Consider the following 53,674-nt stretch of genomic DNA (forward strand, 5'->3'; position numbering starts at 1 on the left):
TAGGAACTGTAAAACTGGCTTATCTGTGCGATTATCTAATCCGCCAATCATGTAGCATCAGTGCAATGTATAAAATCATGTAGATCCAGGTCAGGAGTTTCAGTTAATGTTTAAATCAACCATCAAAAATTTGATCTCAGTGATTTTTACTGAGGCATGATTGTTGGTGCAAGACAGGCTGGTTTGAGTATTTCTGTAACTGCTGATCTCCTGGGATTTTCATGCACAAGAATCACTAGAGTTTATTCAGAATGGTGCCAAAAACAAAAAACATCCAAGGAGCGGCAATTCTGTGGATGGAAACACCTCGTCGATGAGAGAGATCAACGGAGAATGACAAGACTGGTTCTAGTTGACAGAAAGGCTCCGTTAACTCAGATAACCCCTCTGCACAATTATAGTGAGCAGAATAGCATCTCAGAATGCACAACAGGTCGAAGGTCTACAACAGCAGAAGACCAAAATGGGCACATTATTAGGACCATAGTGTTCCTAATAAAGTGCACAGTGAGTGCTAGGACTTGCTCTGATCAAAAGTCAGAGGTTTCAATATAAACTCAAACCTTTCTCATACTACAATATTTAAATGAATCGTAGCTCTATACTCTTATATATCTCATTTGTCACTTCTTTTGAGGGACTTTTGGACAATATCAGACAAAATGTATAGTAAAATGAAAAAGATCCCAGTAATCTTAAATGTGTTTCCACTAGAGCTTCAGAAGAGATCTCAACAATGTATACAACTGATCAAATGTGCCAAGATATCAAAGTCTGCAATCAAAAGTCAGAGTAGTGTAGCAGTGCATGATGAGTAATTAGGTAAAAACTGTTTTTGCATCATATCTGTGAAGGCCATAGTTTACTTTGGTTGTCCGTATTGCTGATTGCTCCCCGCACAGTATGCGAGACACAAATTTCATCATCAGCACAGTCAGGACTGTGCACATGCAACCCAGATTTTCTTGACATGCAGACAGTCCTCGTCTGTGCATAGCATTGGTGCATGCACCTGCCGTAGCCTATTCTAAAAGAGTATCATATAGCAGTCCTAGTGTGCATGCATCAAAAGCGTTTGTATTCGCTAGCGGTCAAAAAAGTATATGGTCGACAAGGGCGTAATCTGATCCGGAATGCCAGAAAAGGAAGTATACCTGGGCCTTTCATATTTTGTCTATTACAACTGCTGGGTGGCAGAGGACGAATCTCAGTCACCTCCGCTTCTGAGACAGTCAATCCGCGCATCTTATAACTTGGCTTGTTAACCGCGTTACCGTGGAGACTTAGCATGTGTGGAGGCTTCATGCTATTCTCTGCGGCATCCACATGCCCTACCGAGAGCGAGAACCACATTATAGTGACCATGAGGAGGTTAGCCCAACATGACTATACCCACCCTAGTAACCGGCCATTTGTTTGCTTAGGAAGCCTGACTGGAGTCACTCAGCATGCCCTGGATTCGAACTTAAGACTCCAGGTGAGGTAGTCAGCGTCTTTACTTGCTGAGCTACACAGACCCCCTTTGGCATTAATTATGAAATATATACGTAACAGCCATTTTGCTTCAAGTAGCATATATTTTTATTGAACTATTTATTATGAATATGCATTTTGTTGTTGTAGTGTAATGATTTTTTTAGGTGATGTGTTAAAATGCAGAACTGAAACTATAATAAATTGGTACTGCATTTCGGCTATCGGACAATAAATTGGTAAAAAAACAAAAAAAAAACAATATCGGTCGATCCCTAGCGAAAATGAACAAGCAATGGACTTGATGAATGGACTTGATGAAGTTCTCACAATGTTAGGAGAAATTGTTCTTAGTCTAACTAGTCATTTAAACTAGATTTCTTCACATTTATTCTGAGATAAAGATGTTGGCAGATTAAGTTGAGAAGACTAAGCATATATTTAGGAATTTTGTGTTCTATAGAGGACAGAAAGCCATACGGGTTTGTCAGTGATGACAAAATTTTCATTTTTGTCTGAACTGTACCTTTAAGTACATTTTAAACATGAAATATCAACTCACTCCCATTCACACAGAGTATTTTTAAACTTTGGAAGATCTGAACCTCATCCAAAGAGGAGGGATATTTACGGTGTGTGGTGAGTTGTTTGTTCCCCAAAAACTCAAAGGTCTTGTTGATTTTCACCTTGCATCACCTCAGAGACCTTATAAGAGCTTGTTCATCCGCTCTAACAGGTTGAGCACTTCACATCCATTCATGTCTTCCTGCAACTTACTGGCCTCACTTCCCAGCTCACTTCTGCAAGTGTCACAGAGGTATCTGGTGACCATTGCTCTCCTCAATCTCACACTCCCTCTCAACTATTGGACTGCTTGGCCCCTCCCCTTCTGTTCTCCATCTCGGACTGGGAGGCAGTGAGAAGAGGAGAGGAGGTAACAGCCCACGTTCCCCTGGGCCCTGCTACACAGCTCAATAGCTCAGCTCCTGGATGGGATCATAACCCTGAGTGCTGGCCAAGATAAGAGCTGCCTCTCCATTCCTCCAGAGGTCCTGTTTGAATCACAGCTGTCTTTGCTGGAGAGTGGAGCTGCCCCAGGATACAAACTCCTTTGGACACACAATGGCAGTGGCTGGCCGAAGTGTACCCCTGGTTGTGGTACTACTTCTCTTCTTGGTCGCCCCATCTCAAAGTGGATGCCCAGGTGCTTGTCGCTGTTCCTTTGCAATGTTGCAATGCCTGGAGGCGGACGGAATCACAAACATCCCGGCGCTGGCACCACAGGAGAGTGAAAATGTCACCGAAATGTGAGTTGAGTTTGACTGTTGAGGATAGTTTGGTGAGCTTTATGTGCTTCATGATGGTCCATTTGAGTTACAGAAAGTTGAGTCTTGTTGAGACTGGTTAATGTTTTGTAGCTGTAGTTATCTGGTGCTCAAAGAGTTTCTCTTGCAATGAGATGGAACAGGTTGTGAGTTCAATCAAAGCGAGTGACCTACATGAATTCTAATGGAAAAACAGGATCATATGGATATGTAGTTTATAGATGCATTCGTACAGTCCTGCACTGATGTTTTTTCCTGGTAGAATACTCCAATTATCAGACCCGTGTTTAATGGTTGTATAATTTTAATTTATTTTGTGGAATTGGAACCTAATACAATTAACGCAGGAGTTTACCAAAACAACGAAACCATTGGGAACTAATTATGGAATGGAGGAAAGCGGACTTGTTTCACGCAGTCGCTGGTGTTTTGAGACTCTCATGGCTGTTGAGCTGTTTGCTGCTTCTCTTTAAGTGCTTTTAAGAGTGTTAGGTGCGTAATCTATTCTCAGAAATGGTGAGAAATCAGCAAAGCTTTATAGATGTGTACACTCAGCCGGTATTCCAGAGGGTTCCCAGAGGTGCAGTAGTTTTAACAGTGGCTGCATTTACATGTACTCTCATAATGCGATTATAATGTGATTGAGGCAATACTGCGACTAAACTGTTGCTCATGTAAACAGAATATTGTGATTATTATATTGCAATTATGCTTATAATCAGAGTAATGATAATCATAGTAAGATATGTGCAGTACTCCTATTTAATTGCTTTATACTGGCATGTAAACACATTAATCCCATTTTTTCCACTCTGTCCAAAGTGTGCCTGCACCAATGCTGCAGACGGATCATGTTCCACTCAAGCACAGGTTCGAAAACATAACGAAAAAGTAAAAGCTGCACTTACTTTTCGTCTTCATGTAAAACGGCAGTTCCATGCACCATTTTACAGCAGTGGCAGAAGAAAACAGATTTTACCGAGTTGTGAATGTCCATTTGTAGTCTGAATTGAATGCTGGGGAGATAAAAAAAAATACCATATGCCGCAAAATAATAGGAAGAAACACTTCTTTGAAATTAGTTGGTGCTTACGAGCGAAACACAACAACATCCATCGCGTGTATTCCGATTCACACACAAATTACTCTTACGATCCGATTCTTTTTAGTGAATCAAAACAGACAGAGCAACTAGTGTAGGCTGACAAACAAATGACTCTAATGAATTGATTATTTTTAGTGAATCAAAACATACAGCGCATCCAGTGTAGTCGAAAATGACTCTTTTGAAGTGGTTCTTTTTTTTCCCCTTTTTCTCCTCAATTTGGAATGCCCAATTCCCAATGCTCTCTAAGTCCTCGTTGTGGCGTAGTGACTCGACTAAATCTGGGTGGCGGGGGACAAATCTCAGTTGCCTCCATGTCTAAGACCGTCAATCCCTGCATCTTATCACGTGGCTTGTTGAGCGTGTTACCGTGGAGACGTAGCACGTGTGGAGGCCCATGCTATTCTCCGTGGCATCCACGCACAACTCAGCTCGCGCCCCACCGAGATCGAAAATTACACATTATAGCAACCATGAGGAGGTTAACCAATGTGCAGGGCTGGACTGGGAAGAGAAATCGGGCTGGAATTTTACATGACAACTGGCCCAAAAGTTGTCCTTTTCTGGATAACGCGGTGCCGTTTTGTGTTCCGTTCTGCATAATGCGGTGGCTCATTTTTGCTTATCGCGGCCCATTCGGCACGTTTCGCGGCCGACCCACCGGCCCGCTCCATTCTCCCGCTGACCAGTCCGTCCCTGATCGGCCCCAAAGTGCGTCAGCCCACCGGGAAAATGCCTGGTATGCCAGTCCAGCCCTGCCCATGTGAATCTACCCTCCCTAGCAACTGGGCCAATTTGGATGCTTAGGAGACCTGGCTGGATTCACTAAGCACATCCTGGATTGGAATTCGCGACTCCAGGGTTGGTAGTCAGCATCAATACTTGCTGAGCTACCCCGGCCCCGAAGTTGTTCTTTTAATAAATCATTCAAAAAGACTCACAAACTGACTGACTAATTTTCTTGTGCCAAGCTGTATTTAAAGAGACATATTTGCAACAAGTAATTTTTTTGTAATAATATAAATTTATAAAAAAAATCATTAAAATATCAAATTTCTCAGCAAATAATCAGAGTAATGGCAAGTAACATGTAAACAGGATTTAATTGGTTGGCCCAAATCATGTAAGCATTTTAATCTAATTATTGCATAAACTATATATAGGTATATATGTAAATGTAGCCACAATGTTGCTAAACTGATCTGCTGAGATCTGTTTTTCATTCTTCTTTCAGAATAAAGTGTTAATATCATTATGGCACTAATATAGTGGCACCATATAACCTCATACAAGCTGTCTCTCTTTCTCTCTCATTCATTCTTTCTTTCTAATACTTAACTGTAGAAAATGTAATTTTAATTGTAAATATTCTACTGTAAAAAGCTGTTAATTGGTTAACTGTTAAGTTCTGGATCATTACCGTTATTGAAAAATGCTATTATATTTAAAAAGACAATTCATTTACTTTCAGGCTCTAAATATGTAAATAGTTTGACTCGGTTAATAATTGATCAAATTCAATACATTATTGGGTAACAGTTTACAATAAGTTTCGATTCGTTAACATTAATGTATTAGGGATCATAAACTAACAATAAATAAAACTTTTTACAGCATTTAAAAAAAATCTTGCTTAATGTTAATTTATAAATGTAAAATTTTTCATTGTTAGTTCATTACGCATTAACTAATGTTAATATATACATCTTTTAATATAAAAAATTTATTAGAATATGTTGAAATTAACATTAACCAAGATTAAAAAATGCTGTAAAAGTATTACGTATATTACGTATAAGTATTATTAAAAAATAAGATTTAATAATTAATTTATAATTTTAAAGTTATTCTTCATTGCATTTGGCTGTTTAATGTTATATTTTATGTTATTTATTTAAAGGGACAGTTCACCCAAAAATAAAATCTGGTATTCATTGACAGCCATAGTCACCATTCACTTTCAATGGATGAAAAAAATTGCAATGAAAGTGAAGGGTGACTGGTACTAACATTTATAGAAAAGACATTTATAGGAAGAAAGTCATACGGGTTTGTAACAACATAGGCGTGAGTGAATGATGACAGAATTTCATCTTTTAATCCCTTTAACATTCATCCCTTTAACAATATATAATTTCATTATACAGTTAATAACTGTAAAACATGCAGGCACCAAAAATGCCTAAAATGTTATAAATACAATTTTATGGTGAAGTTTTAGCAACCACAGCTGCCGTTTAAAAAAAAAAAAAATTATGTTAAATTTAACAAGAGTTTGTCCTTGGCACCTGTCTGTTGTGTGTCTACCAACAGTACACCTGCCCAATTATCATGCACTGAACTGCAGTAGAGTCTGTACATTTACTACAAGCATTCAATCAATAAGTGCGACTCTTACACCGAACACTTTGAGCCAGCACAAATTGCATCATTTCACTGTATTAGTGAGCTGGGCACAGTACAGAGGAACACTGCTTCTACCAGGGAGGAAAACAAGCAACCATTACCTACATACCAGCGGCAGAAATTCATCATTAATCATGTTGTAGATTCCATTTTGTGAATTGCTAGCAAATGCCCTGCTGAAAACAATAGATGATATATTACCCACTCGACTCCATTCAATAAGGCAAAGCAGTTTGAGATGCCAATCCACCTGCTCTGTAATTGCATTAAAGCTCTCTGGGTGTCACAGTGTGAACCCCTTTTTGTTGTCTTTCTGTATCCAAGGACTCTTATGTTGAAATGTATTTTGGTCTTCCTCGTAAAGCCTGTTTTTCTGATTTCATCCCTCATTATTTCCAGCTGTCTCTCTCTTTTAGTCATTAGACTTCATGTGTATATAATGCCCTCATGTTTCAATAAGTCTTCGTCGGTTCTTGTTTGTTTGTTAGCTGATGTATGGTACATTCAAAGTTAGCCACAACTACTGTTGTGTTTTGTTTCCTTTTGTTTTGTTTTTGTTTGATTTTCATCGTTGTTCCTTCTTCATCATCTTCTAAGTTTAATAAACATAAATAGTACTGCGTTTGGATCGACACCTCTCGCCTTGTCCTTCCTATTAGTATAACAGAAGAAACGACCCCTAAAACATGGATCCAGCAGTAAAACTCACTGGAGGATTATGTGAGTGAATTCTGTGAGGTGGCCAATGAGGTTGATTTCAGTGATGTGGCATTGAAGGATGTTTTCCGGATTGATTTGAATGAGCCAGTGAAGTCCCTCATGCCTTATGGACCCTGGCCCAATTTATTGATCTGGCAAAAAAAAACTGTGGATAAGCCTTCATTGTAGGAGCGATGGAGGAGGACTACACTCATGCAGTAGAGTATCTCATTATGCCTACGAGCCAACGTCCTCCCACAGATCTGCCTTCCGAGCCTCCCATGGCTCTGCCTTCCGAGCCTCCCACAGCAGTGCTCATGGCCATCCGGAAGAAGTGGAAGAAAAGGGCTCCTACTCCCCAGTCGCTGCCAGTGCCCACGGCAACGAAGGCCGTTCCCCTGTCACTGCCTGTGTTCAAGACCATGGAGGCCATTCCCCAGTCACTGCCAGTGTTCCTGGCCATGGAGGCCATTCCCCTGTCACAGCCCGTGTTCATGACCATGGAGGCCGTTCCCCTGTAACTGCCACTGCCCACGGCCATGGAGGTCATTCCCCTGTCAATGCAAGTGCCCACGGCCATGGAGGACTTTCCCCATCACTGCCAGTGCCCAAGGCCACGGAGGCCGTTCCCCTGTCTCTGCCCGTGTTTACGACTACAGAGGCCATTTCCTTGTCACTGACAGTGTCCACGGTGGCCGTTTCCCAGTTACTGCCAGCACTCCTGACCACAGCGACTCCACTCTCTGAGTCTTCCACGACTCCGCCGCCCCTCCAGTTATGTCCGCTCCTCCTGTGATTCTTCCTCCAAGAGCTCCGCCCATTTCTCCTGAGACTCTGCAGCTCTGCATGCTCCACCTCCGGCTCCTCCTGAGACTCAGACCTCTGCTCCTCCTGCGGCTCTGCCCACTCCACCCTGGCTGTTCCAACTCTGACACCTCTTGAGTCTTAAGTCCCTGCTCCTCCATCGGCTCCACCTTCGGCTCTGCTTCCTGAGACTCAACTCCCTGAAGCAACTGCGGCTCCGCCCCCTGGGTCTTCACCACCAGTGGTATTCCCCCTGACAGTTCCATCCTGGTGTTCTGATCATCCACCAGTTGCCTTTCAGGAGCCACCTCCCAAACCTCTGGATCCTGCTCCCTTCCCACAGGCTCCTCCCTGGCCTTCCTGATCATCCGCAGGCTCCTCCTTGGCTTCTTGGTCGTCTGCCAACTCCTCCTTGATCTCATAATCACAAATCAAATCATCTATCACAGTGTGAACCCCTTTTTGACGTCTTTCTGTGTCCAAGGACTAATATGTTGAAATGTATTTTGGTCTTCCTCGACAAGCCTGTGTTCCTCATTTCATCCCTCATTGTTTCCAGTTGTCTTTCGTTTAGTCATTAGACTTCATGTGTATATATAGCCCTCATGTTTGTTTGTTAGCATGTTAGTTGATGTGTTACATTCAAAGTTAGCAAGCAAACTGCTGTTGCGTTTTGTTTTCTTTTGTACCAATGTTTGATTTTCATCGTTGTTCCTTCATCATTGTCTGAGTTTAATAAACATAAATAGTACTGCGTTTGGATCCACGCCTCTCGCCTCGTCCTTGCCATTAGCATAACACAAACATTTGTTTGCTATTAATACATTACAAAAGACATTGTTCATATCTTAGCCCAATTCTTAGAAGAAGAAGCCTTTATTTTGACACACATTGTACATTTGCATATATACAGTGAAATTCTTTTTTTTTTTCACATATCCCAACTAAGCTGGGGTCAGAGTGCAGGCTCAGCCATGATATGGCAGCCCTGGAGCAGATAGTGTCAAGGGCCTTGCTCAAGGGCCAAACATCTTGGCAGTGCTGAGGCTTGAACCCCTGACCTTCTGGTCAGTAGCCCAGAGCCTTAACCGCTGAGCCTCAGTCACCATTCACTTGCATTGTATGATGGTCTTGTTGTGTTCCACTGAAGAAAGTGCCATATACACAGATCAGCCACAAAAATAAAACTACCTGCCTAGTATTGTGTAGGTCCCCCTTTTGCAGCCAAAACAGCACCAACCCGCATCTCAGAATAGCATTCTGAGATGATATTCTTCTCACCAAAATTGTACAGAGTGGTTATCTGAGTTGCCGTAGACTTTGTCAGTTCGTACCAATCTAGCCATTCTCTGTTGACCTCATATATCAACAAGGCATTTCCATCTGCAGAACTGCTGCTCACTGGATGTTTTTTGCTTTTGGCACCATTTGGAGTAAATTGCAGAAACTGTTGTGTGTGAAAATGCCAGGAGATCAGCAGTTACAGAAATACTCAAACCAGCCCATCTGGCACCAACAATCATCCATGCAAATATCTAATCAGCCAATCATGTGGCAGCAGTGCAAACAATCAAGCAGATATGGGTCAGGAGCTTGAGTTAATGTTCACATTGACCATCAGAATGGAGAAAAAAATGAATCTCAGTGATTTGGACTATGGAATGATTGTTGTTTCCAGATGGGCTGGTTTGACAGTCCAAAGGCAAATTTAGGCAGCATAAAAGTAATCCACATGACTTCAGTCGATCAATGAATGTCTTCAGAAGCAAATCGATACAAAATCGATAAATCATGAGAGAATTTTCATTTTTGGGTGCAATCTCAATCGACAGCATTTGTGGCATAATATTAATTACCACAAAAATTATTTTAGACTTACCCCTCCTTTTCTTTAAAAAACAGCAAAAATCTTGTTTACAGTAAGGCACTTACAATGGAAGTGAATGGGGCCAATCAGTAAAGCGTAACAATTTTAACTTTTTCAAACGTAAAGCCACAAGACGTAAACAATATGCATGTTAACATGATTTTAGTGCCAGGATGATGTAATGCCAACTAACCCTAAAAAATTAAAATGGCAATTTAAACAATTTTACAGCTCAAATAATACATGAGCTTTAACAGATAATAAATGTAGGTGCTTTTATAAAATTATAAGCTTTGTATTTCTGGCCTTAAACCCTCCAAAAATTGTCCCCATTTACTTCCATTGTGCCTACCTTTAACCTTTTTTTTAAAGAAAAGGAGGGACGAATCGAAATAATTTTTTGTGATAATCCACATTATGCCACTAATTCTGACTGATCTTAATTTGTATTGAATCTGGAATATTCCTTTAACTTATTCCAACAAAAAGGTCTTATATGACTCGTGCTTAAACTCATACATACTTTTTGTCTTACACTGTTTCATTCACTTAGACATGATGAAGGGATCATTTCAACTTTTTTCTTAAAGAAAACTTTAGTTCTTCCAGGAAATATAAATACTGTACAAAGAAACGGCTTGAGTGGACTGAACTTTTTTTTTTTTAAATACTTCAGTTAAGGTGCTAATGCCTCATATTAACGGCTATCCGGGCAAAGTAGCATTTAATTAAATTCACAGAGCCCTGGATTCAGATGCTGCAACACTGCAATAAAAAAACATTTCAAGGTTTTTTTGGGGTGAAATAGTCAAGTGATCGTGAAAGCATTGTCATTTAAACATTCCTACCATGCAATTTCAGGAAGAAGTGTCTTTAGAGTGAAACTTGGGTGGTTGCCTTTCCATTTTATATATATATATAAAATCATTTTTTATAAGCAATCTGTTTTTTTGCCTGGCAGATGATAGAATCGGCAGAAAAATCATATCTACAATATCACAGAGACTCTTGGTGGGGCTTATTGTACTTGGCCCAGTTAACAACCATTCAGAACACCCTAGCAACCAAATAGCAACAACTCAGCAACACTCTGACAACCACCCACAAAACCTTAACATTGTGGCAGTGAGTTTTGCACAGGCAATCACATTTTCGTTAGGAAATGCAAAAGTCTAGATATTATTATGCTGTTGAATTACTGATAACAAGGCCTTCGATAATCTGATAACTTGTTATTTGATTTCACCCCTCAAGCTACATAGAGAGTCAAGCCAACCTGGAGAATATCACTGACGTAGACCTCGCCAACTACAGAGAATTAAAGAACTTGTAAGTAAAACACTGACTATAGTAATGGAATTGCATAAAGATTTACAAATAACATAAGATTTAAATAAAATCTTGATGTTGTTCATTGTACATAACTGTGCTTTGTAGTCTTATAGCATCTTTTTAGTTTCAATTGTATGATTAGGAACAATATATACTCATCCAATAAAATCAGTTATCTAGTTGACCTGTGTGTATATGTGTGTGTTTGTGTTTCAGGACAGTAACAGATTGTGGGTTGGTGTACATCTCTGAAAATGCCTTCCAACACAATTTCAAGCTGCAGTATGTGTGAGTGTTCTTTAAGGCGTTCTGGCATTTCCACAATACACTTGGGTCTCAAGGCTTGTACCTGTCAATCACTTTAAACCCTCTTCTCTTGTGATGAGTGAAGCTGCTTTATTGGTCTCAGGCGGAAAAACTCACAGTTAAAAAAAGTTCAAAAAGTTCAAAACATGTTAAGCTCATTTGACAGCATTTTTGGCATAATGTTGATTACCACAAAAATTACGTTTGACTTCATCCCTTAAAAATCTGGGTTACAGGGAGACACTTACAAGGGAAGTGAATGGGGCCAATCCGTGAACTTTAAAATGCTCATTGTTTTAAAGGTATAGCCACGGTACGTAAACATTATGTGTGTAAACATGATTTTAGTGTGATAAAATCGCTCAATAACCTTTTCTGTGTAAAGTTATAGCAAATCTTTGAACTTCACTGCTATGACTATGTAAAGCCCTAAACCCTAAAACAACTTTACAGCTCAAATAATACATTTACATTTACATTTATGCATTTGGCAGACGCTTTTATCCAAAGCGACTTACAGTGCACTTATTACAGGGACAATCCCCCCGGAGCAACCTGGAGTTAAGTGTCTTGCTCAAGGACACAATGGTGGTGGCTGTGGGGATCGAACCAGCGACCTTCTGATTGCCAGTTATGTGCTTTAGTCCACTACGCCACCACCACTCCATACACAAGTTTTAACACAATTAATGTAAGTGCTTTAATAAAAGTCTAATTTTCACATTTCTGCCATTAAAACGTCCAAAATTTTACCTCATTCACTCATTCGCTTCACTATAACCTTGATTTTTGCTTTTTTTAAACGAAAAGTTGAGAGTCCATTTTTTGTTTCTTTTTTTTTTTGTGGTAATCAACATTATGCCACAGATGCTGTCGATTAAGCTTAACTTGCATTGAAACGAGAATATATAGAATATAAAGTAGTCTTTAAAGAAGAATACTCGATTCAGGTTGGTCAATCGCGTCTTTCAGCAGTCTGATGTTTCTGAATAATGACCGCACATCTAGAGATAAAGTGATATTTCACTGGTCATCCAGGTAATGTGAGTCATCTTTCCTTCTTTCCGTATCACTGTGTGAGCTCCACAAGTAATCTAATAAAGTAATTTAAACTTAAATCAATATTTCATGTCCATTTATTTGGCAAGCAGTCGTGTAATAAGCCAGATAATGAGCATGGACATTTTTGCAATGTAAACACCAACAGATCTCTGACGCAACCCAGCGAAGGAATTTTGTTGTAATAATAATGTTGAAATTTCGACTCACCATTTTTTTCATATCCATTTAATTACTTATTTGGTATGTAACCATGTAATAAGCATCAATAAGCTACAGTCGGCCAGTCATTATCGCAAAATAAACCCCTTCAGAGTCCGCTTCATGTAGATTACACCTTACGTAACATAAAAAAAATACAGATGTATTGTTATTCCATAATTCAATACAGAAGCATCACTATCTTTATATCATGGATTTTTTTGAGTAAACGAGCCAAATTTCCTGCTTAAATGGAAGATTTCCAAGTGCCACATGTCAACAAAACTCTAATGACATTTACGCTCCGCTACCAAAGGTTGTTGACCCTTATCTCCACTATCTTGTAATCGTTATCTCACAGTGTGTGCGACATGCCCACTGTTGTTGATGTGGGGGAAAGCGGTCACACTGGGGGGGGGTTGGAGGGGGGTTCTGGGGAAACATGAGAACATATCCAGCAGTCACCTTTTACTCTCCCACTTTGGCGTATTATTGACAACTGATGCATAATAAATACACTCCACTAAGGTCCATTATCACACAATCAATATTTCACAGAGGGCTGTGCATGAACAGATGTGTCTCTCAGATCCAAGCAATACATGTTGGGGGGATATACAGTATGAAAAATTACAATTATAAATGAGTCTATAGTTTATTAGCCTGGCGACCCATCCATCGCTTTCTTGCCCCGTTTGGTTCGTTAATCCATGGCCTGTCCCTTTCCCTCGAGGCCAGTATGATATGGCAGCTGCTCTTCTCAGACATACTCTCCCTATGGTGGAATCGAGCTGTAATAGATAGGCCCCAATGGCCGACCCATCTGACATGAACTTTTGGAAGTAGCAAAAACAAGTATTTGAACCCTTGTTGGCCCCATTAGCCCTGCCACAGAGAATCCAAATCAGTGAAGCTATTATTGTCCCTATCGGCTGTCATCTCTATGTTCGTTTAGCTTTTGTGTCCAGCTTCCAAGTCTTACAAAGACAATTATATAAGAAGAAAACACTTTGTAAATGTCTCTGAATCAGAAACCGTGGAGATATACCCAAAATAATTGTTCCAAAAATGTTCCAAGCATAATGTTGGGAACTGACAGCCTCAGTCACAATTCATTTCATTGTATGGAAAGAGATGCAATGAAATTGAATGGTGACTGAGGCTAACATTCTGTGCAACATCTACTTTTGTGTTAGGGTGAACTATAGCTTTAAGATGTTTTCTGTATTCAAAACATGGCTTTTAAACTGTGATTTGGTCAACACACAGGCCTTTCGTTCATTCGTTCCCTTTGCACTTGCACTTAGTAAAACCTGTTTTGGCTCCTTGTTTATATAAAACAGAACAATTTAATTCTGCTGATTAAACTTGAGCCCATTTGTCAGCCAATACAGAGAAATGCGGGCCAGTATCTGTCGGCAGTATCTGTCAGTAATGAATCATACCAGTGGTGCTTGCTAAGGCAATCATCACTATTATTATTGCTAAAATTTGGGGTTAGGGACGTGGACAAACCCCTAACCCTAAGTATTAAAGGAATAGTTCAGCCTAAATTCTAATTCTGCAACCAATTAATTCTTTTAATGCTGTTCCAATCCTGTATGTCTACTAGCATAGTAGCACTGCGATTTGCACTCAAATACAATGGTGGAAACACAGAAATGAAAGACAAACTGCACCTATATGCTATACTGCAATGGCATAGTGTGGGTTAAGATGATGTGAATGTTTTTTTTTTTTTTTGTCAAATGGACGATATTCCATAAACAACAAAAAATCCATAGTTTTAATGCAATTAACCATGCACTGTTAACAAATCCTGTAAAAAAAACAGGCAGCTGTGGTTGCCAGAATAATTATGTAAAAAATACAGTAAAAATGTATATAACTTTACAGAACAACCTGTATATTTTACAGTTTAAAACTTTTGGAAATTGCATGACCACGCTGGCAAAAGTCAGTTAATGTACAGTAAAAAAAATAATAAACATCATAAACTTGATATTAACCTTATGAAACTGTACAAATCTGCTTTTTACTTTTTTAAGGTATTGTTATTCACCATAAAATTGATGACATGAAGTTCACCAATAGTGGCTCTTCCAGGAGCAATGACCAATAAACATGTAGAGACGCACAAACACTAAACACCATCAGGGTAACAGGTAACACAATTTAAATAACGCAGTAAACATGAACTTAAGCACTTTACATATAAAACAGAACAGCTCGATGTACGTAATTGATATTAAAATTAAGAAGAAACATAACTATTCCCATAAAATATAATGAAATATGTTGGGTCATGCAGGGAATTGTGTTTTTTTTTTTACAGTAATTTTAACAATAATGTACTGTAAAAAGCACATATACTCGCTTGTTAAACATAATGTAAATGGATCTTAATTACCATTAATTATACAAGAAAATCATACTTTATACATCTGGAAAATTGAAATAATTTTATTGTAAAAACTTTTAAATATAAATATCATATTACACATTTTTACGGTATATTTTAGATAACACTCGATAATCAATTAACGTTTTTTTCTGTAGCATTTTTACAGTCTTTTACAGAAATGTTATACAGTGAGGTGTTACTACAGTAATATGGTGGTAATATAGTAACCATGTTTAATTTTGTGGTTTACTATAATTTTTACTACAAAATACTATTGTGATACTATGATTAATGTAGTAAAACCATGGTTAACTTTTGTAAGGTTAGTTGGTGTAGGGTGTCTGTGGGACTCTAAATAAACAAAATACTGCAAAATAAAGTTCTGGGAATGTTAGTTTATGGTTATATAAATAAAATGTTAAAATAACCATTAGAAGGCGGCCTGGGTAGCTCAGCAAGTAAAGACACTGACTACCACACCTGGAGTCGCAAGTTTGAATCCAGGGTGTGCTGAGTGTCTCCAGTCAGGCTTCCTAAGCAACCAATTGGCCGATTGCTAGGGTGGGTAGAGTCACGTTGGTAACCTCCTCGTGGTTGCCATAATGTGGTTCTAGCTCTCGGTGGGGAGTGTGGTGTGTTGTGTGTGCATGCCATGGAGAATAGCGTGGAGCCTCCACACGCACTAGGTCTCCGCGGTATCACGCTCAACAAGCCACATGATAAGATGTGCGGATTGACGTTCTCAGACGTGGAGGCAACTGAGATTCGTCCTCCGCCACCCGGATCGAGGCGAGTCACTACGCCACCACGAGGACCTAGAGCACATTGGAAATTGGGCATTCCAAAAAAATAAAATAAATCCATTACAGAATTTTCTGTAAAGGTTCTTAAAATGTTGATGTACAAAAACCTCCCTGCAACATTCTGGGAAGATTTGCTCATAATATAAAGAAATATAACCTAAACAATAACCATTTTAGAACATTCTGTATATGTTTCTTTATTAGGTTGCTGCATAAAACCCACCCTGCAATATTTTCAGAAGATTAGTTTATGGTTTTTAAAAAATAACCTAAAAATAACATTAGAGAACGTTCTGGAAAGGTTCTTTTTAGGTTATTGCACAAAAACCTCAATGCAACATTCTGGGAACATTTGTTTAACTATCATTTAAAAAAAAAAAAAAGTCCTAGAAAGTTAGTAATTGGTTCCCAAAAAATAACCAAATGGGAACCATATGCTAAAATTAAGGGGAAATTCTGCTTTTGCTGGGTTAATACAGAATGTGTGGTCATAGGTGCGCATAACCTGAACTTTGAAATCTGCGCTTCAAACTCACCCAGCCAAATTTAAGAACTGTAACTATCCATTTTGTAAATATTTTCATAGTAAATGGACTGTCGGTCAGTAACTACTTAAAAGGCTTGTATAAATATTGTATAAGAGAGCCAGTGGAATTGAATGAATGCAAAAAGTGTCTCAAATTTCTCATCTCTATTGGATGACTTATTTTACAGAAATCTGGCTTCTAATTTTCTGATGCACATCGGTTGGAGGGTGTTCCACTCTGTTCCTCTATTGAGTCTGTGAGTAGCAAACTATACTTTTGTACTGCTGTGCTGAAATGTTCACATATCTTCCACTCTGTGAAAATGTAAACAATTTACCTCTGTGAGAATTTCAATAGATTTGAGCTCTCTGTGCACATAATTCAACTGCTTGCTTTGTTGAAAGCAAGAAAGAAGCATAAGAATTGTTATCTCTCTCTTTTGTTGGGTAGAATTTTGAGGGATAATCCGCTCACCTGCTCATGTGATATTTATTGGCTTCAGCAATGGCATAGAAAAAGACAAGGAGATATCGAATCCCAACAGAACTGCATTTACAATGGCACCAGCATTCAGCTGGATTCATTTGAAATGGACAACTGCAGTAAGTGGGACTGTTTGGAATGAAACTTATTTCAAAGTAAAGGGCCTCATTCAGAGAATGCATGCAGAATGAATCTGTGTAAATACTTTGTGCAACCATTATGTGCACTACTTGTTCCAATTGTCACATATCTACTTGCTTTGTGTGAGAATATTATGCATGCATGTGTTTGTTTACCTGTGTTTGTGTTTATGTATAGATGGACACAAAATAAACTGAATGCATTAATGAAAATCAGGTTTTCAAACTAGAGAGCAATCTGCTTTTACAGTAAAACCATTGTGTATTTGAACGAATGCTCTGGGTTCAATACAAGTTAAGCTCAATCAACAGCATAATGTTGATTACCAAAGAAAATAATTTTGAGCTATCCCTTGTTTATTTAAATAAAAAGTGAGCAAACATCGCAGTCACAGTAATGCACTTACAATGGAAGTGAATGGGGCCAGTCCATAAAAAATTAAATGCACACTGTTTCAAAAGTATAGCCTCAAAACGTAAACATTATACATGTTAACATGATATTAGCATGGTAAAACCTCTGTTCTACATGATTTTAGAATGATAAAATGGCTTACCAGGATTACATTGTTAACCGCCCTTCTGTCGTCATGGCAACAAAGTTGTAAAACAGGATATAACTTTACACAGATCAGGTTAGTACGACATTTTATCACACTAAAATCATGTTAAGCACGCATTATGTTTAAATCTTGTGGCTATACTTTTTAACAGTGTGTATTTTAATGTTTATGCACTGGCTCCATTCACTTCCGTTGTAAGTGCCTTACAGTAACAACAATTTTTGCTTCTTTTTTTATTTTTATTAACAAAGGAAGAGTTCAAATAAATTATTTGTGGTAATCAACATTATGCCACAAATGCTGTCAAATGAGCTTAACTTGTTTTGAACCATCAACACTCCTTTAATCATATTGACATTACATTTTTATATGCACTCTAGTATTTATATACAGTGTACTCTAGAGGTCTTTACGGGTCCACCCAAACTCGAGGACCCGGGACCTGACCTGGGACCCGTACTGGTTCGGGTCCATATTTTAAACGGTCAGCCGGGCCTGGGACGGGTTCCATTCTTGTACGTCCCGGGTCTGTTTAACATCTGCAGTGACGTGATGATTTTACCAATTGACGATTGTCTCTTTTATTTAGAAGGCGGGACTTATTCCGCCATATCGGTGTTTGACAGATGACGTAAACCGAAGGGCATTATTGGCATCGGCGCGACTTTTGAGATATTGTGGTTGGAGTTTGTTCGCTTTGTATTTCTAAAATCTATGGTCAGACACATCTCAGAGAGCACAGATGACAGCAAATTAGGGATGCTAACATCAGCGGCCGTGGCACTGAACGAGCAATCGTTGTTATAGTTCAAAAGGGCAAACAGTGGAAGTTATCATATTATGCGAGATACAAAAAACTGCAAAGCTGCAAAGTTACGTTTGCCATCCGCCACCGTGACCGCAATTGGACTTTTGATGCTGAAATAATGAGAGGATTACACATGCTCTTTCAATCAGCAAGAGAGGAACAACATGGATGTTATTATGCCATCTTTCTTGGCAAGGAGGATGGATTGTATGCGTCGCGGTCAGGTACAGGAGAGAAGGCTACTAACGTTACAGTAGGTAAGACACAAAGGTTTATTTTCACAACTTGTACGTTACTTGTTAATAGCAATTAGCTGTGGGATCTGTGCCGATCGGGTTCAATCAGATCTGTGTGTCCCGGCCGGGTCCGGGTCCAGATTTTAAATAATAGACTTGTCCGAGTCGGTTTCAGGTAGTACATTTATGGTATTTCTCGGTTCTGCACGGGTCCGGGTCCAAACTCAAATAATAGATGCATCTGGGTCGGTTCTGGATAGCACATTTCCGGGTCTCTTCGGGTTTGGGCACACATTTTTGGACCCGTGAAGACCTCTAGTGTACTCACATATTATGGCCTAGTGTTTAGCCCACATGCTCTAATACACTGAGCTATGGTTCTGATGCAGGCAGCACAGGTTTGAATCCTGCTCATGATATTTCCTGACTTGCTTCCCATCATTTCCCATCCTGTCTCACTGTTCTTATAAATGAAAGTGGAAAAATGACAAAAATGTCCCTCTTTTTGCTACTTTTCTGGTTTGCAGCTATTCCTGAGGTCACAGTCCACTCATCCACACTGACCACTCAGGAAGGTGGAAATATGACATTTATATGCCAGGTGACTGGAGTTCCCACACCTAGTGTCAGCTGGAGATCAGAACAGCTACAGTCCAATTGGACCATAGAGGTACATACCACTATTTCCATATGAACATAGTATTTTTTTAAATGTTATGTTATCCATGGCAGGACATGATATACAGTACCTAGGAAGGACATTGCGGGTATTGGAACAGCTTTCCTAACCCTAACCAACAATAAAGGTTTTAAAGATAGGGTCTGTCATTAAGCTGGGGCTTGAACAAAATTTTTTCAACCAGTTATTGCCCTTTGAGCTTAGTGATGGGTTTAGAGTTAGGGTTACTCTAAACCCACCACTAAGCTCAAAGGGCAATAACTTTTTCAAACAAAGGAAATCTTATGTCAGTCAGCTAAATCTTGACTTCGTCCATCCTTGTCCACAGCGAGGAACCTGGGGTTCAACCCTGGAGTTGGTGCTCCATTTGTGGAACGTGTCTTCTGCAGATAATCTGCACAACCTCACCTGTGAGGCAGAGAATCGAGCTGGTCTGGGAGAGGCTATGATGCAACTGGACATCGAATGTAAGCCAAAATACTCCAGGGTCTGGTGTTTTGAGTGTAGCTTACTTGTTAGCCAGAGAAAATTGTACTTGTACATCATGTCCAGGTACAACACAGCTGACACATCTGACTAACCAACTAATGTACCTGTTCTCACAGGACGCATTGAGTATGTTTACATGGATGGTCTTACATCGATTATGCTTAGTAAGTTAACAATGTGTGTGTGGTCATGTGAACCCATTAAATGGATTACCTTTATCAAAACGATCGGCACGTCTTTTTTTTCATACCCCGATTTCGCGTTGCATGTAAACACTTTTACCGGGGTTCTTACAGGGTTATTCGACGTGCACAAGTATTGTGCGCATGCCTGTTTAAGCTTCCGTGCCAAAAGAAGAGAATAATTAGTTGACTTAAAATCTCACGTAATCACGGTTTTCTTGCATGAAGCTGATTTTTGGTAGTTATCAGTGTATTGGTGTGCATGTAAATGCCAGGGAAGTGAAACCCATCATGAAAACAACATCAAACAAAGCAAATCAAAACAACGTATCTGACTACTCAAACCCAGTTATGCCCGAAACGTACAAACTAAGGCTAACCAACTATGGGTCCATTAACACAGGATGCATTTTTGCGATTAAAAAGCTAGATGGAGCACAACGGAATGAAAAAAAAAAAACGTACTCGGGACATTCTTTTAAAAGTTTACCTGTGTTTAACTTGACATAAAATCTTTGTGAGATGCTTAAAAAAACAGCAAGAAATGTTGTAATGGTAAAAGATGTCCATTTAGTGCATGTTTACATAGAAAAACAATTAGAAAACAGGGCAGACGGACACAAGATTTGCAAGATTTGCAGTTTGAAACCCTGGTTTGAGGTTCCTCAAACCAAATCCACCATCCAATGTGGGCACACAGGACACTTGACAACGGTTATAATATCGCAACGGTCAAGTTTTTCCATCTAAAATCCTCCCATATGACCACAGTCCATACCGCAATTATCAGAGTTTATCACCTCCTCATCAGAAAAAGGAAAAACAGTGTTTGACTTCAGACAAATGTATAGTCATCAGGGGAGCGATAATGACTGTCAGGAAAATGGGATGATAACCGTCTTCACATCTTGTTTGTTCTCTGCTAATGGATTTCTCTCCCCCATAGTCCGGAAATATAATTGTGAGGATTGATTGGCAGACAGCAAGTGTGTTAGCTGCCAGTCAATCAGAGTAATTTTACTGGTGGACAACGGTTCGTTGGCGAACACTGCTTAATTAGCTCGTAAATTAGCAGGATACTTATAGCAATGCACTCATGAAATCCTGCAGCACATCTCTGTGCGCAGGTGCTGCCGTAGCATAATTCAGATCTGTTGTAAGCCTCTTTTATTAGATCCAGACAGTAATCGATAATATAATTCCCTAGCGTTAGTTATGATCTTAGCGTACTTATTGCTAACTGTAGCTCCGTCCAGCTGATGAAATTCACCTTCGGCCACCTATCTTAACCGCAACCCGATTACTGAATTCAATTATTTAATTCGTTCTGACTACGACAATTAAAGGAGTTCAAAGACGGTTCAAAATGTTGCTCGACAGTTAACATCAGGGCCGTGTAATGAGGACAGTTTTTCAAATGTAAAATGCGGTTATGACACAAATGACTGTGATTCTCCATGCTAAGCACTTTCTAGAGGAAGGGTCACAGGTTAAGAGCAGTGAAATGGTTATGGAGCAGTGACCAGGCTGCGCGCATCAGCATGTTCTCCTGGCTAAAAGAACCATTTCCTGTATCTCACCTTCAACAAGCTCTCAAGTGCCTCTTGTGGTTAGGTCCCCTAAACAGACAGGGATTTATTATTTATAACAGGTCAACAGGTTTACTGTAAAGATGGAGCACTTTGATTCATGGAAAAATTAGGATGAATACGGCTATGGTAAAGAACAGGTACTGGATTTAAAAAATCATTATCCATCTAGGAAGACTACCTTTTTCACAGAGAGTACATGAATGTTCAAAAGAGCGCAACAATCCCATTTATTTTCTCCATAGAGGAAAAGATGTTTAACAATAACTTATAACTTTATCTGAATATTCTGCAATAAAATGTATTGTTTATATATTTATAATTAACAACTTTAAATCAAGTTTTATAGTTTTCTATAGTTTTAAATTTGATTACGTCATTCACAATGCTTCATGGTATTGTAGTTAATTCTCTAATTTAAGATGTTTAGTACATAGTCTTGTGCCTTTGTGTTTTTGTCTGATTATCAAATACTTACAGCTGAAGTCAGTGAATACATTTTTTAACCACTTTTGGCAAGACATGTTGGACATCTACTTTGTGCATGACATGAGTAATTTTCCCAACAATTGTTTACAGAAAGATTGTTTCACCTTTAATTGACTATATCACAATTCCAGTGGGTCAGAAGTTTACATACACTAAATTAACTGTCCTTAAAGCAGCTTGGAAAATTCCAGAAAATGATGTCAAGCCTTTAGACAATTAGTCACTTAGCTTTTGATGGGAGGTGTACTGAATTGGAGGTGTACCTGTGAATGTATTTTAAGGCCTACTTTCAAATTCATCAATCATGGGAGAGTAAAAAGAAATCAGCCAAGACCTCATGAAAAAAATTGTGGAACTCCACAAGTCTGGTTCATCCTTGGGGGCGTGATCATCTGAACAAACAGTATTACGCAAGTATAAACACTATGGGACAAAACAGCCATCTTACCGCTCAGGAAGGGCTCCTAGAGATGAACGTAGTTTGGTGTGAAAAGTGCAAATCAATCCCAGAACAACAGCAAAGGACCTTGTGAAGATGCTGGAGGAAACAGGTAGACAAGTATCTATATCCACAGTAAAACACGTCTTATATCGATATAACCTGAAAGGCTGCTCAGCGATGAAGAAGCCAATGCTCCAAAACCGCCATAAAAAGCCAGACTACAGTTTGCGAGTGCACATGGGGACAAAGATTGTACTTTTTGGAGAAATGTCCTCTGGTCTAATGAAATTTTTTTTTTACTGTTGAACTGATGGCCATCATTATTTTTGTAAGCTGAAGATCACCATCCTAACCATGAATCATGGCAGTGGCAGCATCATGTTGGGGGGGTGCTATGCTGCTGGAGGGACTGGTGCACTTCACAATAGATGGGATCACGAGGAAGGAAAATAATGCTAAGTTTACACTACACGATTTTAAGCCCGATTTCACCGACAAAAGCCTGAAATCGTAGGCAAATCGGAGCTCGCTCCCGTGAGCGACGAACACAATGTATGAACAATCAAAGACGCAATTTGAGAGAAGCGCCGATGCGTCACCGATGTCAGCAAGATATCTAGAATGTTATCTGGACCTGTCTGCGATTCCAAATCGTGCAATGTGAAATGTGCTTTGACAAAATACAACTGCAGCGTTGGCCTACAGCCAATGAGAGAGCAAGAAACAGGGTACGGGAAGTTTAAGTGGGAGGAGTCCCGATGTACCTGCAACAGAACATCAACTAGCATGGCTGTGTTATCAAGAAAGTCTCATTGAACTGAAGAAATGGAGGACAAATTAGTGGAACATTGGCAGGAGCACCAGCACCTATTTGATGTTTCATCTGAACTGTACCACAACCGGTTGGAGAAAGATACTTGGTTGGAGAGAATTCCAATTCTCTTGGACAGTCAGGTGAGCACATAGGTAGATTATTGAGTAGGAAGTACTTTTTCATATTGTAACCAATAAAATACATGAAGCCTTTAGGCGATTAAAAACATACACATCATATACAGAAATGCATAACATATGATCATGCATTTGTTTTCATATCTCGTATCACTTCTCGCGTGTACTCTGTTGTGAAACGTAATTTGGAGTCCAGTCAGAGTCGTCGGGGATTCATCAATAGTATCGTGTCTTGTAACGTGTTCACCCCTGTCGCAGATTCGTCGTGTAATTTGAAAATGCCTTCTGTGACAAGACAGACAGTTGTGTAATATGAACGGTATCAAGATCCGACGTCTTTGAAATTTGTGCAGTGTGTACGAGGCATTTTGTGGATCCATTGAAGCAACATCAAGACATCAGCCAGGAAGTTAAAGCTCTGTTGCAAATGGGTCTTCCAAATGGACAATGTACCCAAGCATACCTCCAAAGTTGTGCAAAATGGCTTAAGGACAACAAAGTCAAGGTATTGGAGTGGCCATCTCAAAGCCCTGACCTCAATCCGATAGACAATTTGTGGGCAGAACTCAAAAAGCATATGCGAGCAAGGAGGCCTACAAACCTAACTCAGTTACACCAGCTCTGTCTGGAGGAATGGGCCAAAATTCCAGCAACTTATTGTGAGAAGCTTGTGGAAGGCTACCCAAAATGTTTCACCCAAATACTAACAAAGTGTATGTAAACTTCTGATCCACTGTGAAACATTATGAAAGAAATAAAAGCTGAAATAAAATCATTCTCTCTAATATTATTCTGACATTTCACATTCTTAAAATAAAATAGTTATCCTAACTGAGCTAAGACAGGGAATGTTTTCTACAATTAAATGTCAGTGAAAACTGAGTTAAAGAAAAACAGTTTAAACGTATTTGTCTAAGGTTTATGTAAACTTCTGACTTCAACTGTGTTAGCTTTACATCATAGTTTGTAATGATGTGATTTAACTCGCAGCTGGTTATTTGGTTCATGGCTTAGAATTATTTTGTAAAAACCTTGTCGCGGTTCTATGATTGGTGGATCTTTCTCTTCATGATCATGGGTAGTGTAGTAAGTTGAATTAACGCAGACTAATGGCTTCAACAGAAGCATATACCATCGATTAATAACCTTTCAAATCCCTATGGAAAAAATATTTATGGGAAAAATACTTCCGAAACAATACGGCTGAAAAAGTGGGCAGGCACTGATGTTCTCTATTGAGCAATACTGTTAGCGATCTGCAACGATAAAACCAGCAAATCTGTAGTTAAATTTTTTTCCGAACATTACATTGTGGTTGTGGGAACAGTGAAAACTAAAATTACACTATAACTAACACAAAAACTGTGCATAATCAGTACTTAAATAACAACAATAATAATTTAGCTTAATATGCTATGTGTCAATCAAAACTTTAGCAAAAATGGCTGTTGTAATGAAAGATGTAATGAAAGTCTCCTTATGTGTTCCACAGAAGACAGAAATTCATAAGGCTTTGGAAAAACATGAGGTAGAGTAAATGATGACAGAAATTTCAAGCAAAAATTACTTACTTAAAAACTGATTAAATTATGCAAACTACAGATAAAAAATATTTTGTTACCGCTATTCTTTAAAGACCCACCAGATTATAATTTTTTTTTATTGGTACACACAGTATTGAAGAATAGCCGATTAGGTAGAAAATTGTGGATATCGGTTAAAAAAATACTTTTATCGGTCTGTCTCTAATTTTTGCAAACCCACTGTCATTGTCTCTCTGCGTTCAGTTCCAGTGCGGATCTTGTTTCTAAGAGATCCAGAACCACAACATCACTGGTGTTTCCCATTTGCTGTGGACAGCAATCCTCCCGCCACCATCAAATGGCTGTTCAACAACATCCAACTCATTGAGACCCGCTACATCTACACTGAACTGATCCGAGATGCGTCCGATGGCTCCGTTCAACACGGCTGCCTCTTTCTCAACAAACCCACCCATCTGAATAACGGCTACTATACCCTCATCGTGGAAAATAAACTGGGGAGGGATGAGGCCACGGTAAATTCAAAATTCATGGATAGTCCATTTGGCCCCTTTGATCCAGAAGGCATCATTCCGGGTGAGCACACATCTTATATAGTATGTACAGCATGTAATGCATTGCGTTAGCAATACCAAGTCTGGTACTTGGAAATCAAAAACTAATTTATTGTTATATTCTCTCTCCATATGCCAGTCCTCATTGATGAACCAAGTAAGTTATTCTGAATTTCTTTTGATCAACTTTTTTATTATTTATATTTACAGTGTATTACTAAACTTGGTATAATATTATTCTGGGATTAATACCAAAAACCATCAGCAAACTAGTCAACACTGCTACAGTGGATTTTCAAATACGTGACAGTAAATTTGGCATTTTTCTGTATTCTGACTGCCGCAATCTTGAATTTGTTTTCCTTTTCTGGAAAGTCATGCAAATGTAATAGTGGATTTTTTCTTTTGCTTTAGTAGCAAATGGGAACACTGCGTTAACATTCGCAGTGTAGTAGTGTCTGAAGGGGTGGGCATACTGTGAATTTATGAAAGACCCAAACTTCCCTTATAGTCCTACATACACGTATAAAATGTATATCAGGGTAAGTTTCTTGCTGACATGGTGTAGAGTACACAGCTAAGAACAATGGTATGGTTACTTGATGTTAAATATGTATTTAAATATATAAGTGTCATAAATGTTTCTTTTATTAGGCTACTATGAAAATTGTTAATACATTATTATTACTCTATCTAATAAACTAATTCATAATGCGTAATAAACTGGTAAGCATTGTAGCTAATATGAGTGTAGTAATGTTCCCATCAACACGTTATCTTGTATTATCTTGTATTAGACGGGCTGGTTTGAGTATTTTCTGTAACTGTTGATCTACTGGGATTTTCACACTAAACAGTCTCTCGAGTTTACTCAGAATGGTCCCTAAAAACAAAAAACATCCAGTGAGCGGCAGTTCTGTGGATGTAAATGCCTTGTTGATGAGAAAAAAATAGGATCAGAAATTAATGGTGGTGCTCAATAACGTGCAATAACAAGCAGTATTTTCACAAAGTTTAATTGCATAAGTTACATTTAAATGTATATATACATATAAACATACATATATAAAAATATTTACGTTTAGCAGGGAAATACATTTATAATGCAAATGATGGTTACTTCAGAGTTACTTGTGCATCAGATGCTGGAAATGTCCCACCCCTTACTGAAATGGAAAATATTATTGGTTACCAAATATTCGATCACGTCTGAAATGAATGTTCTTAGTGGTGGATCGGCTTAGTCGGACTGTCTGTCTTGCCAGTGCCATCAGTTGTGCTCCCGCAGCTCGGTGCGCATTTTGAGTGAATATCTGTACACTTATATATAAACAATTCGCATTAGTAAATTGAAAAAGTTCCGGGTCAAAAGAATATTAATTGTTCTGGCGGCCATACATTTACATTTAATTTGCTATAGTTTACTTATATATTCCAATCACGGAATTGGAAAAAGGGTCCATAGTGCAATCAATGATCAAATGTACTGATTGCTTACTATTGAAAATACAATTTTATCTCAGTGATAAACCAATGTTTTATTATCAGCGCCTCCAACGAACCAATCAACAGACGATGTTACTGAAAAACTGGAGAGCAGAGTTTTTGGGGTAAGAGATGAGTCACATATGTATACTGAATAAACTGTTATTTTTCATCTTACACTCATGATGGATGTTTATTTTGACAGGTATCAGTAGCTGTGGGTCTTGCTGTGTTTGCATGCACATTTCTGCTCATCATGGTTGTTGTCATCAATAAATGGGGGCAGCACTCCAAGTTTGGTATCCATCGTAAGTTATACTTCTGCATACAGTATCAAAGTTATCATGAAATCAAAATCAACCCTACAGATTTGAGTTTCTTAATGCATGATCATGCCCTTATTGTGTACAAAAATGTAATAAGTTGCTTTGCCACTGAAACGGTTTTCCGTTTTGGCTGTTGCAACAAATCCTTCTTTCTTTTCACCCCCTTCCCCTCAACTACCTGGATTAATTTTAACCCAATGGTTCATTTATTCGAGTAATAATAATAATAATAATAATAATAATAATAAAAATGTGACCAATGACAATGTGATTACCAAGACATGAGTGATAGAGCACAACAGTGGCCACCCACTTTTTCAGCCATCTTGGTTCCGGAAGTATTTTTCCCATTCATTTCCTTCAAACGGATTTCATAAAATCTTTCATTAAAAACCATGAAACTAACCAACCAGCTGAAAGGTCAATCCAATTAAGCATTGTGAATGACATAATAGAATTAAAAAGGATATTGTAAATATACAGTATAAAACTATAGATTTCTTTTTTGAAAATTGTATTATAAGTATATAAACAATATATTTGTTTTTATTTAATATTTACAGATATATAAGATAAATATATATTAAGTCAAGTTATTTTTATTTATTTAGCACTTTTCACAACACATAATTTCAAAGCAGCTTTACTGGAATTATGCTTTAACAGAAAAAGAAGCTGTAATATAGTAATGTCTTTGAGTCATAATAGTATGATTTAATAAAAAACATGACTGTCAATTTTGCCTTAAAATAAATAAAATAATAAATAAGTAAATTATATTTAGATTTAGACCCCCAGTGAACAAACTGAAGCCGACTGTGGCAAGGAACACAAAACTCCATAAGATGTTGGTTAATGGAGAAAAATAACCTTGGGAGAAACCAGACTCACTGTGAGGGCCAGTTCCCCTCTGGCTAAACAACATGAATATAATGCCAATATTAGTTATTTATGTGCAGTGCAAGTCATAGTTAAAATGAGTAAACTAAGTAAGTGTGAGGGGCCAGTGTTTAAACAAAAAATGTTGTATAAACATTAACATGGACACTTCTCTATAAAGAAGATATTTCTCCCAAATTCCAACTAAAAACTCAGGTTACTGATTTTGTTTCACTTGTTCAAAAGACAGTACTAAATTAATTTCACTCATTGTCAAATGGAGACATTTCAAAGTCTCACCAATTTAAGAGGAAAGGGAACTACTGCACGAAAACACATTGCAGAAACAAATTGTGTGCGATACGCAATAGCAGAAGAATGTTAGCATAAAACAGAAGACAAAAATCAGTAGACAGCACAATAACAGGCCATGCCAAAATGACTTTATCCATTATTATTTTCGATTCTGAATAAGTTCTGAATAAGAGGCATTGTGTTGCTTTTAAGTATGCTCAAAAAGGCATCAAAAAATGGCCTCTTTCTGTATGCTGTAACTTTGTACATTGTCAGCCTAACAGCTCGGCAAAGTGCTGCTAGGTCTTAATTACAGCATGCAAAGTAAATAGCATCGGGAGCCCCAGCCGCGAGCCAGCCATTAAAGAAGAGTGATGGAGCCAGTCTTTTCAGGTCCACTCGCTCCTCTCACAAAGTGCCTAAGTGGACCTGATTGCCTCACTCCCATCTCTGCCTCTATTCCCCGCGTTCCTTTTTGTTGCCCAGTCTGGGGTCTCTTCGCGGTTAAAGCTTGATTGGGTTTTGTGATTTGAAGGAGAAGCTTTTGCTAATACAGATTTCTAAAACCGAGATGATTTAGTTTAAATAAGGTAAACATTCTGCTAGATATCTTTTTTGTTGCATTTGCAGTCCATTTTAATAAACATATGATTAGTAGTGCTTGCTAAGGCAGGCATGGTTAGTACTATTGTTAATATACATAGGGTTAGAAACTTGAACAAACCCTTAATCCTAAATACTGAACTCTGACCCTGAAAGTGTACGTGTCGAAATTTAATACAAATTATTCTGAAGCAATTATGAAAATTCCTTTTCACCTTTCAACATTCAGCATAGGTTATATTATCTTCTTATATTTTCATTTGAATCATACTGGGGCAATTCTAGTTCAAATCTTTCTTGATTAACTTAAAGATGAAGTGTGTTATTTCGTCATCACTTGCGGCACCAAATGGAATTGTAAATAAAAGACAACATGTTTCCTGAACACTCCCCCTGGTCTGCCATTGGCTGAAAAAACAGGTAGTCTGGATGACATTGGCTGAGCCAATGATGCTGTGTAGGGTTGCTCAAACAAATATGGTGTGTTCAAGTCATATCGGAATGATTTTGTTTATGGGATGAGCGCACATGACACTACAAAGTCTCAATTACCTGTGGGAAACTCAGACTTTCCAATTTTCCATGTCGTGTAAAAAAGATTTTAACTGTGCAGTTTAGTTTGTATCCATTTTTTGTACTGTTATTGAAGAAAATAAGACTCATTTAGCTGGTTTATGAGCAAAATTACATTTCCCATAATTAAAGGGGTAGCACATCAATTACATACCTAATGCACGGCTTGCTCTTAATTTTGTTACAATGGTGCTTCTTAAGCTTCTTATCTTTGCCAGTAAAGAGAGAAAGACATATAAAATCGCAAAATAGGAATATTCCTTCAGACTGAAATCACATTGTATTTAAGACTTCCAACCTCGTAAATACAAACTTTGCAGGAGACCTTGAACGCAACAATAAAGCAATGCTTTGAAAACAGCCAGAGCCACAGTCAACTTTGCAAATAATGTTAAAACAGAAGCAAAATTGTCTAAGATATTAGAGATATTAGATATTATCTTTAAAATAAGTGCATTTGGTCTTAATGCACTGGCAGACTTTCCAGACTTACCATTTGTTGTCTATCTGTCTACAGGTTCTTCTGTTTTAGGGACTGAGGACGATCTGGCCGTGTCTCTCCGCTTTATGAACTTCGGGGCAAGTCCTCCTTCTTCAGATGATGGCACGCTTGATTCCGGCTTGTCCAGTTTTGTAGAGAATCCCCAATACTTCTGTGGCATCATCAAAGATAAAGATATGTGTGAGTAGTGGCTAATATTACGCAAGCTTTTGAGCATGCTAATTTCAATGCATTATATTGAACATGTATATATTTCCTAATTGTATTAAACAACAGATCAAAGTGATTATTTCTATGTTTATTGCAGGTGTCCAGCACATTAAAAGAAAAGACATTGTTTTGAAGTGGGAACTGGGTGAGGGAGCATTTGGCAAAGTGTACCTGGCTGAATGCGCCAACCTTTGCCCTGATACTGACAAAATGCTGGTCGCCATCAAGGTATGGTCAATGATTTGTGTTAAGCAGGGATGGATTATGAGTTGCAAAGGCCCCGGTACCAATTCTCCAATTATATTAAAGTTGGGGTTGCCAAACTGGATTGTGCGACCCCCCCCCCGGGCAGTCAAGGGCCCCTGGTAGTCAAGGGCCCTTGGGCATTGGCCCATTGGCAATCCATCCCTGGTGTTAATTCGGGTTAATATGTGTCTATATTATCTGCTTTCTTTGTTACATCATTGCTTTTTTCCTTCTGTACACTGTACTTGTATCTGGATAGACCTTGAAAGTCGCCAACGAGTCCACCCGCCAGGACTTCCAGCGTGAGGCCGAGCTGCTCACAGTGCTACAACATGAGCACATTGTACGTTTCTATGGTGTGTGTACAGACGGAGAGCCTCTGGCTATGGTGTTTGAATACATGCGACACGGAGACCTCAACCGCTTTCTAAGGTCAGTCTAATAACCACTAGCTGCTCCCAGAGAATTACCTACAGCAGTGTGGTGTAGCGGTCAGAAAGTGACCAGACAAAACAGCCCTTGGAGAAAGAGCATTAATCCATACATGATGTTTTAGTACAACTCACGAAATACCAACACATACTGTATGTCATTTCAAGAATAGTTTTTATTTTGTTTTTGTGCTTTTAATGGTTAATATTTTAAAGGTTTGTGCCTTAATGGTTTCTTACTTATAAGTCTTACTTCTGAGAATAAAAATATATATGTAAACTGTATTGCATTTACTACCCTCAGCAGTCAAATGATGAGATCACTTCAGATTTTAACAGGGGAAATAAAACAAACTAGATGTACATTTAATGCAATTCTTGCAAAAGCTTATAAGAGCCATATGTTCGGGAATAAGTCTACATTGTTTGTGCTGGGTATTTTGTAGATTCAAGAGAACCAGCTCATAAAAGTAATTCATTTGGAAATCAGATTACACTGGTCACACTGGGTGTTATGCACTGTACAATCAGACGACACTGGTTGCACCGGGTGATTTGTGCTGAAGATTCAAAAGAACCGACTCATAAGAGTCATTCGTTTGGGAATCGGACTACACTGGTCGCATTTTAGATTCAAAAGAACCAGCTCATAAAAGGCATTCATTTGGGAATCATACTACACTGGTCGCACTGTACAATCAGACTACACTGGTCGCACTGTGTTTTGTGCTGAAGATTCAAAAGATACAGCTCATAAGAGTCATTCGTTTGGGAATTGGACTACACTGGTCACATTTTAGATTCAAAAGAACCGGCTCATAAGAGTCGTTCATTTAGGAACCCCACTACCGTGGTCATGCTAGTATATTTTGCACTGTAGATTCAAAAGAACTGGCTTATAAGGGTAATTTGTTCAGGAATCAGACTACACTGGTCACACTGGGTGATATGTGCTGAAGATTCAAAAGAACTGACTCATAAGAGTCATTCGTTTGTTAATCGGATCTACACTGGTCACATTTTAGATTCAAAAGTTCGAGCTCATAAGAGTCGTTCATTTGGGAACCCCACTACCGTGGTCATGGTAGTATATTTTGCACTGTAGATTCAAAAGAACTGACTCATAAGAGTCATTCGTTTGGGAATCGGACTACACTGGTCCCATTTTAGATTCAAAGGATCCAGCTCATAAGAGTCGTTCATTTGGGAATCCCACTACCATGGTCATGCTAGTATATTTTGCGCTGTAGATTCAAAAGAACTGTCTCAACAGAGCCATTCGTTCATGAATCAGACAGCACTGGTTAGGATGTGTATTTTGCACTGTAGATTCAAAAGACCCAGCTTATAAGGGTAATTTGTTTGGGAATCAGACTACACTGGTCACAATGGGTGTTTTGCATAATAGATTTAAAATAACTGTATCTTAAGAGTTCTTCGTTTTGGGAATGTTACTACACTGGTTGTGCTGAAGATTCATAAGAACTGGCTGATTTGAGTCATTCGAAAATTTAGACTACACTGATCACACTGTTCGTCTCCCACAATAGATTCAGTAGAGGGGCAGAACTGCAAATGTTGTAATGTGGTGCAGGATATACAGTTCCGGTATTTTTATTTTTAAATGAAACCATTTCTTGGTTCTAAACCCTAGTGCCTATGCATTCTATTAATGAACAGATATTGCATAGCAAATAATGTACTGGAAGTTATTGGGGCGAATGGAATTGGGACACAACCAGAACTCGAATCTGAGTCACCCACGTGAGCACCACAGCTCCAAGATGTTGAAAATACCACCTTAGGGCTGTTCACACAGAACATTGTGTGTCCAACAGTCCTTCTGATGTGGTGCTCCTGCACGAGACACTGACAAACAGTGAGATTCAGTCCAACAAAAAGTGCAGAAGGATGCAAAAATGTGTTCAGAGTGAACAACACTTTAGGCTGGTTAATGTTGTTATTTATTAAGCTGGGATAAAACTCATTATTTTAATATTGTAAGAATTTACACATCACCTTTTAAGCATTTAATTTTCCATATTTTTCTATGTACTTTCACATTCATATCTACTGAAACTCAAAGGACAAACTGTGGAGAAGCACAACAGAGCTTGAATGTGGATCCAGCTTTGTGATGCTCAAGTTTTAATTAAGATGTAAAGTTCACTGAAGTATGAGTTAACTGATGGAGGACTGACTGACCATATGTGCAACACAGCTGAGTCTCGGTGCGTAAAGATCCAGTCTGTCTGCCAGGTGGTTGCTGGGGCCAGACTGGAATGTTTGAGGGGGAGATGGAAATCACATTTTCATGAGACGAGTGTATGGATGTGTCTCCAGTCTCTGCAGCAGCTGCCCCTATCCTGCCACCTGCCTGCTAAACTAATAGGGTTCACATACGAAATCTCATAGCAGAATGGAGTGGCAGAGAGTTTGGAGAACTCTAATAGGATGAATGGAGTCAGTGGTTCGCTCATTGAGGCCTGATTGACAATGCAAGGCAAGTCGAGGGTGACCCTGACTCAGAGACAAGTCTTCACTTGTAAAACAAAATAGATCATTGCAGATGAATGGTTTAACAGAAGGCACATGAAAAAATGTCTTTACTTTTAGGAGTCCAATCAAATAATGAGTTGAGAAAGAGATGTTGTAAATCATGACTGATGTGTTCATTCATCACTCTCGAAATGGAAGGTCAAGTTAAGCGTATTGTATTGTAGGGTACGGTATTCCATGAAGGTTGCTGTGGTTGTATACTGCATGTTTTTTTTTAAATCGGTCATCCGGGTAATCCATGTATGCAGAAAATTCACAATTCACAAACCCAGTGAATGCTAGTAGCCATATCACCCTGCAGCTATTGCCTGGTTGCCCACTAAAGCTAAGCAGGGTTGAGCCTGGCCAGTACCTGGATGGGAGACCTCCTGCGGAAAACCAAGGTTGCTGCTGGAAGTGGTATTAGGGAGGCCAGCAGGGGGTGCTCACCCCTACGGTCTGTGTGGGCCCCAGTATAGTGACGGGGACACTATACTGTGTAAAAAAAAAAAAAAAAAGCACTGTCTTTCGGATGGGACGTTAAACCAAAGTCCTGAATCTCTGTGGTCATTAAAAATCCCTAGGGCACTTCTCGTAAAGAGTAGGGGTTTAACCCCGGTGTCCTAGCCAAATTCCCCCCATTGGCCCCTATCTATCATGGCCTCCTAATAATCTCCATCCCTGAATTGGCTACATCACTCTACCATCTCCTCTCCACCAATAGCTGGTGTGTGGTGGGCGTTCTGGCGCACTATGGCTGCCGTCGCATCATCCAGGTGGATGCTGCACACTGGTGGTGGTTTGAGGAGATTCCCCCTATACTATTTAAAGCGCTTTGAGTGCCTAGAAAAGCACTATATAAATGTAAATTGTTGTTGTTGAACCCAGTTTATGTAGGGAACATACCTTTTGGTCCAAAAGTAGGCAGCATAATAATACCTTATTTTGGCCAAATGCAGCATGGCATGTATCCTTTAATGAGAGAATGCACTTAAAGATCAAAAACTAACCCTATAACCTAACCCTAACTGTGATGTGCTCGATGAAAAAAAAATTCATTCTTGTATTTTGAGATGAGTTCCTGCCATTTGGGCTAGGATGTTGCCTATTTAGGCAGCTCACTTGGTTTTAGAGCACATACATCAAATTTCAAAAATAATCTGCCTGATCTCAAAATTATGTGACTGTGGCACCATTTTTGCTTAATGACGTTACCTTGTTTATTACACTAAAAGCTAGTTAATGTTTCATGAGGTACCATGTGACATGAAAAACAATTAGGTTTTTAAGGTTAATGCTCTATCGATTTTTCAGTTACCAAAACATACCTCCCTACCCTAAACCTTAAACCTAATCGAGATTACAATTACAGCTGTCACAATTACATAATCGTGAAAAGTGTCAATTACAGTAATCCATTTAGTTGTACTCCCATTTCACCAAAATTACCATATTTTTTGGGCCATTATGTGCATGAATTCAGAGGAAAATCTGACACGTTTAAATTAGTCTAAAGGCATATCAGTAATGCTCACTATCTAAATTATAATGTGTACAATTTGTCAAAATGTGAATAACACTTTTTGTTTTACATGCAATTAAAATATTATAGCAATTCAGGAACATAGTTCCCAAGCTGCTTTAAAGCAGAGCCTACATTGAGAATATGGCATGCAACTGTCCCCACAGATTAAGTATTTGAATGTAAATTCTGTTAATTGAAATGAATAATCTCACTTATAATATCAAAGGAAATAATCGGCAATTATGATTTTCGTCATAATCGTGCAGCTCTAATTTAACCTAAACAATATTGCTATATTGACATGAAAAATGCAATTGCTGGAGAAACCAAATAATTTTGTGATACTTCTATGACACTTTCATGCTCTTCAGGATTGGTCCTTTGCATTGCAAGTGCAAGTGAACATGCCTGATAAAGGATGTAAATGTAGTTGATATAATGCAAACACTAAAATATATCACCTTACAAATCATGCACTACATTAAAAGTGTTTAGATGTCATAAGATAGCATTGTCTGAGGAACAGGGCGAGAAGTCAGTATTTATGAACTGATAATCTGCCATTTTACTTGTGATTTGTGTGAAATTCAATAAAAGTTATTGTTGTAGCATCACTAGTGTTCATTTGACCAGAATGACGTAAAACTATTTAAAAATAATTTAGCAAAAAATGTACGTACTGTAACGAGATTCTATGACACCAGGTTGAAAATAGTGCAAGTATAGTTGGTAGAATGCTATTCGGAGCATACCCAAAGTCTCTTTCTTCTGTGCAATGGCTTTAAACAGCTATTTTATATATGTCTCTTGTTTTCAGGGCTCATGGTCCAGATGCTTGCATCTTGGATGAAGTGAAGGTTCCTCCAGCGGGTCAGCTGACTCTTCCTCAGATGCTCCAAATCGCAGCTCAGATCGCTTCTGGCATGGTGTATCTCGCTTCTCTGCACTTTGTGCACAGAGACCTGGCCACCAGGAACTGTTTAGTTGGAGAAGGACTGATGGTGAAGATTGGAGACTTCGGAATGTCGAGAGACATTTACAGCACAGACTACTACAGGGTAACAGCACATTTGAGTCACATTCCATTTAAAGGAATAGTTCACCCAAAATGGAGAATTCTGTTATTTACTAACCCTCATGTTGTTCCAAACCCATATGACTTTATTTCTTAAGTGAAACACGAAAGGAGATGTTATAAAGAATGTTAGATTAGGAGAAACAACTGAGATACGAAATTGATTTTTTTTTCTCCAGATAGTCTTAAATGTAAAAATATATTTTTTTATAAAAAAGAAATGTATATCATTTTTATGAGTTACAAAAACAACAATGTAAATGTAAAATTTACCAAAACTAAAGTTAGAGACTATTTTGATATTGAAAACATTATTTTTCATGTCATTCATATGTTTTTAAAGCCTTACAAGGAAATCATATATCCTTATTTTATTATTGATTTATATATTTGAAGTTAAATATGTAAAAATGACTTAAGATGTATGAAGCACACATGCACCTTAAAAGAAATATGACAATTTAAATGACAATTAATTGTCATAGCCCTAAAACCAACAATTAATCAGCAAAATCGCAATTATTTTTTGACAACTAATGGTCAGCCAAATTTCGTAATTGTGACAGCCCTACTTTTATCCAATGCAACATACATAATAGATGTAATTTGTTGTCTTTGACACCATTAGGTTGGTGGAAGGACGATGCTGCCAATTCGCTGGATGCCACCAGAAAGTATCATGTACAGGAAGTTTACCACAGAGAGTGACATCTGGAGCTTTGGAGTGGTCCTCTGGGAGATCTTCACATACGGAAAACAACCATGGTATCAGCTATCCAACAGTGAGGTACAGAACTAAATTTGGTTGCGCAATCAAATGTCCAGTGTTTCTTCAAATTTCAAACTCATTCATTGTTCCAAAAGAACAGCCTGATAATATGCACATACTGATAACGTGGCGTACACGTTTCATTCCTCGTAAGTAGCTTTGAAAATAAAAAAGAGAATTGCATAAATAAAATAACAAATTTTAATGTTGTCTTGCTGATGACATCGAAAAGATTAGAATAGTTGTGTATCAGTGCTGGCCAGTGAGCTAAAGCATACAGACAAAGCTATAGCAACCCTCATTGTGATATGAATATCCATTTTGGGCTGAATGAGACTGTGCTCTTAAGCACTTATGAACGTGGAGATCAATAGATTTTTAGGTACCAGAGTGATCCAGACCTCTCAGATCAGACACCAAAAAGTGGACGCTGGTGTGACCACAACTGCACTTTTACGCAGGAGAGGCCTCTCTTCTTTCAAGAGAGAGGTGGATCACTTTCCCGCCAACTCAATTTTAATCTGATTAAACCTCATCTTCGCCTCGAGCCAACGTTGTTTAACCTTGTTAACCTAATCCTTCCTGAGGCAATGATGGAGACAGCTAATTATCGAAAGCCTAATTGTAGGGGGCAGAGACAGATCATTCTTGACTTTTCCAATCTGCAAGGAGAGACTTTCGGAGGGGTCAATGTGAATTTATGTTAATTTATTGCAATGATTGAAAGCCCTTTTCAGTATGATGTTGTGTGGTGTTGACAGTCTCTTTACCTCATTTGATTATGAGGTAATGCTATAAGGGCATAATGTCAGTGCCAGTTTAAATAGTGACCAGGAAGAGCCATGTTGAGAAGTAGCTCATTCTATAGAGTCACCCGATGTACTCAATACAAGTTGAAGGGGATCACAAAAAAATCAAATTTTCCTTGATCTTTTGAGGTAAAAGAGTTTGACGTAGGCAAGGTAAGCTCTTTTGTATAGCCAATTACATACGGTAATTCCGAGTGCTTTACATAGTCATGATAAAGGAGAAAAAAATAAAAACGTAAGGAGAGGTAAAGATTATAATACAAATATATTTTATTATTTCTTAACACCAGAAAAACTTAGTACTTAAGTGTGAAAGTATTTAAAGTCTGTTGAACGTTGTGCTGTTCCTGGTTGTGTGTTTTTTTTTAACAAGATCTCTGATCATTTCAGTCTGATCTTAACATTTTGAGTGGAATATTTCAGCACAGATTGTTTTAAAAACAAATTGTTGCATCAGTTTCATACACTAACCTGCAAACTCATCAACGTCACTTTGTTCATTCTTGAAGTAGTACAAAAACCTTTTGTTAGTATATGGTGACAAGATTCACATCTTTGGACTGCCACCTGCACCCCATCAATGCATCCTGTGTGCAAAACCTAGATATGTAGAAACATTTAAATATAAAATTACACTTTTAAATATGACACTAATTTATGAAATATACAGTATGCCCAATCACTACAACAACATTTAAGAGCCTTAGAGACTTTCTTTGGGTTCTTATGACTTGGGTCAGTAAGCAACAAACTCCCAGAACACACTAGCAACCACCCAGTATACACTAGCAACATCTACAACACCCTAGCAACCACCCAGAACACAATAGTAACACCCAGAACATACTAAACAACCTAGCAACCACCCAGAACATATTAGCAACAAACAAACACACAAGCAACACCTTAGCAGCCATCCGGAAAACACAAGAAACACCCTGAACATACGAGTAACACCTCAGAACCCAACCACAACAAAAAATCAACACACCAGTCACAAACCAAAACGCTAGCAACACACAAAAGTCACTATAAAAACCCTAGCAACCACTCAGAACATATTAGCAACACACAGAACACACTAGCAACACCTTAGCAACCACAAAAAACACAAGAAATACCCTAGCAACAACACAGAACACACTAGCAGCACATTAGCACCCAACCAGAACACGTTTTAATTGTCAAACTCACAGCTCGCAAGTAAATGCAGCAAAGCTCTGTTTCTGATTTCACATGCAAAAAGTCTTAATAAATAAATTATGACAGTTTTCTGAAGGTTCAAATTTAAATGAAATTCCCTATTCAAAGTTTTATACACTCAAGTACTTAGAGATTGTATTTTCAAATAATATGTATTTGAGAGTACATTTGCTCAACATGTTTCTTAAGAATAAAATTCAAAACAGTAGTTTTCTTTAAATGTACGCACATTGCCGCTGCAGTTCGGCATCTTTCGGCAGCCCAGCTACGACTCTGGAGGCTGCTCAAAACTCTGCAGCACCATTGAGCACTGCACAAATAGTTTTCCATTAAATTTGATCCAAATAATTTTCAAAGGACATAGATTATTTAATTTAGCCATGACTGGATAATACATCATATATATGTATCTTTCATATTGCTTTCACAATGTTTTTTCAGTTACAAGTATGTCTTTTAGTGGTTTGACACCTTGAACGAACCCTAAACAAGGCTACATACAGTATAGAGAAATTGCATAATAAACATCCCATTTCTAATCATTCAGTTTGCGCAGTTGCACAGGGTTCATACACTAACCTGCAAACTCATCAAAGTCACTTTGTTCATTCTTGTAAGTAAAAAGAATAGACTGACCCGCATCGATACGTCCTGTTTGGAAACCTAGACCTAGAAAATTGTAAATATAAAATTATACTTTTAATTATGACTCTAAATTATGAAATATATGCCCTATCACTACAACAACGTTTAAGGCTGCTCTGATGCTGCATTTAATTTCCACAGAACCAAAGCAGCAGTAGAACTGCCTTTGATACTAGGGGCTTAGTTGATGCAGAGCAGGCATCATTTATTCGTGTTTTTATGCAGCATTGCATCTCAACATTTTGAGCAGGCACAGAGCATACTTTTTTATAAAGTTTATATTTTAGGTTTAGGGATTGAAAAAAAAAACAAAGAACACTGTTACTTGTCCTGCACTATTTGCACTACAGATATGACTGATATCTCAAATAGAGTGGCTTGTTGAGGTGTAGTGTGGTGTCACATTTCTATGTTATCAGATGTATAATTGATAAAATAGTTGAAGATTCAATAGAGTTACAATGAAAGAGGGACCCAAGCAATCTCTAGAGACCAGAATATCATAGAGACTTGGGCTAAGCTCTTATGATGTTAGCAACCACACAGAAGACACTAGCAACACCCTAGCAACCAACCAGAACACGCTAAACAACACCCAAAGCACACTAGAAACACCCTAGCAACCACCCAAAAAACACTTGCAACAGTAAAAACATACTAGCAACACCTGAAACACACTAGCAACACCATAACAAACACCCAGAACACTATAGCAACACCTTAGCACCCAACCAGAACAAACTAGCAACATTCTAGAAACCACCCAGAACACTAGCAATTTGAACATGCAAGCACCACTGACAATGTCTTCAGAAAAAAGTATATGTACATTAGATGTAGCAAATTACAAACACAGTATTGAAAGTTCTTTTTAAAAATGACATTAATTAAAATCTAGGTCCAAAGAAATGGCACATCCTGCAATATAATCGTAATATGCAATATAAAAAGGGCCAGTAGTGGCTCAGGGTTGAGGCTCAGGGTTACTGACCAGAAGGTCGGGGGTTCAAGCCCCAGCACCACCAAGATGCCACTGTTGGGCCCTTGAGCAAGGCACTTAACTCCAGGTTGCTTCGGGGGGATTGTCCCTGTAATAAGTGCACTGTAAGTCGCTTTGGATAAAAGCGTCTGCCAAATGCATAAATGTAAATGTAAAAAAACTTTTTCATGAAGTTATGGAGATATGGACTTTTTGAGCTTGATTTTAATCTAAGAATTTGCTCCATAAATGTTTACCAAGTTGCAGACACATTGTCAATTGTCATTCAAAGCAATTCACAGACACAAACTTGTATTTTTATTCGTGTCTTCCAATTTATTTCACTGTAAATTCAAAATGTTTACCCACTTTCCAGGCAATCGAGTGCATCACACAGGGGCGAGAGCTCGAACGGCCGCGTACCTGCCCGAAAGAAGTGCACCTGCTCATGCAGGGCTGCTGGCAGAGAGAACCGCAGCAGAGGCTCGTCATCAAGGACATCTACAACCGCCTCGTAGCCCTTGTGAAGAACCCGCCCGTCTATCTGGACATTCTGGAGTAAAGGCGTGCAGAAACGAGTAAGGAGAGACTCGCTTCCAGCGGCAGGATTGGGCTGAGGATGAAAACAATGGTGGGTTTAGATGGACGGAAATCAAAGAACTGTCTCATATTCAGATGTGCTGTATGAACGTTTACCTAGTTTGTTGATGTGTATGTGAAATCCACTGCTGCTGCTTGTTGTTCAGCCCTTTATGGAGCACCAAATGAAAGAATGTAAGATTGTATCCAAGAGTTCAAATGTAAAAAATAGGAAATAAGAAAAACAAACTTGAGTGGATACTTGCGTTAGTGGAAATTGCTCATGACTCACCCCAAAAGAGACTTTCTATATGACGATATTGTTGTCAGGGCCTTCTTGTATTATAATTATAGATCATTAAAGATGATGAGTGTAATTTTTCCTGATGTTAAAATAGAGTACTCAAATTTCAGTTGAATTTGCTGAGATAACTATAGGTAAGCCACTGTAGGTTGATTTTCTGCTCTGTGGCACTTTTGAAAACATTGCTCTGTTTGTATGTGCATCACTACATAGCAACATTGGCTCAACCAATAGCATGAAAACAATTATTATTTTTGCATTAGGTGATGCAGAAATTACACACTTCACCTTTAACTATTATGTAAAGTTCCTAAATAATTTTACCTTCGAAATGAGGATTTGAAGTTGCTTTAATTTAAACGTTATCCCAAGTTGACTGCATTTCTTTTCACAGTATCTTGCAATTATGAATATACTACATCAACCTCTTATGCGTGATCAAAACATGCATGTATTGTACATCTTTCAATGTTTAACAGCAACTTCTAATTATTCCTATTACTTCCTGCTTTTTTTACCGTATCAAAAGCATCAGCAAGGTCAGCAACAGATCAACTATAGTGGAGACACGGGCTGTGTTCGGAATGGAAGACTTGCGTACCTCATACTGTGCAGTATACACTGTATACTGGCTACAATTCTTTTTAAATAGTATGTGAAACAGTGTGTAGTAAATGTTTCACACGGTTAAATGCTACATTGTTACACTCTGTAGGTCTCCATCTATAACGGTATGCATACAGGAAAAACTACTAGCAGTTTGCTAATCTGCTATTCCAAACAAAGACAGAATTTTAGCATGATACCGGTGTAAGGACAGAGGTGGTGTCAATCGAATATTAATTTATCACACAGCATGTTAAGCTGCAAATGTCGCTGTTTATTACTTTTATTCTTTCGATAATGGGTGCGTCATATTTACGTACTGGTTGTGCCTCCTGTACATAAGCTAGCAACTGAATTGCATCATGTTTTCTTGTTCATTTTGTGTTTTTATGTACAGTGAGGAAAATAAGTATTTGAACACCCTGCTATTTTGCAAGTTCTCCCACTTAGAAATCATGGAGGGGTCTGAAATTGTCATCGTAGGTGCATGTCCACTGTGAGAGACATAATCTAAAAAAAAAAAATCCAGAAATCACAATGTATGATTTTTTTAACTATTTATTTGTATGATACAGCTGCAAATAAGTATTTGAACACCTGAGAAAATCAATGTTAATATTTGGTACAGTAGCCTTTGTTTGCAATTACAGAGGTCAAATGTTTCCTGTAGTTTTTCACCAGGTTTGCACACACTGCAGGAGGGATTTTGGCCCACTCCTCCACACAGATCTTCTCTAGATCAGTCAGGTTTCTGGGCTGTCGCTGAGAAACACGGAGTTTGAGCTCCCTCCAAAGATTCTCTATTGGGTTTAGGTCTAGAGACTGACTAGGCCACGCCAGAACCTTGATATGCTTCTTACAGAGCCACTCCTTGGTTATCCTGGCTGTGTGCTTGGGTCATTGTCATGTTGGAAGACCCAGCCTCGACCCATCTTCAATGCTCTAACTGAGGGAAGGAGGTTGTTCCCCAAAATCTCGCAATACATGGCCCCGGTCATCCTCTCCTTAATACAGTGCAGTCGCCCTCTCCCATGTGCAGAAAAACACCCCCAAAGCATGATGCTACAACCCCCATGCTTCACAGTAGGGATGGTGTTCTTGGGATGGTACTCATCATTCTTCTTCCTCCAAACACGGTTAGTGGAATTATGACCAAAAACTTCTATTTTGGTCTCATCTGACCACATGACTTTCTCCCATGACTCCTCTGGATCATCCAAATGGTCATTGGCAAACTTAAGACGGGCCTTGACATGTGCTGGTTTAAGCAGGGGAACCTTCCATGCCATGCATGATTTCAAACCATGACGTCTTAGTGTATTACCAACAGTAACCTTGGAAACGGTGGTCCCAGCTCTTTTCAGGTCATTGACCAGCTCCTCCCGTGTAGTTCTGGGCTGATTTCTCACCTTTCTTAGGATCATTGAGACCCCACGAGGTGAGATCTTGCATGGAGCCCCAGTCCGAGGGAGATTGACAGTCATGTTTAGCTTCTTCCATTTTCTAATGATTGCTCCAACAGTGGACCTTTTTTCACCAAGCTGCTTGGCAATTTCCCCGTAGCCCTTTCCAGCCTTGTGGAGGTGTTCAATTTTGTCTCTAGTGTCTTTGGACAGCTCTTTGGTCTTGGCCATGTTAGTAGTTGGATTCTTACTGATTGTATGGGGTGGACAGGTGTCTTTATGCAGCTAACGACCTCAAACAGGTGCATCTAATTTAGGATAATAAATGGAGTGGAGGTGGACATTTTAAAGGCAGACTAACAGGTCTTTGAGGGTCAGAATTCTAGCTGATAGACAGGTGTTCAAATACTTATTTGCAGCTGTATCATACAAATAAATAGTTAAAAAATCATACATTGTGATTTCTGGATTTTTTTTTTTAGATTATGTCTCTCACAGTGGACATGCACCTATGATGACAATTTCAGACCCCTCCATGATTTCCAAGTGGGAGAACTTGCAAAATAGCAGGGTGTTCAAATACTTATTTTCCTCACTGTATTTATTTTTTTAACTCTAACTTTATCTAGTGTTTTAAAGACTAGATATGATTTCAGCTTTATGCCTTCTGATGTTTTGTGACAAATGAAACATCAAAGGTGCACTCAGTATCTTTTGCGATTGTGTCATCTTGGACCAAGAGTGACACCTAGTGGCGTGGATGCAGCATCATTCAAAATCAATAGTTTTTAGTTACAGATGCCATTGCAGAAATTTACTATTCACAGTGAGCCATGAATAATTTAAACCATGAGTGAAAGTGTCTAATATCAAGGCGATTACTGAGATTAAGCGAGTAGTATCTGGCTGGTCATGTGCGGACCCGCTCCGTGTAGAATAAAACAGCTTTTATAAGGTTATTGATATGAGTTCTTCATCTCATGTGATTGTTCGTGCTTTCTACCTATGTTTCAAAATTACTATTAATTTCTTTAGGAGTAAAACTTTTTTTAATGAGGAAAGAATTACTGAGTGCATCTTTAAACAAATGGTTTACATTTGGGAAACATAAATTAAATAATATGATTTCAAATTATGTAATTTAGAGAGAAACATTCATTTGACATGTATACATCAATAACAGCCTTGAAGCAAAAGCATCTGAAATCTACAGTATAATTTGTATCATTGTACAAATAAATGTAACAGAGTTTTTGTTGTTGTTGATAAACGAATGTACAAAATCTGTATTAAACCTGATTTTATTCAAACTTTTGATTTGCAGCTTTTATAATACTGTTCATCTCAGATTATTCCTGCACTACTACAAAATATTATAGACTTCTATTGTTTTTAATAGAGCTAATTATAATACAGACAGACCCTATCCCATGAAAAGAGAAGTTTAGGGGAATGTCTGAGCTCTTTCATGTACAATGAAATCTTTTTCATTTTTGTGTGAACTATTCCTTTAAAGAAACGTTTTTCATTTTAAAAATACAACAACAACATTATTTTCTTGATTTATGAATAATTATTTACCTTTGAAAGCATCCCCAAAGGAAGCGTTCTTGTATCTAACATCTCAGGACAATTATGTCCCCAAAGTATAGCTACAGGATATAGTACAGGCAAAATAACACTCCACACAAATAAAATACAAACACAAATAAAGTAAATTAAAATAACAAAAAAGTTGGAAAGGGACTGCATAGCCTTAATCAAATAACAATGAAGTATTGTAAATATAAAGTAAGAATAGAAACTACTAGAAGTGCAAATAACATGTCAGGGTCTATAAGAGATGAAAAGGATCTTTACAGAGACCAACAGATGGACACAAGAGATGCTGCTGAAACGTGACAGATGGACAAGAAGATGAAACCATAACACTTTTCTTCACATTAAAAAAACCAGGGCTCATAGCGAGAAAAAACATCCATTGTATTATAAAGTCTAAGTCTGTAAATTTAAATGTGGCATCTGTCATATATATGACAACAAATCCGCTGTTTTTTGGTCCCCACTCATAAGTTAAAGCAACAGAAGGCTTACGGCCAAAAATGATAATTCTGTGATCACCCTCATGTCACTCCAAACACTTCTGTTCGGCAAAATGTCCAGAGTGCTCCATATACTGAAAATAAATGGGGACTGGGGCTTTAAAAAAAAAAAAAAAAAAAGCCAAGATAAAAGCACTGTAAAAGCAGACAATATGACTTATACGCTAAATTCCAAGTATTCTGAAGCTGTATGATAGCTTTGTATGGGGAAAATTCTAAAATGTAATTTGTTATTCACCGAAAATCTTCCCCTGTGCTGCAGCTCTAAAATCTAATTCGCACTCATGTTTGGTTAAAGAGATAGTTTGCCCAAATATTTAAATTCTCTCATCATTTACTCACCCACATGCCATCCCAGATGCGTATGACTTTCATTCTTCTGCTGAACACAAAGTTTTTTGGAAGAATATCTCAGTTCTGTAGGTTTATTCAATGCAAGTGAATGGTGACCTGAAATATTAAGCTCCAAAAAGGACATAAAGGCAGCATAAAAGATCTTAATATGACTCCAATGGTTTAATCCATGTCTTCTGAAGTGATTTGATAGGTGTGGCTGAGAAACATATCAATATTGAAGTACTTTTTTACCATAAATTATACTCCCTGCCAAGTAGGTGGTGATATGCATGAAGAATGTGAATTGCCAAAAATAAAAGAGTGAATGAAAGTGAAAGTGGAGATTTATAGAAATAAATAAAAAAAGGACTAAAATATTGATGTGTTCTGTCACCAACACTTATCATATCGCTTCTGAAGATATAGATTTCACCACTGGAGTTGTATGGATTACTTTTATGCTGCCTTTATATGCTTTTTGGACCTTGACAGTTCCGGCCAACATTCAATTGCATTAAATGCATCTACAGGGCTGAAATATTCTAAAAATCTTCATTTGTGTTCTGCAGAAGAAAGAAAGTCATACACATCTGGGAAGGCATGAGGGTGAATAAATGATGAGAGAATTATATTTTTGTGTGAACTATCCCTTTAATTTGTTCAAATGGCACTTTGAATTTCAGTGGAAGTGCATGAGTAATACAGACAACATCTGTGATATTTATATGGTGCTTTTTTGTTATTATTTTTTTGGAGCTATACAAAAAAGTTAATATTTTTGGGTGAACTAACCCGTTACAACTTTAATAGGAAAATAACTTAAGAAACATCAAGTGCTTTGATGTAATGTTCTGATAAGGAAACCAACGTATATCACATATACAACATCTCTGAGTTAAGGGGGGTATATGATTGTAAAAAGAAACAAAATATTTACGATTTTCTCAGGACCAACAGACTACACATTTATTTTGCCTGAAATGTCAGCTCAGAATCTAGATAACTAATGCATTCTTGCTAATGCTATCACTGCCTCTGTGGTGTCTAAACACAATTATCTCAGGTCATTTGTGTCTGGACCACTATTCAATTTCACTTGTTTTCCAGGTAGTCGCCATATTCAGACACTAAAGTCACAAATGATGCACAATTAATATTTTCTTAGTGCAAATATATATTTTTACTAAATCCAAATTATCCAAATGTTTTTATTATTATTATTTTTTAAAGAAATAATACGCAAAATGTCCCTTTTATCTTTCAGATATCTCACCTGTGCTCGTGACAGCACTAGCCTAGGTACTGTACACAGCGGGGCAAAAATGGACGCAAACCTATTCTTTGGTTAGCCAATCAGATGACTTTGAAGCGCTTTCTGCCTGTCAATAGGCTTTTTCGCGATGCCAAACTCCTCGCCTTGAAAGTAGACGAGAGTAGTTTGCTGCAGTAAGGGGAGGAGTGAAATAAGAAAGAGCTGTCAAGTCGGCCAGTGCAGTGGTTCAGACACCTTCGAGATTAATGGCAGATATCGCGGGATTCACGTTCGGACGCTGTTGCTTCTTCGTCTTCTGTTTTATTGGTGGATCGCAACTTAATAGTGCATTACCGCCACCTGCTGTTATGCGTTGTTGCTGGTAACGTGGATATAATTTAAAATCAGTTTCTTTAAAATAAAAATAAATATAATGAAAAAGACACTCAATGTACATGTTATTTAATTTCCCCCATAAAACGCGTCTTTTCATCCATTTTTTATTTAACCCTTGTGCAACCTTTTGTCTTTTTCATTTTGAAACATGGGGGGTTGATATTTCAACCTCAGTTCCTATAATACATCTACAATACACTGTGTACAGAAAATAGTTACACTCTGGAAATTCGGGACAAAACTATCCCCATTGATACACATTAAAATTGCAGTATTTGATCCCAGTGCATTAAAGCATAAAATCACGATTTCTGTGATATTATGCTTTTATTCCGGAGCCCTGGCTTCAAAATGTACATTTAAAAATATTTTCCACCAGATGGCGCCATTTTTATCATGTTTAGCCTATGGAGCAAATACATGTTTTTTCTCTATTTTCTGTTTGCTGTATTATAGAGAGCACTGCAGGCAAATTGAATAAATGATGCAGCTAAAATTGTGTGGGTGTGTTTGTATGGATATCAGAGTGTGTTTTGTGTGGGTATGTATGTAAAAAACAACAATGGCATTATATAAACAAACTGGCATTTAAAGGGTTAAAATCCTGAAAATGAATGAATAATTTGGTAGTTATGATCAGGACTGATTGGTTAAAATAAAAAATAAAAAAATCTAAGTCAGTGAAAGTGGAAAATAATATTAATATATAATATTTTTTATGGCAGTTTTTTGATGCAGCCATTTTTGTCCTTTAAGGACCTCCGAGTAAAAAATGTTTTATTGACGCACAAGGATTAATAACGAAACGTATTTTAGATATTTCAGAAATATGATATCACTCATATATCCCATACAGAGATTGCACTGTCAGAGTGTTGGAATGTTCTCACATTATATATACAAACATGATATTAGAGATAAATAAAGAAAATCTATCATTTTAAAAGAGAACGAAAAATCATGGTTGTTTGCGGCAATGAGCATTGAATCGTCTGTGTCGTCTGCAAGTCGTTTCCCATCATGCCTTTATTCAGCTCAGTTGGGGGAGGACAGCTTCCCACCTGTATGATAAATTGAGTCCGCCCAGTAAATTGAGTCCCTATATGACATCACAGCGTTTCCATTGGCTCAAAGAGCTAGTTATGGGTACTCTATTCAGTGCCTGATTAAAAATCTTACAAATTCACTTTGTTGTATGCAGATGTAACTAAATATGACATTTAATGTCTTTTAAATCATATATTAATATATAACTGAAGTTACAGATTGTGAAATTTAAAGAGGTGTCGTTGTTTGTTTTTCAGTTAGCCTATGACATGCTTTCACAATAACATGATAGGTTTTTGGCCAGGCATAACAAACGGTTACCCCCATGGGGACTCGATTTACCGGGCGGACTCAATTTATCATGTCTCCGCCATGAACCTTGCAGTGATCACCTTCTGCACATATTTTTTTCAACTAGCCTAATAATTCTGTGCGTTCACAGGGCAGCAGGTAGCTGCGTCAGAACGACAAATAACATCATATCTGCACAAAATGTGACTTTTTTTCTTTTTGAAAAAAATTATCATTTGAAAGGAAAATAAATTGTTGAAAGAAAATAATATTTGTAAGACATTGGCTCAGGAAGGCACTAAAACATCTACAAAAAAAAATAAAAATTTTCATCCCGCCCTTCAGAGCTTCCATAGATTACAATAGTCTTCAAGCGACTATTTGTGCATGCATGCTATTAGAGGGAGGGGTCTTGGAAAAAGGGATGTGTCTTAACCGGTAGAAGTTGTGGAAGTCTGGTGGAAGATCCACAATGGCTAACATTGCTTACAGCATCTCTTAAGAGATTGTTCCCACATAAATAATATTCTATCATCATTTAATCACCCACTTGTTGTTTGAAACATACACGACTTCCTGCATGTAACAGTCAGACAAGCACTTTAGTGAACAATGTGTCAGTTTTATTCTAACCATTATTAAATGTCACATTTTGTTAAAGGGTACAAAAATATTTCAAAATTGACAATAGAAAATAAGTGCCATTCTGATCACTTCTGATCACATATTTTACTTTGATTTGAAGGGAAATACATATATTATAGTAAAAAAATAAAAAGCACAAAGTGAATCTCAAGGGCTTCAATACCTCCTCAAAGCTTACATCCCTCACACATTTCTTGGACCTATTAAAAAGTAAAATAATAATTATTTATATTTTAATGTCATTGGTCATTTTAAATGCTACATTGCAACAATAAAGGGCTTTTAAACACACAGTTTCCAACACTGCAATACATTCATTTGGGCCAACAAACATACAGGGATTGGGACATCAATACCTTTAAACATTTCTTTTCTTTTCTAGCATAGAAAATACTACTGTCACCGGTCACATTCACATCTAAACCTCTTTGAGCAGAAGAACAGGCTCCATTAGGACTGGAGCTGAAAAACACATACTTCAATTTAATGAGATTTTCTGCTGTCAAACTACAAATAGACATGAGGAAAAAAAAAACGCAGAACCTTTCCATCACTGACCATTTAAACACCTACAATTCCTTTTAAACCCAAGATCCCATTAATAAACACGATCTAAAATATAATTACCACCATGTGACCAACCTTCAGAGATTGTTAGAAAAGGTTCTGCTAAGCTATTACTTTGATGCAAGATTTTTTAATTGCAAAGAATTATATACCAACATACCTGTCCCGTCATTAGGTTAGATTAAAGACATAAAGTATTCCACTTAAGTGCAAAGTGACAGGTCAGAGGTTAACAACTTAGCCATAAACAATGGTTAGATCTGATTTCTTGTTGAAGGAACAGTTCACCCAAAATTTCTGTCATAATGTCCTCATCTTCATGTTATTCCAATCCCCCTGCAACTTTCTTCCGTTGAACACAGAGGGAGAAATTTTCAAGAATGTACTTGCTGCTCTTTTCCATGCAACTACATTTGAATGTGAACTGGAGTTTTGAAGCTTCAAAAAGGATGCAAAACCACATAAAAGTGGTTCATATCCTTCTGTCATATTTTGCAAATGTTTAAAAGCAGTGTCAATAATTGCCCCCTGGATTTAATTTTCAGGGGCATTTTTGCCCTAAACATATAAAAGCTTTTTATTCGAATACTTCAATTTAATCAATTCATTAATATAAGCTCTCAATCTGAATAATTTGATTAAGAAATGTTCAAAAGAATTTGGTTGTATTTAGTATGTCCCCCTTTAAGCTTTTATGAAAGGATGCACTCAAGCTAGCTTATTCATTTTACATCATAACATTTTAATTTATTGATTATTTGAAAAAAATAATTAAAAAAAAATAAAAACTTTCCCGGATTAAATTACATTTTGAATCTCAGGTTTTAAATGTGGTCTCAGACATTTTGACCTCACAGTACTTTGATATGAAACCCATCATAAACCTTAAAGGGATAGTTCACCCAAAAACTAAAATTCTCTCATTTACTCGACCTCATGCCATCCCAGATGTGTATGACTTTCTTACTACTGGTGAACACAAACAAAGATTTTTAGAAGAATGTCTCAGCTCTGTAGATCCACCAAGTGAATGGTGGCAAGAACTACAAAGGTCCAAAAAGCACATAAAAGCAGCATAAAAGTAATCCATATGACCTCAGTGGTTAAATCCATATCTTCAGAAGCTGATATAAGTGTGGTTGAGAATCAGATCAATATATATGTCCTTTTTTACAATAAATTCTCCTCCCTACACAGGAGGCAATATGCACAAATAATGTGAATCACCAAAAAAAAAAAGAAGTGGGGGAAAAGTGAAAGTTAAAGTGAAGATTTATGATAAAAAAAGCACTTTAATATTGATCTGTTTCTCACACAGACCTATCATATCGCTTCTGAAAATGTAGATTTAACCACCGGAGTCATTACTTTTATGTGCTTTTTGGACATTCACAGTTCTAGCCACCAACAACTTGCATTGTTAGGACCTACAGAGCTGAGATATTCTTATAAACATCTTGTGTTCAGAAGAAAGAAAGTCTTACACATCTGGGATGGCAAGAGGGTGAGTAAATGATGATGGAAGTTTTATTTTTGGGTGAATAATAAATCAAATCATATTTAATGTGATAATTTGCAAAATGGTCTTAGAATAGAATATTAAGAACTATATTTTAGATGTTATGAATAAAAACAGAAAAAATCATTACAGGGTAATTTTCTACCCACACTTTTTATATTTCAGGGGCATTTTTGAATGACTAATTTATGATTGGACAGATTTGGTTCTCAAGTTCAACTCACTAACTGACTTCTTCCGCCTAAGACAGACAGTCATGAAGGTTTGTAACAACACGAGGGTGAGCAATTGATGTCTGATGTTTATTTTGGGGTGAACTGTACCTTTAAGAGCAGCAAATAACATATAGTGTAAAGACAACATGAGCAAAATTCCACATAAAGAGGAACTTTAAGTTTTGACATATGCACTGAACCAGGGTACCAAAATTGACATCTGAACTGACAATAGGTATTTAAATATAAAACCTTGTGCTTTTAGGTAAACAGGGTGTATTGTATGCCATAGGCCTGCAATTAACAAAACAATACCACAGTAAAATGACCTGATGTAGAATTGAACAACTCAGCTATAAACAATATTTGAGAGAACTCCAGTGCAGCCCCATATTCCCATGAGATGCAGAGAGTAGGGAAATAATGCTTAAGAGCAATTATTAGACAAATATTAAGAACTACTTGTCCTTTATGGATGAAAAATTCAAAACAAAAACATTTAACAGAGAAATAGCCCTGTTTCCAATTAATAAATGTAAGGTATGCACTGTACCTTTGGAATTATTGATACAATTGAAAAGAAAAGTGGTCCAGCCATTTCAAATAATTCTGTGCGAAGCATTAAAAGTGAATGTAGATAAAACGAGGAATGACTGTAAATAACAAATACAGATATTTAAAGGGGCAAAACTTCCTTTGAGTAGAGACCAATTTTCCACCTACTAGTAATTTTAGTTTATAAGATTTTCATTAGTTCGATATCACCATATACAGTGGAGTCCATAAGTCTGAGACCACTAGTGAAAATTACTTTATTTCAAATGTTTCTAAATTAATATCAATTTTGCCATTACAAAGTAAATTATCAGCAAAACAATTTGATTAAGAAATGTTCAAAAGAATTTGGTTGTATTTAGTATGTCCCCCTTTAAGCTTTTATGAAAGGATGCACTCAAGCTAGCTTATTCATTTTACATCATAACATTTTAATTTATTGATTATTTGAAAAAAATAATTAAAAAAAATAAAAACTTTCCCGGATTAAATTACATTTTGAATCTCAGGTTTTAAATGTGGTCTCAGACATTTTGACCTCACAGTACTTTGATATGAAACCCATCATAAACCTTAAAGGGATAGTTCACCTAAAAACTAAAATTCTCTCATTTACTCGACCTCATGCCATCCCAGATGTGTATGACTTTCTTACTACTGGTGAACACAAACAAAGATTTTTAGAAGAATGTCTCAGCTCTGTAGATCCACCAAGTGAATGGTGGCAAGAACTACAAAGGTCCAAAAAGCACATAAAAGCAGCATAAAAGTAATCCATATGACCTCAGTGGTTAAATCCATATCTTCAGAAGCGATATAAGTGTGGTTGAGAATCAGATCAATATATATGTCCTTTTTTACAATAAATTCTCCTCCCTACACAGGAGGCAATATGCACAAATAATGTGAATCACCAAAAAAAAAAGAAGTGGGGGAAAAGTGAAAGTTAAAGTGAAGATTTATGATAAAAAAAGCACTTTAATATTGATCTGTTTCTCACACAGACCTATCATATCGCTTCTGAAAATGTAGATTTAACCACCGGAGTCATTACTTTTATGTGCTTTTTGGACATTCACAGTTCTAGCCACCAACAACTTGCATTGTTAGGACCTACAGAGCTGAGATATTCTTATAAACATCTTGTGTTCATCAGAAGAAAGAAAGTCTTACACATCTGGGATGGCAAGAGGGTGAGTAAATGATGATGGAAGTTTTATTTTTGGGTGAACCATCCCTTTAAAGAGCAAAGTAATGCTACAACATTAATGACGATATTAATACAAATATAACATCCCTGATTAA

General features: G+C 37.7%; 1 protein-coding gene across 2 annotated transcripts; it reads left to right on the top strand.

Annotated features, from left to right (window-relative positions):
* The first annotated feature begins 2,241 nt into the window (after window positions 1–2,241).
* On the top strand, window positions 2,242–42,439 carry ntrk1 (neurotrophic tyrosine kinase, receptor, type 1). 2 transcript variants are annotated; one of them, XM_052143839.1, is made up of 17 exons: window positions 2,242–2,780; window positions 10,934–11,008; window positions 11,228–11,299; window positions 16,499–16,567; window positions 16,762–16,913; window positions 19,069–19,211; window positions 19,549–19,687; window positions 25,150–25,482; window positions 25,600–25,617; window positions 27,009–27,070; window positions 27,151–27,253; window positions 30,138–30,302; window positions 30,430–30,560; window positions 30,838–31,010; window positions 35,890–36,130; window positions 36,776–36,934; window positions 40,929–42,439. In XM_052143839.1, exons 1-17 carry the CDS (start codon window positions 2,596–2,598, stop codon window positions 41,112–41,114), a joined length of 2,406 nt encoding a protein of 801 aa, XP_051999799.1. In that variant the 5' UTR covers window positions 2,242–2,595; the 3' UTR covers window positions 41,115–42,439. The 2 variants fall into 2 exon arrangements, with proteins under 2 accessions (XP_051999799.1, XP_051999800.1); XM_052143840.1 differs by lacking the exons at window positions 2,242–2,780; window positions 10,934–11,008; window positions 11,228–11,299 and adding an exon at window positions 16,316–16,339.
* The last annotated feature ends 11,235 nt before the right edge of the window (window positions 42,440–53,674 follow it).

Source organism: Xyrauchen texanus, chromosome 15 (assembly GCF_025860055.1).
Source record: "Xyrauchen texanus isolate HMW12.3.18 chromosome 15, RBS_HiC_50CHRs, whole genome shotgun sequence".
Lineage (NCBI taxonomy): Eukaryota > Metazoa > Chordata > Actinopteri > Cypriniformes > Catostomidae > Xyrauchen > Xyrauchen texanus.

Bases quoted from the DNA above. Each gene is read 5' to 3' on its own strand.
- ntrk1 (XM_052143839.1), top strand. From the start codon at position 2,596: ATGGCAGTGGCTGGCCGAAGTGTACCCCTGGTTGTGGTACTACTTCTC. The intron at 19,212-19,548 runs GTACATACCACT...CCTTGTCCACAG, and splicing joins AGTCCAATTGGACCATAGAG to CGAGGAACCTGGGGTTCAAC. The intron at 30,303-30,429 runs GTGAGTAGTGGC...TGTTTATTGCAG, and splicing joins CATCAAAGATAAAGATATGT to GTGTCCAGCACATTAAAAGA.